The following is a 72,089-nucleotide window of genomic DNA, read 5'->3' on the forward strand; positions in this document are numbered from 1 at the left end:
TAATAATAATTTAGCATGTAGCTCATATGATAAACAGTAATAATACAAGATTTTCAAAATTATATTTTTTTTCGTTAATTCATTATTATTGCCAACTTCCTTGTTTTTTTTTATGTTCTCTGTGCTTAGATTGTGCGATGGCATTAAAAGCAATTAATGTTTTCGATCAGGATCAGGATATCTCTAATTTTATTTTGACCGAAATTTATTATATAAGGAACATAGTGAAATGTATAATAGCAGAATATATTTGAAAAAAAAAAATCAATTGGAAAAACATTGAAAAAAATAGTTTTTAATCAGACTGGAATATAACTTTTATAGACCCTATTGCAAGAAGTATTCCATTTCTAATCTGTAAAAATTTTCCATTTCAACAAAATCATATTTCAGTGACAGATCATCAAATAAATAAGCGATGACACAAAAAGCGTTTTTTAAAATAAATAATTTTTTAAATGTAATGTTTTTTTATTTATCCAGAATTTTGCATTTTTTGGTAAAGAATTGAGGGAGAACAAAGAAAAATAAAACAGAACACGTAAGGAAAAGATACATTCATATATACATTGTTACAAAATTAGTGGAAATTTCTCTTGGAAAATTCACTAACACATAGCATTTCCTGACAGACGTTCATTGCCCTAAACTAATTTGATTCAAGGTTTCATAGTTTGATTAATTGAAAGAAGAGTAAATCCTTTTTTGTTGAAAGTGTCAATATGGCAAGAATAGTGTATAATAGTAGAAGAACTGTACATATCTTTAGCCACTGAAATTTTTTCGGAAATACATTTATTGATTCAAATAACTTTAAAAATTTCTTTATGTCATGGATAGCTTTTTTTCCCAATTGGAAATATTAGAGTATAAAATGTTAGTTACTGGATCATGATTAGAATGTTAATGATACCGTGTAATGAAAGGAGAGATAAAGATAATAACAATTGTCAGGCAAATATCTGAAATCAGAATTCTTCTAAATTTTCACAATTAAGAAAAATCTTTTGATTTTTGTTTTTCCATAGGTTTTTTTTTTTCTTCTTTTTAGTTTGAATTTTGCATTGATGCAAGAAAAAAATTAAGAAAATGAAGTATTAATATTAATGACAAATAAGTCATATATTAATATGTGTAATCTAATATATGATAGCAAAAATACTCGTATTTAAAGGCATAGGATAAACATACAGCATATAGAATAAACATAAACGCATTTTAGTATCTTTAATTAAAAAAATATTAAAAATCTTTTGACCCAATTGTAATGTTTTAGCCACAAGTATAAAGCATAGTGATACATAATAAATGTACAAATCCCCATCTGTTCGCAATTTTTCGTAGTATGAATTCGTATTCATATTTAGCGAGCGTTTTTTTTAGAAATGATATGCAAAAACTTATAACTTTTCTTTAAATTTCAAAAATTTTAATTCTACTTTTAATGAATTCAATATGTGGTTTTTCATAGCTCTGCCACAAGCAAACTTTCAAGGAGTCCGTGACAATCCGTTTAAGTACAAAATTTTCCAAGCTATATTACTTTATGCCTCCAGTGAAATTATAAATTAATTTGACAGGTTTGAGTGAATTCATTTCTGATTTAGAATTATTCTGATTTTGAATGACGGTGAAGTTCTAAAGTTTGAAAAAATGTAAAATTCACAAAATAATTCTACATTAAGAAAGAATATTAAAATATGCTTTTATCATTAGAAATGAAATTAAAAACACATCTCTGTATTACATAAGTTTTAATAATTAAAAAAAACATTATGTAGGATATTAACACATTATCTTTTTGAATACAGAAGTTCTTAAAGAATATGGAACAGAAATAAATTGATGGCATTTAAAAAGTATGGCAAAACCGTAGATTAGTATATATTGTATTCTTTTTTTGCAGCTCATTATAATCGTCAAACTTACAATAATAATAATAAAAAAAAATATATCCACCCAATTATTTAAGAAGTCATTTCCATTCTTAATCTTATAAAATCTGTTTCAGATTTCTGACATTATTTGATCACAAATAAAGATTACCTAATTAAAGACTTATTTCTTCGATTTCAACTAATACCATGCTTTTTTTGTATGAACAAAAACTCGTATCTAAATTTGAATGATGATTCTGACTTATCATCTTGCATTTAAGCACAGTACTTGCAAGATTATTTCATTTGTCAAGAGTGTCTAAGGTGTTCATATTATTTCGATAAAAGTTTCAAACAAACTGCCATTTCTAATGAATTTTTTAATAAAGTTTAAAAATTCATATTCATTTAACCGGCAAAATTATATATCCAGTTATCCCGCAATTCAATTGTTGCCGGATAAGTGGACTTCTACTATATAACAATTCAAATTTACTCTTTGTATCGAAATTCCCTCCCCAGATCCCTGTACGGAAATGATTTGAAACAAAGGCACTCGAACACCCTTTCCCTTATCACCCTTCCTCCCGCCGGAATTCGAACATTGGAACAAATTGATACATTCAAGGAAGGGAGCCGAAGCAGCAGCAGAGACTTTGCATAGTAAACAGATGGAAGGGGCTTGGGGGGAGAGGCTGCGTAGACGTCGCGAGCGAACCGAAAAACCAGACGTTGTCTGATCGGAGTCTAGCCTCCTCACGTGATTTCCGTCTGCTTTGGACGCGGAAGAGTTCTGCCAAACGATTGCTTTCGAAAAAAGCACCTTTCGAGCCAAGGGGGGGAGGGGGAGCAATGAAGGGAGGAGCACCTCGAAAAGGAAACAAAAAGAACTAACAAAAAATGTAAACAACCACAGCTCTGATGACCATGAAGAAGGCAAAGCTCAACTTTGTTTTTCGATATTTGATGGGCGGCGAAAGAATTGTGCAACTGCGCATGGTCAGAAACCACATACTGGTAATTTCAAGAATTTACTTATAAATATTAACTCCAGAATTATGAAGTTTAAAATCCTTTTTTTTTACTTCAAAATCGATATGACATACGTCGAATCAGAGATGTATGAGTTTCATTATATCAATGTCAAAACACGTAATTGTTTTCATAAACGGAAAGCTATTTGACTCATATAAGAAAAAACATTTGAAAATTTCTTCAACTAAATTTTTAAAAAAATCATTTAAAAATGAGTACTTTTTAACATAATATTTTTGATTCCATGCATTTGATTTTTTTATACCGTACATTGAGATATTTTTTCTTTTATTTCACCACATATTAACAGCCGATTCTGCGGAATTAACTCGCATGCTTTTATATTTTCCATAACCTAAGCAACACAAAATAAAAATAATAAATAATTAATTTTTTTTCAGAAAATTGATTATATAATTCAATTTAGTCATAACAATTTTATTAAATCATATATTATTTTAAAAGAAAGAAAAATATCATCTCAAACAATGTGTTAATTAAAGAAAAATTTGCGAAAATCTATTTGTGGAGAAAAAAAAAATATTGCGAATTTAACAAGTAAATTTACTGTGGAATTTTTGTCTAATTTTTCAGAAATATTTTCATCATCAAAAATCGTCTAAATTAATGTTGTTTTCATATGTGCGTAGATTTTAGTGAACTTGAAAAATAAATTGCGTACACAAAATTAGAATTCTAGAAACGAAATTTTTCTGGCATCATGTTTTCGCGCAGGCGCAGGAATGGTTTTTTTCAAACCAAACCTGTGTGTGTTTACCACAAGGAGCGTCCTTTATTGTTTTGGTAATTCGTTTTAAGGAACGGAAAAGGCTGTTCTAAACCTTCTGCATGCGACGAGGGAGCGTGACGTCACACCGACCCTGATTTTTTCCCTTTCGGATCGTTTGTTTGCGGAAGTGGCTGGCATTTCCGGGCTCGCTCGCTCAGGGTCGAACTTTTGTTTTGTGTCGCGAAGAGCGCTGCCAAAAGTGGTGACGTCAGCCGAGGGCTCTCTCTCTCTCTCTTCACTTTAGCCAGATTTCGGAAAGTGAAAAAGATCGTCTGATCGCAAAATTTAAAATCCCCGCAAATAAGAGAATCGCGGTTTTTCGTGGAATCCATAATATTACTAGCAGCCAAGATCCGGAATTGTTTAACTTTGAAATGTAATTTCTGTGTGACCTTTATTTTAATGTTTTATTTAAAGGACAAGGCTTTCCTGTTTTCACGACCGATTAATTTTTTGTAGGTGGCATGACAGGTGAAATTACCTTCCTTCTATTGGGCGTTTCTTTCGTTGTTATCTTTTTTCATTTATATATTTAGCGCGAAGTTTTCAGAAATGTAAATTATTCGTAGTTACAATATTATTTTAAAAATAATAAAATACATTACCAAACAGATATTTTTTTTATAAAAAAAAGAGGAAGTATAAAATAAATAGAAGTTAAAGTATTTTATAAATTAATAAATATTTTTAAAAAAATATAGGATCAGGAAGAAAATCGAACTTTTCTTTATGATGAAAGGGTCGTTTAGTTTTGATATTCTTTCGAACGAAATGAACTGATTTGTTTTGCCTTGGGAAACATTAAAAAAATCCAAATTTCTTTTATTTAACTTAAATCTTATTTTACATTTCAAATTATTGCAAATGTTAGTTCGCATTCATAAAGTGTTCTTAAGTGGATTTAATTATTATTTGTTCGTTGAATCGCATGTAGCTGTTCTTAAAATTCCTGAGGAGAGTAAAAAGGATTTTTATATTGTTTATACTAAGATGAGCTCATTGAGAAATCATAATCATCAATAAAAATACGAAATACTTTTTTCCTGGTATCTTATAACATGTAACCCTTTAATTATAATGAATAATTTGATTTGTTTCTTCATTATTCTCATCATCAGTGTTGATCAACATGAGAGACCAGCTGCTGTTCCTCCATTTGTGAATGATATTAATTTAATCATGCGAACTAATTTTGATGAATTGCATCAAATCATGAGAAGAAAGCGCATATTTTTAAAATTATATTAACACAATAAACATAAAATAGTCCGATTGGTGCTTTAAAACCCAGGTTTACAGTAAAATTGCTAAGAAGTCAATGCAACTTCTCTTTTTGGGGAAGAAAAAGTAAAGTATAATAAAATAATAGCGCAGTCTATGCTATATAAAAAATATCAGAGTTCTTTCTCACTGTCACATCTCAAGAATGATTTTTAATTAAGAAGTGAAAAAAAAAAAAAGTCTGAAGATCAATTCATTGTTGTGTTACTAAGAGAAAGTTTTTTTTTTTTTTTTTTTTGCTATTTTACTTGTTTTTGCCAGCGCTGATCCTATTGCATGTACCTTTTAACTGTCAATCAAATAAAAGTAAAATCCAACCAGTGGATCGGATCACATATTCAGGAGTCATTATTTTAGCTTGCAGAAAGAATCTGTAGCAAAGCTCTCGCATCCCATAAGAATTTTGAGACTGATACCAGACTAGAAACAGAATTGCTCCCACCTCCCCTCCTCCGTCCACTTCCCTCTCCCGTCCCGTACCAAGGTGAAGGGAGGAGGTAGGCAGAGAGGTAATCGATGTTATGGTCGGAAAACTTCTGTGACAATGTAACGGGAGTCCCGCCGTCTCGTACTTGTTTTTAATTCTTTCCCGGAAAAATTCCTCCTACTCCTGAGCGCCCTCTCCGCCACTGGAAAAGGAGGGGGGCGCGGCTCAACACCCGGACCACTGGGACAATTTGCAACCAGGAAATGATAAAAATCAAAAAGAAAGTTGCGTTTTTAATTATCATAAGCGATGTTATTATTATTATATTTAAAACCACAGGTATACATACATATATATAATTATATATAGTATACATACATATATATAATTTGCAGAGTGTTTTTATAAAATGTTAACTTAAGTCCATGATTGTTCAAAACATTTCATAAATATTTGATCCTTTCTGTGTTATTTAAATATATTTTGCACATCTGTGTTTAATTTAGTTATATTAACGCCTCTTTCTAAAGCAGCACCGGGTTATTTTGGGAGAGATTTCGTATTTTTGAACCGCGATTAGATGACAAGGACGTCACCTGAGCTAGCACCCCCCCTCCCCACACCACACCAACGGGAGGACGTTTGGGCCGAACTGATTTAGCGTGCACCAGACCCTCTTACACGATGGTTCTTCGGTGGAACCGGGTCTCGAACCTGAAAGCCTCTTGTTCCAAAGCCGAGACCTTATCATCAGACCACGCGGCTATCTTTGATGGTTGTTAATGATATTATTATGATGACTTATGAAAGTAATGGTAGTTTCTGCTGCTTTGAGGGATTCTGTGTCTAATACTTAATAATAGATGTGCTCTTAGTATATAATGACAAATGATAGAACACTAGGCTATTTATAAATTTATTCATTTTATTCAATTAATTTATTTTAATACGCCAAAAAATATGATCACAATTTCAAAGGATTTCTCTGTGATACATCATCAACTAAAAGAAATAGCGCTTTCATTTTTTTAGAAATGCCGTAGTTAATTTATGTGTAGAAATTCTGACGTAACTGAATTGTATTAATTCACATTGCAATTTATGCTACTGTCATTTATTGACGCACTAGATGACTTTGCGCGAAGCCAATACTATTGAATAAATACTATTGAAGGAATAATACTATTGAATAAATTAATTTACAAATATATATATAATCTTCGAACATTTTTATTAGAATAGCAAAATCGACTTTATTAAATGAGATAAATACATTTTTTTTTATTAAATGAGAATATCGAATTCAAAATCATCCAGATTAACTTCACCATGTCCACATCAGAGAAATAAGAGCAAATGGTAAGTGATTGCAATTAATGTTTAACCGAATAAAAAAATAACTTTTTAACAAAAAGAGATACGGCTGCGAAATCATCACAATTAGAACTGAGATTAATAAACTTCATAAAAATTATCGCTTTCGTTAGAATATAAATAACACACTGCGCATGCCTGAAAATATGTTTTAATTTTCCATTGCAGGAAATTAAAATTTGTAACATGGAAAGACTTTAAAATTTGATTAGGATTATTTATAAGCCATGAAATTTAGATTAGAAGTTTAATTTCCTTTATTCTTTTTTAATTTAATCCAGAAGTATATCAGAATAAATCTGAAAAATCAATTAATTAACAATGTTTTATTTTCAATGTATAAAGCATTAACACAATATTTTCTTTCGAAGCACTTTTTAATCCTTGTCCCACTGTCGAAGAAGGAGGGGGGGGGGGGGGTTATGCATTCTCTAAAATTCTACAAGTTAAAAAAAAGTTTATCATACTGTGCTTACGCGAATAATTTTCCACACCGTCAGAAGGCCTTGCCTCATTGCCGTGGAAAAAGAATCAACAGCCTTTTTCCATCGTAGTTCGAAAAGAAGTAGAAAGATTCGAAGAAAAGGTACGAACTGCAAAGTTGTTTTGCAATTAATAAAAAAATAATCATTTGGTTAATTATCGCAAAACTTTAATCTGTATGCCTCAATGCAAAATTTAAATAAACTATGTCCAGTATTTTTTTTAGTCTGCGTATGACACACACAAACTAATATTGTCCTTTATATACATAGTCTGTCATTCTTCACAAATGTTTTTATGAATCTTGGAATTGGCAAAACACTTGCAACTAATTTAAGCACTTTGTTCATTGGAATAAGAATTTCTTTTTAATATTTTTACTCAATTCCAGTATTATCAGAAAATTTTGACAAAAAACAGCACATCAATATCAGCAAAATTTAAAATGTTTTTTTTTTGTTGTTTTTGTTTTTACTTGATAAGGATTTTTGACTGACATGGGTGATTCTTTTGTGAATTGTGCGATTTAAAAATCGCCAGTTAGTAAGTTTTTAATACAAAATTACTTGTAGCAAATATAATATGATGCTTTACAAGACTAATTGTTGGATTTAGAGCTACCAAATTTTGCCCATGGTTAATTATTGGGCAGTAGATACCCTCAAATAAAGAGTTTTTCAAATTTTTAATTAATTAAAAATTAATTTGGAATCTTAGCATCTTTCTTCAGTAATTTCAAAGAATATTACTTCTAAAAACTATCTTAATGTCCTCTTCAAATTTTTAAAAAAATTCTTATCAGGAGCGCATTTTAATTTTCGTAAATTTTTTCTCACATTTTAATAAGTTTTATAGATTAATTTTATTCACCATTTCCAGCAAAATTTTTTTTGTAGTAAATTTTGCCCTGTTGTATTTGTCTCATAAAATGTTTGACTCGAATATATTTGACAATAATGAAGTTATATTTTTAAAAAAAAATGCTTTTTTCCGAAATTATTTCCTACTATAATCATCATCTTCGCTTTTAGAAACATCTTCTAGCATGCCATCTTTTTGCGAAATGAATGATGCGTAATGAAGGGCAGAATAGAAAATTAACAAAAATAAAATTTAACCCAAGAAAATTTTCGTTTATCATTTAAACTTCGGCAGATTATATTTCGGTTTAGATAACTTTCCCTGTGAAATGTTTGATTAAATAAGATCTTCAAACCCATTGAAGTGAAAATGGCCTGCGACATTTAACTATTTATTCATTCATATCTAATCATCATAAAATCATCATATCTTCCATCTTTTTGCGTTGCCGGTTTAAAAAGTGTACATGAGTATAAATGTATACAATTGGCTTTCTCAAAGAAAGTAAATGTTTTCGTTTTAAATCTTTGTAAGGCATTTTTAATAAGTGTGGATTGCAAAGTCAATTGGATCAAAGAAATTTAGTGGCGACAAAAGAGGTTACTATAAATTTAATTTTCAAATTCAAATGCAAAAATTTAATTGTATGTTTCAACACATAATTATTATAAATGCAAGTGTCAAATTAAATCAGTAACAAATAAAAGCGGATCTCTTTTTTCTTCGAAATGTCCTCAAAGGCTTGCTCCGATGCCATCTCCGATTTCTCTTTTTTCTATTCCGACGCTTCGTGGACTTACCAAGAACAATATTTTGTCGGCGCAGATTAATAAAATAAAAAAAAATTTAATAATAAATTAATTTTTGGATAAATTAGAGACTCCTTTTCTCCTTCTTAGTGATAATCTGAACTTTTTTTTTTTATCAAGACAGTTTTTATTTTACAGTTTTATAATAACTGACACATTATATGAATTTCAAAGATAATTTTTTAAATAATAAAATAATAATATTATTTTAGTACTGATAATTCATTGCGTCTTATAAATTTTGTTAGCAAGAAAATTATTTCTTAATCATCTGATCTCGGTTGAAATTTTATAAAGTTAAAGCAAAGAAAACAAAATTTCATATAGAAGTACATGGTCCAGTCACATTAATGTGACCACCTTTCAAAATCCAGAATAACCATCTTTCGCAGAGCGGACAGCTGCGACGCGTACAGGAAGAGAGTTAATTAGGTTCCTGAAGGTGTTCACTGGGATGTTGAGCTAGTATGCCAACTCCAGTGTCGTGGCGAGCTGCTCTAGGTTACGCAAGTGAGGATCCATGGTGCGAACAACTCGATCGAGGTGGTCCCACTGATTCTCGATTGGGTTGAAGTCCGGGGAATGTGTTGGCTAAGAGAATACGGTAAACTAATCCTGGTGCTCTTCGAACCACGCACGTACACTGCTAGTTTTATGACACGTCGTCCTGCTGGTAGATGCCATCATCCTGAGGAAAACCAATTCCCATGTAGGCGTGAACATGGTCCGTAAGGATAGATGCATGCTTGTGTTGATCCATTGTGCCTTCCACAATGATGAGTGCAACCAGAGAATGCCACGAAAGTATTCTCTAGGCCATAATGTCCTTCCATAAGGCCATAAGGTCCTTCAGTTGGACCCTTCCGGCAGTTGTTACCAACGTTAATCTATCTGATGGATCATAGAACGTGATTCATCGGGAAAAGCCACCTGTCTCCACTCAGGGGAGGTCCAGTTGCGGCGCTGGCATGCAAATTCCAGCCATCGTCGCCGATGAACTGCACTACATAGGTGCCTAAACCAGGCTTCTGGTGAGGAGGCCCATACTCAGCAATGTTCGCTGAACCGTCGTTGTGGAGACACTTTTGATCAGCCCCTTAGTTCATCTGGGCGGTCAGTTACTCAACGGTTACATATCTATTCGCCAGGACGCATCTCCGCTGCCGTCATTCACCTCTGCCATCTATGGTGCACCACATTTGCCACGCCGCTGATTTTGATAGTGCCATTTTGCCATGCACGGTATACTTTTACAACGGCGGCCCTCGAACAGTTTACAAAATTAGCCGTTTCGGAAATACTTCCACCCTTTTGTCCGAAAGTCAATGATCATGCCCTTTTGGATGTCGGATAAATCGCTTCCTTTGTGGAAGACTGCAAGAACTGAAATGTTTTCGGAATGCCTACAACACACTTTATATATCCATCAAATTTGCTGATAACACTTACTTTCTGTGATTGATTATTTAACGTTGACGTCAAAAATAAGCGGTGGTCACATTAATATGACTTCACTGTGTATAATGAGTAAATCTATTGCGCTAGAATGACTTGTATGAAAATCACATTTCGAAAAATAACAAAACACGAAAATGAAGTAATAACATTTTAAAAGAAATTTACACATTAACATTTAAAGTGGCATAAACTATCAAGTCTATTTGATTGAAACTTGGGAAAAATGCAATATGTGCTAACTTATTATAATACTTATAATCACACAATGACTACTGCGAAACGCCTTGAGACGCAAATATTTATTTATATAAATTTATGTAACGGTAAAAGAAACAAATTCTTGCACAAATGCTGATAGATTTACTTGATACAAATCTGCAAATAGTCTGAAGCAGAAACGGTTAAATTTAAATTGTTTATTTCATAAAGAAGAAAAAAATCTGCCGGAAGTTTCTCAGCGATATTTGAAAAAAGATTTATTAATAAAGCTGTTATTTAATATTAATGAACTTTCTCATCATTAATTGTTATTTTTTGTTTTCAGTAATAATTAATAACGATGTTTGTTTAGAATATTAAGTACGACGTGTTATAGCAGGGATATCTCGCCGACCGATAGAAGTAGTTTATAAACTTTCCCCTACGAAAGTGTTAACAGAATTATCAAACTGAAATAGATGATGATGGCGTATCCGCGTTACCATGGAAAGGGGCTGCAGTAGCTTCTGAAGGCAGAAATCTGGCTTCTAGCTTATATGAAGTTGACCCTCACACATTTGCTTGCACAACCCCTTTTTGCAGGGGGGCACATTCACACACCTTACAGATAGAACACAGATGAAGAACAACCACGCCCGAAAACCGAGAGTTGAACCCAGGACACCCAGATCACGAGGAAGACACGCTACCCCTATGCCAGGACGCCGACAATCGAAATACATAATTTCCGCATTTGCGAAGAAGAATCTTGGCGAAGAGTTTAAGAAAGGCATGCTGTAATCGCTTGATATAGAAATGTCAAACGATTCGAGTTCGACTATCAAATATAAAAACAATACCAGTCCAAAAATAAGTTCTTATATGCATATTTATATTTTAAACACTGAAAAGCTAAATAGTAATTCCTATTATTTTTGTAGATTTTTACCAGTGAATGCGACGTAAAAGTAACAATTGTAATTGAAACATAATAAAAGTAACAATTGTAAATAATTTCGATATAGACATTAAATAAGTTATTTGATTTGTCGTTGTTAAAACGCATATGATATGATAAATTGCAATGCAAATTCTATAATTTATTTAAATACTAATACATTTTCATTAAATTTTTGTTTATTATTATTAAAACTTATATCAGGATTACTATGTGTGTCATTACAACATCATATGACATTGGATTTACAAAGAAATGATTTTTAATTCTTTATTATGGGAAACAACCTTCTAAGCTACTTCTTTTATGAAGAATCTTCTTAAGAAAAGAATTTTATTTATAAGATAACATTATTTCAAAAGCGAAGAAAGAAATACCATTAAATATATAAAAAGAGAAATGTATCAAATCCGATTGATTTGGTTATAGATGGTTTATAGTCCCAATCATCATACTAATTTGCACTTCAAACGGAAAGAGATTTTTTTCCCGTTCTGAAACGCGTCAAGAGTTATTTACGGGTTAAATGAGTCAAACGGATTTAAATGAACTGATTTATTGAATATGATAAGAATGAAATTACATATACATGAAAATATTATACATAAAGACTCTTCATTTTAATATTTTGATGTCTATCAATAGTTATTTCCGTATTCGTAAAATTTTTTCCTATTTCTTTTGTCATCATTTATTGTCTTTATTTCTTTTATGACTATTACAAAACAAATGTTTTCTTGAAGTAATTATTATTTTTGTGTCCCCTCTGAAATTTAATTTAATTTAAATTTATTTTGATATTAACTAGTTGCTTTTGGCGACTAGCCGACTCGCCACTATTAATTCTCGCTAAAATTTTTAATGAAATATTTTATGTAGCTTGGTCTCAAATAGGTTTTTCAGCAAAATGTTTTTAAGCTTCAAATTTTCATGATCATTTAATTCACTAATACTATTATGTGCGCCTTAAGCCGTTCTGTTCATTGTACTACGTATCTCTCTCTAATTTTCTATCAGCTCCCGTAAAATTCAGTTTTAAATTAAAGTGGAACTGATTACTTGCAATTAATATAAAGACATTTTTTACTGAAAGCAATCAGGTCTTTGAAAAAAAAAGAAAATATGAGAATTGAAAGCAGAATCGTTCGGCATTGAATTCTTATGTACATTACAGAATAATTTTCATAATTTATAATGTATTAAAGAATTATTTAAAAACAATTTCGCTGATTTATTATGAAATTCCGTTTTTATTTTTATTTTCAAAAGGATTTAAATGATGTCAATAGTAGTATTTTTTTTCGATCTATAAATATACTTCAAAAATTAAAAATTTTATTGAAATTTTAGACAGTTCTAGTTCAATTTTAGACATGCGAGGAATGGATTATAACTGTTATGTTAATAAAAAATCTTTCTTTATGGTCTGGTATAAATACTTAGATACTATTGCATTTTTAAAATTTTGCTTTTATAGATAAAATTCAAATCCCCAGTTATATTGCATCATCCCATTTATAACCTCTCCCTTTGTTGCTAATTGATTGAAAAGAAAAATATGTAATCTAGAAAGTCGATGAGAGATCATAATTTTTTCCGACTAAAGTAAGGAGTAGGGGAATTATGTTCTATTTTTCCATCATAATTCAAGTTTTAAGCAGCCATATTAAGATTTAATCGCCTCGTTATTTGAAGGTTAAATATATTTAGCAGATGAAAGTGGAATATGTTAGCATGTTTCTCTTTTCATATCATAGTTTTCTAGAAAGAAAAAAAATTATTGTAACACTTACCTTTTATTCAGGCTTACTGCTAAGGGACCAATAAAATAAATCATAATAAATCAATCCTTATTCAAACCGTACCTTAGTGATTCAAATTACCAAGTAATTAAATTTTAACTAAATTATATGTTGATGTTATAAAAAGATTTCGAAATATTATTTTAAATATCCATAAAAGTTAACCACCAATAAAGATTTTTTTTAAAAAAATTCATCATTTGCAGATTTTTTTTTGTCGTTTTTTGACATTTTAGACAAATGCATGAAATCAGACATACTGAATTAAAGTGGTTTACAAGAGATATTATGCAGAGATACTAAATAAAAATAAAATTGGAGGCACTAAAAGTGTTACAATAGAAATTTTTAATTCATAAGGAAATTTTGAAAACTTTTAGTTTGTGAGAAATCAAAATTTAAATATGAAGAGTATTTATTCAACCTTGAAAATCTATTATATATTCTTATTATGAAGTTTATTTTAACGTACGAGTTAAATTTATAAAAGTGAAAAAAATCGATTAACAATATAATCTCTGGCATTAGGAAGACATAATATATTTATTTATTTAAAATAAAAATCAATATTTCACAGTGCACCTTAGCAATCGTAACCGTCGCGGAATCCCTACTTCCGACGTAAACAAACGAATTGTTAACATGTATCAGACGCCGACAGCCGTTAAAATTGTCATCACTCGATGAATGGTGCAGACGATTTTAATGGGCATCCCCACCGTCTGTACACCTTTCAGATGAGACGAGAAAAAGAACCCTCTGCACGCACCTCGTTTTCGAAATAGTCTCGTCGTCTAACCCCATATTTACAGACGTGTTGTTGTCTGCGAGCTTTCAAAAAACACGAAATCGTCTGAAGGGAGAAATGAAACACCCATCCTAGTGTGCACTGGAAATATCATGAAATTTAATGGACCCGTTTATCAGATTATTTACAGAGGAAGAAAAAAAAAATGTCTCCTAAAATTTTCTACTAAAAAAAAAAAATGTTTCTAGGAAAAATTTTGTCTAAACTTTTTGCAGATAAGTTTCATATTTATGGCATGCCACTGACGTCAGTAGTTTCGGAATGGTAATGATTCATTATTTTCCCCGTCTTCCCTAGAAAGAATAGAGAATGAAAATATGTATAGTATTCAAAAAGCAATAAAAAATTTTTTAAAATGATATATTAAATTAAAATTTAGAAACTTTTGTTCTAATTTCATTTTCGTAATAAATATGAACCATAGTAATAATCCATTTTGTAAAGAATTCTGTTTCGATTCGCTTCCATCTACCGTTTGTGTGGCGGAAGTTAAAAAAATAAAATAAATGGCAAGAGCTTTTTGAAATGAATTTCATGATATATAAACTCATATTAATTGTGAAAATATATAGGAAAAGAAAAAGACATCCTAGGTGTCTAAAGAGATGACTTAAAAGATTTCGATTACCTTTCACTTTTAGTATCCCGAACTTACTAAAACAAATAAGCTTAGCACAGAAACATAAAGGCATCATACAGGCATTCTAGAGAGGTTCCATTTAAGTGAATCGGGCAATGTCATTATTAAAGATGGAAGATAAGGATGACGTTATGTAGCAATGTTGAGAGGACTGGCATATGTCAAGTACATGGTAATAAATGATATATGTCAAATATATAATTATAATGTCAAGTATATGGTATAAAGCAAGCTTAAAAGATTTCGATTACCTATTACTTTTAGTATCCCGAACTTACTAAAACAAATAAGCTTAGCACAGAAACATAAAGGCATCATACAGGCATTCTAGAGAGGTTCCATTTAAGTGAATCGGGCAATGTCATTATTAAAGATGGAAGATAAGGATGACGTTATGTAGCAATGTTGAGAGGACTGGCATATGTCAAGTACATGGTAATAAATGATATATGTCAAATATATAATTATAATGTCAAGTATATGGTATAAAGCAAGCTTAAAAGATTTCGATTACCTATTACTTTTAGTATACCGAACTTACTAAAACAAATAAGCTTAGCACAGAAACATAAAGGCATCATACAGGCATTCTAGAGAGGTTCCATTTAAGTGAATCGGGCAATGTCATTATTAAAGATGGAAGATAAGGATGACGTTATGTAGCAATGTTGAGAGGACTGGCATATGTCAAGTACATGGTAATAAATGATATATGTAAATATATAATTATAATGTCAAGTATATGGTATAAAGCAAGCTTAAAAGATTGCGATTACCTATTACTTTTAGTATACCGAACTTACTAAAACAAATAAGCTTAGTACAGAAACATAAAGGCATCATACAGGCATTCTAGAGAGGTTCCATTTAAGTGAATCGGGCAATGTCATTATTAAAGATGGAAGATAAGGATGACGTTATGTAGCAATGTTGAGAGGACTGGCATATGTCAAGTACATGGTAATAAATGATATATGTCAAATATATAATTATAATGTCAAGTATATGGTATAAAGCAAGCTTAAAAGATTTCGATTACCTATTACTTTTAGTATACCGAACTTACTAAAACAAATAAGCTTAGCACAGAAACATAAAGGCATCATACAGGCATTCTAGAGAGGTTCCATTTAAGTGAATCGGGCAATGTCATTATTAAAGATGGAAGATAAGGATGACGTTATGTAGCAATGTTGAGAGGACTGGCATATGTCAAGTACATGGTAATAAATGATATATGTCAAATATATAATTATAATGTCAAGTATATGGTATAAAGCAAGCTTAAAAGATTTCGATTACCTTTCACTTTTAGTATCCCGAACTTACTAAAACAAATAAGCTTAGCACAGAAACATAAAGGCATCATACAGGCATTCTAGAGAGGTTCCATTTAAGTGAATCGGGCAATGTCATTATTAAAGATGGAAGATAAGGATGACGTTATGTAGCAATGTTGAGAGGACTGGCATATGTCAAGTACATGGTAATAAATGATATATGTCAAATATATAATTATAATGTCAAGTATATGGTATAAAGCAAGCTTAAAAGATTTCGATTACCTTTCACTTTTAGTATCCCGAACTTACTAAAACAAATAAGCTTAGCACAGAAACATAAAGGCATCATACAGGCATTCTAGAGAGGTTCCATTTAAGTGAATCGGGCAATGTCATTATTAAAGATGGAAGATAAGGATGACGTTATGTAGCAATGTTGAGAGGACTGGCATATGTCAAGTACATGGTAATAAATGATATATGTCAAATATATAATTATAATGTCAAGTATATGGTATAAAGCAAGCTTAAAAGATTTCGATTACCTTTCACTTTTAGTATCCCGAACTTACTAAAACAAATAAGCTTAGCACAGAAACATAAAGGCATCATACAGGCATTCTAGAGAGGTTCCATTTAAGTGAATCGGGCAATGTCATTATTAAAGATGGAAGATAAGGATGACGTTATGTAGCAATGTTGAGAGGACTGGCATATGTCAAGTACATGGTAATAAATGATATATGTCAAATATATAATTATAATGTCAAGTATATAGTATAAAGCAAGCTTAAAAGATTTCGATTACCTTTCACTTTTAGTATCCCGAACTTACTAAAACAAATAAGCTTAGCACAGAAACATAAAGGCATCATACAGGCATTCTAGAGAGGTTCCATTTAAGTGAATCGGGCAATGTCATTATTAAAGATGGAAGATAAGGATGACGTTATGTAGCAATGTTGAGAGGACTGGCATATGTCAAGTACATGGTAATAAATGATATATGTCAAATATATAATTATAATGTCAAGTATATGGTATAAAGCAAGCTTAAAAGATTTCTATTACCTATTACTTTTAGTATCCCGAACTTACTAAAACAAATAAGCTTAGCACAGAAACATAAAGGCATCATACAGGCATTCTAGAGAGGTTCCATTTAAGTGAATCGGGCAATGTCATTATTAAAGATGGAAGATAAGGATGACGTTATGTAGCAATGTTGAGAGGACTGGCATATGTCAAGTACATGGTAATAAATGATATATGTCAAATATATAATTATAATGTCAAGTATATGGTATAAAGCAAGCTTAAAAGATTTCGATTACCTTTCACTTTTAGTATCCCGAACTTACTAAAACAAATAAGCTTAGCACAGAAACATAAAGGCATCATACAGGCATTCTAGAGAGGTTCCATTTAAGTGAATCGGGCAATGTCATTATTAAAGATGGAAGATAAGGATGACGTTATGTAGCAATGTTGAGAGGACTGGCATATGTCAAGTACATGGTAATAAATGATATATGTCAAATATATAATTATAATGTCAAGTATATAGTATAAAGCAAGCTTAAAAGATTTCGATTACCTATTACTTTTAGTATACAGAACTTACTAAAACAAATAAGCTTAGCACAGAAACATAAATGCGGGCATTATACAGGCATTCTAGAGAGGTTCCACTTAAGTGAATCGGGCAATACAAGCCGTCATTATTAAAGACGGAGGATACAGGATGAAGTTATGTAGCAAGGTTAAGAGGGCTAGCATATGTCAAGTACATGGCAATATATGGTATATGTCAAAAATATAAGTATAATGTCAAGTGTATGATATAAAGCAATCAAATTGGAGCAGTGCTATAGTATTTATTATATATCATAAACGATTTTAAAACCATGAGTTTATATTATAAAGACTGACCCATCACTTGGCCCATTTGTCTTCTCTATTTTTTTTTCTGTGGAATTCCCCTGTAATGTGGCTTATGAAGTTCGTGTAACCACGGATGGGAACTTGTCAGCAAGAGCTATTGAAGCAAGGGTACATGTGCCTATGACACTCTTGGTATTCCTGTAAACTAACACCGGTATTTAATCGAGGTCGTGTGAATTGCTTTATGAAAGATGACTCTAATTTTGACCATTTTCTATTATAGTATTCAGATATTGATGCATAAGCCCATTTTGTTCATGTTCATTTACAACATTTTATTTTGTTTGTTCTAATATATCTAGTGCGTAAACATGTACACATAGCGCACTCTCCTATTACCAAGAAAGAGTTACTTTTCGTCCTTCTTGGGAATCTAGAATAAATGGAATCATCATAGTCGTCATATTAACACGGATTGTAATCTATAATCTAATGGTCGCCGATGATCTTCAGAACCCTTCAACAGTAGTTACGTCCTGTAATCGAAATGAAAATAACTCGTCCTTAAGTCTTTATTGTATCTATCAAAGAAGAGAGAGCCGGCATACTGATCTAAGCAACTTTTCATAATATTTGAGGTTGACAGTGAAATAATAAATTCTTCTGGTATTTATCCCGGGTAAGATAATATATATAAAACTGACTCTTATTGGCATAACTCGCCTTTCCTCAAAGCTTGACAGAACGTTTTTGAATTATTCTGCATATTTACAAAATGTTTCTTAGCATAAAAATATTCTCAATACATGGTAACCTCTTGGAAACAAGCATTCATTAATTGGAACACCTACCTTCATTTCTACCATATGGTATACGACTTTCTCACAAGAGCGAGAAAACCACGATGATGCCTCAAATTTTAATTTTCCCCTGACAACCAAACCTCCAAATAAGTGCAAGAAATTTTCAAAATGACATAGATATATTCTAAGAGTCTTGCTACCACTGGGTTCCATAGACTTTGACAGAATCAGTTACACTCATTTGAGCCTTTTAGATCTATTTCTTCATTAACCGGCCCACCCAATTAATGTTGCATATAAAAAGGTGAAATGTAATGTTAGACCATCGTATACAGGATGTTTAGGTTAGTATATGGGAAATGAATGAAACAAAAAAGAATTTTTTTCTGTCATTGAAAGACTTCTGAAATCTGGTGGAAGTTTGAAAAAAAAAATAATGAAATAAAACTGCATGGAGCTATTACCTAAGCAGTGGAGGAAGTTAAACTTTGGGAAGTAGTCTCTTGCGTGTTGTGAAAAATTGTCTCGAAAATTTTCCAGGAATTTATTCGTCGATATTTCCTTCCCGTTCTGAGAAAGGATCGAAATGTTTGGGCTGACTATTTCGGGCCGGGCGGACTACTTAATCTCTCAAGCAGACGTCGCGCAAAACAAAGAACATGGTTCACAAAACAATATTTTAACCAACCCACTGGCGCTGAACTTACCTGTTGTGCAATTTACTTTTTAAAAATTTCTCAAACAAAAACTAATTTCAATTAAAAAATACAAAGTCATTATTGAACTCTTTCAATCAAAAGTAGAAGTATTGTCGCAATTCGTATTGAAAAAAAAAAAAGTTCTATTAACTAACGGAAAATTTGAAAAGTATTTGTCAATTGTAAGAAATCTCTGTTCTGATGCATAAATTTACCTAAAATAAAATGCACACTGAAGAAAAAAACTTAAATTACATAGTGTTTTACAAAATGAACAGGAAACACACACACACACACACACACACACACACACACACACACACACACACACACACACACACACACACACACACACACACACACACACACACACACACACACACACACACACACACACACACGAAGCTGTAAGAAGTAAGGTTTATAAAAATTTTTTAAACAATACTAGTATTTAATTAATATGTGTATACTGTTAATTTGAAAACATTCAAAAGTTTATAAAAGATTTAAAAGCTAAATAATATATACCATCTTAAAAATATGAAAAAAAAACCGTTAGGAATTTGAATTAATAATTCAATATAATCTTTCCAAAAAACATTAAAAAACCCATCATGAATTTGAAAAGTGCATACATTTTAATTCTTAAATTATCAAAAAATATATAAAAAAATATCTTTTTCAGAAAACGTTGAATATTTTATAAGTATTTTACAAATAATTCACATTAAATTGATACTATATTTATGAATCGCTGCGAACTTATCAGTAGAAAGATCAGCAGTAAGAAAGACAGTTTTACTTGTCAAGAAATCAGGTTCTAAATCAAGATTGGTAATTCTAGATACATCTTCAATTATCTGAGCGGTATTATAATCGATTCGAATAATCGAAAATTCGTTTGAAAGAGTCTATTTTAAGTTATGACTTCTTTTCTTTCAACAATATGTCATATTTCAAAGTTTATTAAAATTGTTGATATGAATTTATAAAAAACAAGTCTGCAAATACTATCACATATTTATCACTTTTTTTTATTTGTTTTCTAATTTAATGCATTTTTGGATACTAATTAGTTTTAATAAGAGGATTCGCGAATATTTACTAATATTCAACGTAAACATTTGCATTTTCCCAATGATTAATTGTAGTTATTTTCAAAAGAATATTTTCTTTGCTCAACAATGCGAAAATTTCTGGCAATGCTACTTTTACAGGATAATTTTTTTTCCCTAAAAAATGGATTGAATTTGTTCGTAGCACTACAGAAGTGATTAAGAATGGAACTGTATTTTTAATTTTTCCTCTAAATAAGTTCTTGTCTTTCCGATAATCTCATTCTATAAGTTTTCACATTGGATGGTTTGGTATTCATTCGGGGTAGACTGATAAAGATTTTTCAGTCATCCTTATAGCCCAAATAGGTTCTAATATCAACTTTGACATCATTTATGTGTAATTTATCAACGTAACCATTTATGTAACATGCACATCATTCAAGTAATAATTATCAAAAATTATGTAAAATTATCTATATATTTAAAATTTACCTAAAAATAAAATGGAAATATGTAGTTTGATTTTCCAGTTGATAATGACCTCGGTTTATAAACACTAAGAAAATTGAGATTCTTTTGACTATGAATAAAATTAGTAATTTGAATTCTCTTTAAGGATATACAAATTTTAGTCATTAGCAGCGTCAAATTACTCCAGCATCATAGATATTCGAAATACAACTCTTATTTAAATTAAAACAAACTATGGTAAGTACGGGATCGGAAGGGCAAAGGTAGACCGTGCGCTAAATCCGGTACCTCAAAAGTCCGATCATCTGTCAGTAAGGATTTTACATATTTAGGAACGCAAATCAACAATTTATATTAATCCTCTTATCCACAATTTTTTTATTGATAACAAACAACATGGAAAATAATATATGATAAAACAAAAATAAAAAAAGGCACAGGGAAATAGAAAATTACAATGCGCAATACAACAAAATAATAAAACATACAAAATCAGTTACAGCGACCCTGTAGGGATGAGTGCTTACAATAAAATAATAAAAACTCGGCATATAATAATACTGCATATTTGCAAAATCAGAAATCAGTGTATGTATCATAAATAGTTGTAATCATTTAAGGGTACAGATTAATTAAAAAAGAAAAGAAAGATTATAAAATTTGAACAAGACACAGAAATTTATGATCATAGCATTCACAATGGAGAATAATAAAATCTACGTGCTATGAATCCAGCACGAGAATCCATTCTGCTCCTATACACTCGCCAGATCTTAATTGATTGATTGATTACATTAAAATCCCTTTTTGAAGTTACACTAGGTTTTTTGAGGGAAATGTGTTTTTTTTGGGGGGGGGCAGGATATGGCTGAATGACAGGGTACTAATTTCTTAAACTATTTATTTTCCCAAAACTTTTTCATCACCTCAGAGAGAAAATGCTTGACTGTAACTTGATGTAACATGCACCAGAGAAGCGCAGATGACAATTTTTTGGCAAAATCGGGTACTGAATCCAAAATCTGCAAGCCTCCAGGTTAAAATTTGTTTCCAACGTTATCCAAACACTAATGCTTATGCTTCTTCAGCTTGCATGACTTTGATTCCTGAATTTTGATCTTTAATGAGTCTGAAAATAAAATATTTCGTTACCATTCTATATGATTTGATTTATTATACTAAAAGCACATTTTAAAGCTAAGCAGGGGGGGGTATTAGAGTGGTCTTTAACAGTTTTTAAATAATGTGATGACATTTAAACCTGCATTTCTCTCTTTAAACTTTTATTACTGAGGAATAGAAGTTTAGAGATAAATAGAGTTGGTCAAGCTCTGTTCTTTCCAATATACGCTTTAACTGTTTTGTCCTAGAAAAGTAATATATGCAGTTTATTTTTGAAAGCACGCTTATTCATCCCTGCTTTACCATTCTTTTCAGCGATTGTAGTAAACATAATTGCAGACTTCCAAACAGGCACACTAGGCAGTTGCTAGGGGTATTAAACTGAGCTGGTGCGGAAAGCAATTGAAAAAACAATAATTTAAATTCTTAGATACCAAATAAATATGAAAATTACAAATTCTTTGAAATATGACTGAAGATAATATTAAGACTTTATTAAGCATAATTCATCAAGCTCATATATGTCTAATTACGTTCTAGAATATTCATATAACAACACATCTACTTCCAATATTGTATAGAAATGTGGAAATTTCTAATTTCCAGTAGTGATATTCTATCATTAGCAATATCAATTTTTAAAATTTTTTTGAATTTTATGTTAGCGACAGCAAAGAGCATTTAGCTGCATAACAAACAGAACCAATCCTGTTCGGTCCAATGTAGTGTATTTTTTTATGGAAGTGTATCAGAAAGTTGAAAAAATACTCTCAATTTCTCTAATTTTCCAAAAGTTATTACTCTTACATATACAAAATAGAGCAGTTTATATTTTCTATAGCAGAAAATTTATTTGTAGAAAGTATTGTAACCGTAGAAAAAATCAAATTTAAAAATTTGAAGAAGTTAGACATTTTAGAATGTGTGTGTGTGCAAGTGCCTATTTTGTCGTTGCAAGTATGGAAGCACAGTAGGCAATAAAAAAAATTAGGCATACACTTCTTGCAGAAAAATTGAATACCTATTTTAAATTTTGAACGAATCCGTTAACGGCAAGGCGGAATAGGTTTTTAATCAATTTAATATTACGAATCATATTTAAAAAATATCATCTTTTCAAAAAATTTTTAAATTTATAAATTTTAAACATTTTTACTTATTGTATGTGTTTATCTTAAAATTGCTACTTTCGGGTGGGAGGAAATTATATAAATTTTTAATTACTACAATTTTTTTTTTACATGCGCATTGTTGTTACGTCTAATGACGATATCAAATATATTTTTTTGCATATGAAAATTTAAAATAAAAATTATTTGATAAAAATATCCAATGAAATCATCAGAAAGTATCAATTTATATGAGAAAAATGTTATTAACTTAATTTAATCAATTTAAATAGAAATAATATTAATACTATTAATAGTAATAAAAATAAACAATAGGGGCGAACCATCAACTGAAATTGTAATTTTGAATAATTCTGTCTTAAAAATTGGTTTAGTACTGACTAGCGGTCTTTTACATTGTTTCTATTATGATTTTTCCTGAAATTAACTTATGGTAAATTTTTGTTTGCTGTGTGTTAGTATTTTGAAAATTCATAATTCCTATTAAATAAAAAGAATTAAAATGGTGATTCGATGCTCTAATAAATTTCAATGCAAAATAATGCTTTTTGTTTATTTTCTTATGTTTAAAAAAAAAACTGCCTTAAAATGCAGAGACGTTTAGGTGCAATAAAAAAAAGATATAGCTAAAAAATTCCCAGCACTCTCATTTATAAGTGATCCACTAAAACAATTAAAAGTATTGTAAAATATATTTAAAAATTTATTGAAATCTGGCAAAAAAATCTGCGGAAACAAAAATTGGACTTCCTAAAAACCTAATTTTTAAAAAATCTTAAAGTGGGGTAAAAATGGGATTTGGGCAATAATATGCTCGCCGGAATCATTAAATAAAAAAACTTTTAACTTTTGACTAATTTTTAACTAAAAATTCTGAAAACCCCTTATTTAATGAACATCTCTTTACTACACAAAAAGTACCTCAATGTGCTAGCTAAAGCAAAAACAGAAATACGTATCTTTAGTTCTAATAATCATCTATATATAGAACATTTTGAACTATCTTATCATTAAAAAAATCATAAGTATAAATGCATTTGTAAAAATCGTGTCTGTAAATTGCATCATAAGTTAAAATAAACTTTTTAAATGGCAAACTCCCGAGTTTTAAAATGATTTTAATCTACTTTAAAAATTATGTTGAGATAAATTTTGATTATTTGTGCTCATACATTTTTACTTCTACATTTCAAATGATTAAATAACATACTTATTTTCCCCCGATATCATCTTCGATATTTTTTTTCTCGAAAATTTATTTTTCATTTTGTCAGTAATTTTTAAAATTACAAATCCATAACTTTTATTTGTTATTCCTAATGCATTGAATAATATTTTTCTCGAAGCTTAGAACGTTATCCATTTGGAATAATTTACGTGCAGATATATTTGTGTTTTTTTTCATTGTTTTGTTTGCCTAGAAAAGACAATCGATTTCTCTGAATATCTAGAATAAAATTGACTCATTAAGAGATTTCTACGAATTATTAATTTTCTTTTTGAAAACAGCTATTCAACCTTGCTTCTTTTTATTATTCCAAATCGTGTAGCGAGATTTTATTCTTTCTGAATCAACAAAATTTTAATTATTTTCCTTCTGATGAAATTTTAGAAGTGGAATACACTTGTCTTTAAGTGATTTTTAATGAATCTAATTGTATGATGGCAATGAATTTATATTATGTTCGCATACTAAATGCTAATTGCACTGCGATTGTTTAATAATATCACTACAAAGCAGAATCAAAAGACATCTTTCGAATTTTAAGTTATTTTCTGAGTTTAATTATTATATCTGAGTTATATAATCTTACGGTTACCTTTTTATACCTGTGTGATCATTGATCAGTGAAAATTAAAATCTGTTTGAAACAATTTTCTAAAGAATTAGGCCTACGATTTATTTTAAGGTTTTGTTTATGTTTCCTGCGTTTAAGTTAGGCATTACAGAATTTGTGTTAAAACGTGAACAGTTGATATCCTTTAGCTTACATTTCCTCTAATAAATTCGTGAAACATGTAGTGCAGTACATAAACTACCAGTACAGTGTCTTCTGTTTTAATTCGACACGTTACTGGCAACTGCTTCTGTGATTCACTGGACCATGGCCACGTACAAATTCTACGTGACTTGAGATAAATGGAGGGCTTAAGCACTCAATAAGAAGTGAGAAAGTACATATTATATATGTTTGGCATAAAAACTTTGTCTTTTATGAATGTTGGGCAAAGAAATGACTTTACAGAACTCCGGCTTATCCGGCTTTTTTGTTATCTGGTCTGCCCTTCCGCCACATTAGCCGGATACTCGAGAGTGTACTGTATATCATTTTCTTCTAGTTCATCTTGGACCTAAAAATGTGCATATGGTATACCGATTTCTACTAGAGGCGTTTTCTGACACCTTAAGCATTTCATAGCAGAGCCGAATTTTAAACCAGTTTACATATAAATATCGACACCACTTTGCAGCATTATATCAATTATAATTAGATTAGATAATTCCAATTTCAGTTGTTAAGGAAATTATAAAAGTTCCGCAAAACTTTGATATTCGCTTGTTTTCCGCCATATTGTATTTTAGTGTAGATGATTATAATGACAAGTTTCTAAAAAAATTGAATAACAAATTTTGTTCTCCAATACTTGAAGTGAGTTCAATATTGTGAATTTTGTTTCCATTCTTGCAAAATTTGAAAAACATTTTGTTGAGATGACCATTTTAAGTATGCGAGTGACAAAACTCTCTGTGATACTGGTAATTATTTCTATTTTTTAATTTCTCTTCCGTCGGAAAAATGTAATTAATCTAACATTATTTTTTTTATTTCTAAGAATATCCCGAATTTCATGAAAGAAGGAATTATTATAAAATATAAATACGTAAACGAAGAATGCTCTGAAATTGATCTGAAAACTCACAATCTGAAAGTTAAGAAGTTGAAAAATGACCACGAATTTTACAGGGATTATGGAAATTTGATATGCACCACTATTAAAACTTGTAAACCACTATTAAACTTGAAATAGTGTATTAAACTTGAAAACCACTATTAAAACAAGTAAAGCAACGCCCATAGTGAATACAGTCTTTCTAAAATTTTCTGAAATTGCTATTACGGAAAAAGAAATCAATACCATTAATAAATAAAAACGCATGTAAACACATTAACAATTGATAAAATAACCCAAAGATAGAAAGTACAGTATTTAGAACATATGTTTTACTCGTATTTTTTTAATGAGAATGAGGTCAACTTTTTTTTTTTGGATTTTTTTTTCCTGTTGCTTCACTTAGACATTCGTTTTGTTACCTAGCCCTTGAGACTTTTCGTTAATTTGAAATGAAGCCTCAGGAATGAAACTGTGAAAACTTCAGAACTTTAACTAGAATATTTTAAGTCTGACGACAGAAGCCACAGAATAAGGTTAAGAGTGAATTGTTAAAAGCTCTCAAATTAGGGAAAGAATTTATTTGATAATGGCATAAGGAAAATGCATGGTTCCATTCACTGAGGGCGAAGGATATGTGAATGTTGATGATTGAGTTAGTATGACTTTTGAGTATTGTTGAAGAAGTTCTTAGACAGTTTCAGGATATGATCCGCGATCTCAGTAGTTTTCTGATAGTTATATATGACATTATTTTTCATATTTCCATTTTGTCATTATACGGAAAAGTTTATTCCCCAGAATTTAAATTTCCTTCCTTTGTATGTGTGTTTTTCAAATCTAAGATCACTCATAAGTCCTCAGATTTAGGTTGTGTATACCAAAATAAAAACGAAGTACAGTACACTTCCAAGTATCCGGCTCGTGACTATCCGGCTTCCGTACTATCCGACCTAGTATTCTTTATCGTAATTAATTGAGGAAGGCAAGGCATTGGAAGCGGGCGTCTGCTACGGTTCTCCTACGTATCATGTGCAAAATACAAAAGAGCAGCGTTCTGCTCGTTGCTCATTGTTTCGTCAGTGTGTAACGGACCTCAGTTGTTGTTGCTGTTCCTGATTATAACTGCACAGACGTATAGGATTCGTAAATTGTTCTTGGGTAGGCTTAATGTTTTTTTTAAGTATTCCACAATGAAGGGCATAAAATTCATGTTAAAATGTGAACAGTTTATATCCTGTTAATTACTTTTTCTCTAATAAATTTTTAGAGTACAGTATATAAACATATATAAACTACCAGTACAGAGCCTTTTATTTTAACTCGACATGTTACAACTGCTTTCATGTTTCACCTGGCTGCGGCCGCGTTCACTTTCTACCTGGCTTGAGATAAATGGAGGGTTTAGTATTCAAGAAGAAGTGAGAAAATACGTAACGTAACAATGAGTTCTGGTATAAAAACTTTGTCTTCTGGTGTTGGTGGGAAAAGAAATGAATTCATAGAACTCCGGCTTATCCGGCTTTTTTGTTATCCGGCCTGTCCTTCCACCGCATTAGGCCGGATACTCGGGAGTGTACTGCATATAAAATGACTTTGTTTTTTAATGAGAACGGCGAATGACTGCAAATAAAAGATATGAGGAATGCTAAAACATTTTTCCTGTAATTTCCAGGTCGTTCTTTAAGTTTAAATGTGTAAGCCATCATCAAGGAATATCTCTAATGAAACATCTGTGATTTCCGCACCAGTGATTTCCAATTAGATAATATCGAAGAAGAATTAGTATTAAACCTGATTTTCATCTTAAAAAACAAGATAGGGACCTCGCTTTCACCCATATGAAAGCGCGTGAAAGGAGGAAAAAATTTTTACCTTAATCGGTGATGAATGATTCATTAAAGATTCTAGAGGGGCGTGAAAGTAGGGCACCGCCCCTGCTCCTTCCTATCTTCAGCAATGAAGAAGCAAGGGGCCCTCGAAAGTATCGAGGAAGAAATATCTAGATCAGTAAGAGGCAAAAGTAAAAAATAATTTAAGGAGGAAGTTGGATTCTAATTTGCGGATTCCCTTTTTTCCTCATTACCTTTCAGGGCCCCCTCCCTCAGGCCCCACGCCGGGAGACAGAGAGAGTTGGGTTTTTTACTCCTCCAAAGAATGCTAATAATACTCGAAGAGGAAAACCAGTTAAAAGAGAGCCTACTTCGAGATGCAAGTAGGTGCACAGTTTAAGAAATGCATTTCTTGTGTCAGTTTCCGTCTTTTTGGCGCCCTTTTTGTCCTCTCCTCCAGCAAAATCCGTCAATCTGCGACCCGGCTTTCGAAAGATCATATGTCTAGAATTTTCAACAATGATAAGGTAATGCTTAAATTAAAGTGATTACACTTAATGAAAATTACAAGGTTTGTTTTATATAGCAACGATTTTTATTCTAGAAACCTTAGCGATTTAATTTAATGAAATATACTATTTCTTTTAAATGTAAATGAAAAAAATAATGAAAAACAAAATTTAAATAGTCAAATTAAAAGTCTGTTTTAATCTATCAGTGACAAAGGTAAAATTTTATATTTTATGAAGATTTTTATAAAAATATATAGAAAATATTTCGTTACATAACGTTAGGCCTTTCTGAATCCTCAGCAGAACTACTCCCCCATCCCCAACTCGGGTTACATTTTTGAAAATTTTTCAACCCATCTATGATATCCTTCCTTGAGAAAATTAACTGCATGCAATTTTTTTTTCTACTGAGGTTTAGGAAATTTTAAAAGTCGGTTCCATAACAACAATGTATTTTTGAAAATAAATACTCCAATAAATTGTATTTATGAAGAATAATTTACATAAAAAAAAGTAAATATTTCTTTGTAATAAATAAATTGCAACTATTCATATTTTAAAAAAAGATGTCAATTTATCCATAATTTTTAATCAACCATGAAAAGCTTATTCTGGTACCCTTTTTTAATTCACTTAGCAGATCGTATGAAACTAATCCTTAAATGTCTTTTTAGTAGCCATTTTAGCACTCATCCCCAATGACTGTATCATTTACGGGGATCAATCTCGCCAAAACTGTTTTTGGCGATATTCTTAGGCAAAAGTCAAAAAAGCCGATCAGTTACAATATTTAAAACTTGAAATTTTCATGGTCCTTCTGAAGTATGAACAAAGCTACGTTAAAATGACATTTGTCTTGGAAAATGAATGTCAAGCAAAAACTGTACTTATTGTTCAGAGCAAGGGAGAATTAGACTAACGAATATTCCATTAAGAAGGTGGCTTAAATCTTTTTAGCCAGAAACGAAGGAACAGGTTTTTCTGTTTATTTTATAACTATTTTGCGGATTTATTTTTCAATAATTGCCAGCTTTGTGAAACAACAAAAAATCTTTAAGCGGATGCTTCATAACAGGTTGTTTTTTTGGTTCCAATCTTATCTTATCTGCCTCCCCTACTCAAAATGGTGCGCTGACCCTGTCACACCATCTTATCAATTTGATAAGATCGATATCGAATTAGATTTCTCAATCTTCCGATGGCATTGGGCTGATCTCACCAACAGCACTCGATTCTTCGCCACTTTGAGTTCTTGAAACTGATTTCTTTATAATTATTTATCTATTTCACATTCCTTGGAACATTTAAGCAAACTGAAAAATTCGTTATGCATAAAAATCCGGATCTTCATTATATCAGCTATTTCGTATAATAATTATACAGTGATGTTATTCATAACGCAAGGATGAAAATAGTGAGGTCTATGCATTTGTTATGCAGTCAAACACTCTTGGAGTAGTTCATAAAAGTTCTCTTTTTTTCACTGTCGATTTGTCACATTTTTTAATCTCTCATTCTGATGTTTCCCAGAGAAAACTTCGGAAGCAATCATGCGAAGAAAATTATTTACCCTTCATCTTAAGGTTAAAACATATAATCTATTCAATCATACCAATTTTACTACTGAGCTCTATTTCTCTGTTTCCCTGTCTTAATTATAAAGCAAATAAACATTGTTCTTTCTTTTCATTTGATAGTTTGACAGAATGCTTACGAAAGAATATGATAGTTAAAAACCAGCGGGAATGGTCATGCCAGAGTACGCCTTACATTTCATTGGCCGTATATCAAAGAGAATATCGAGTTCGAATTTTTTTGACAATTACTATACTTTCTATACAATACATCTACGAGAAAGTAATGTATGATTTGTCTTCATTCAACGTGAATGTTCTCTCCTTGTGTTCACTTTCACACGAACAGACAAATAATTGCGACAACCAATGGGGGGGGGGATTCTCCCATCGACTTTATCGCCTGCTTCTAGAATAAGCTTTGAGTTTGCGTTTATCTCTTTAGAGTGTAAAAGTGTTTTGGAATATTTCTCCTTACCGTTCACTGATTTTGTCCAGAATTTGATACCGATTTACAAAATTCGGGGCAAATATTTCATGTCGAATTCCATTAATCTAGTTCGTCGTAATTTTGAATTATCGGATTCATCAACACATAAGTAAATATATAGACGAACAACAAATGAGCGTATGGATTCGATCAAAAAGTTGGCACTAAAATGCAATTTTCGTGATAAAACCAACCATACGTCAAGAGTTTTCTGAGCAGTTTGTTTACACTGCTTAGTTTTGTATTATACATGCACAAAAACTACAAAACAGAGAGATTTCAGTCAAAATTCAATACAGATTCTTAGTTTTTGACATTTTTAATAATCTAAATGATTAACTAAATGTGATTTTTTTTAAAAGATTGATATTGAATTTCATCTGTGTGGTTCTTTTTTTTTTATTCAAAAAGAGTAAGTTACCTTACTCCAACGATATTTTATTGAGACTTTAAGTAAGAACGGTTGTTTTGAACAATCAATGATCAAAAGAGTCTGTTTTCATAAAAATATAGAGATCGAATATTGTAATATTTTCTATAATTCTTTTTTTCTTTTCTTCTCTTTCCTTTTTCTATAATTTGAATAGAAGGAAATAAATAAACTTTACATGGAGAGTAAGGCAATCCAGAAGCATTACTTCCGCACAATTTTTTTTCTTAGGAGTTTATAATTTTTTTCAGTTTTTTTAAAAAATTATTATTAGCATTCTATTTGCATTTTATTTATTTTTTTATTTATTATTGCTTACATTTTTTATGCGATGTATTCGTTTTTGTTTGTTTGCTTTTAAAAATTCCTTCGTATATTGAAAGTGCAAATTTTGTTTTGCTATTTCTATATTCTTCCATGCTTTATGTATTTTTTATGTTAATATTTTGTTTGCTTTACTTTTATATATTTTTCCATTGGCATACTAATATTTTTATTTTCGCATTCCACTCTTTTAATCGCTTATATATTTGAAATTTAATTCAACGCTTTTTAAAAATATTTTATCCGAAGTATATATTTTATTCGATCCACGTCTATTCAACCGACGAGTAATTTAAATGATTCTAGAATGCAGGAATATGAAGCGTAGTCCATAAGATGATACATAATTCGCAAAAATTGCAGGGCTTACACTCATAATTTCTAATGATTTCTTAATAACTTGCTTTTAAACTCATAGAATTTGTGCGCCAATTATTTCTACATTTCCATGGTACACATAAAGAAACAAAGATTGAAGATTACTAAATAAATGTTATTTCGCTTATTGTAAAATTAACAGTTATGATTCAAGATTTTAAGAAATTTTTAATCGAATTAGTAATCATCTACAAAATCAGTGACTCGTTCTAAATTATTTTTATCAAAGTTCCAAGCAGATAAATAGCAGAAATAATATTCGTTACTGAGTTTTCGCTGTTGTGTGGTCCATCAGTTTCAATTAAACATTGTAATTAAATAAATTAACTCCAAAATATTCAGGGAGGACTTAGGGACTCTGAGAAAAAATCGTATACTGATACGTAAGCGTTGTACTGATTCAAAATTTGATTCTTCGCGCAGAAATGATATTTCTTTCAACAATTTCTTTGGCGAATTTAATTTTACTTTAGACGCAGAAAAAAAATAGAGACTAAGAGAGGTAGGGTTCATTTCTATATACATTTAAAAAATATGTGCTCGGAACAAAAAAGACGCAACCTGAAATAATTTGCTATGTAATATGCGTTGTACTTTATCTTGAGCAATATGAGATATTACTATGTTTCAAGGTGTTAAAAGAGATAGTTACACATAGATAACACTGTACGTGCGATATTGTACAATGTTATATGTGCTATATAACTTAATGTGCTACTTCTGTGATGTTAGGTTCCAACTGGTGGGAGCAACAAATAGAATTTTAGCTAAACACGTTATATAACCTAGTTTTTTTTTCTCTGCATTCATAATTTATTTGTTTACTTTAAATTACTTCATTTATGCAGATTTAGGGTACAACAAATGGTTTTCGAATAAACGAATAAAAATTGGGTTGATTTTTTTTATTTTATTTTTGCTGAAACACTTTTGTTTTGCTGATGAACTTCTACTCCGTAGGCAAGGTCCGAAACTTTTATTTTTGAATACTGACTGTTGCTTTCTGTAGAAAATCTATTGCATCTGAATTTTCGAACGTTATCTAGACATCTGACAACAATTTCTTTTTAACCGAGCGAAAGCGTTTCGGGCTGTCACGTCTGCATTCCACGGGCCAGCATGAGAGACAAGTGCAACATTTGTATTCTTTGCGAAAGGTGAGCGCGGGGGAAGAGGGAATGCGGGAAGAAAGTGAAAAAAGTGGGGCAGGCATCCAACAAGTGGTGGCCTGCTTTCGTTTTCTCCCTCGGAAGTAGTTCATAGGCCATCGCCTGGAACAACCTCACGTGAGTCTTGCTATCCCCCCAGCCTCAAATAGAAAATACGACTTTCTACCTTCCTTCTGCTCTCAAGGGTGGTTTTTCTCCAGAAGGAAATAGAGTTCACCTTCATTCGACTTGAAGCCGGTCCTCTTTTTTTTAAAGGACTCATTTGTTAAGACAAATTGCAACGCCCAGAATTATTATTCTTAATCTTGGGTCGCTCCCCCAGGTGGATCCACACAATTCTAGTCAAAAAACGTAATCCGACAGCTATCCTACAATTAAGCAGCAAAGAAGACATTATATTTACAATCCATTTCGGATATTTTCAAATATAACTATAGAAAATGTCAGTCATAGTAAAATAGAATCGGATAATATTGCATAACATTGATACTTTGTATCAGGTACTCTAAATTATCAGTTACGCAAAACTGATACAGACTAAGAATATCAGGTTATCGGTATCGGTTTTCGGTCTCGATCGGCACCGCCTGGTAATCTCCTCGATCTTATACTTTTTCGGTACTGCATCAAACAGAAACAAAGTATTAGGTCAGTGCAGCCTAATTCGTTGTCCTGCCACGGGAACGTTATGAGATTGCATTAAGTTTTTTTAACTATATACATTTCATTCCTAGTTATTACTACTGTTTCTATGTGATGGTGCGCACACACCACTGAAGAGTCACCGCCTTCTATGCTACCCATATCAAAAAAATCCTTTCCATTTCTCTTCCCACCCATCATCCATCACTGCTATAGCCACTGGTCGTTAATATTTCTTCCGAAGAAGCAAAATCTCAATTTGGAATCAAATTCGCATCAATATCAGTTATAAATCTCGGAGCAAACGCAAGAACCTTTACTTAACAAATGTCTTTTTTAATTCTGACTGGCAAGGAAATGATTACTGGTTGCAGCAGATACAATCGTGAATCAGTATCAGCTCGCAACTGATATTAAAACAGAGGTAACTGATATAAAATTTGCTAGTGACTCTAAACGGTATATCAATTCATCCTAATAGGAAGTATTATGGGAAATTTGAAACAATTTTAATAAACTCTTTAAAAAAATCTAAAATTTTAAAGAAATTAAAAGCAGTGGCAGAGTTTTAGATTTTTGGTATTCTAACGCATTATGGCATGTTATGCATTTCATAATAAAGTTATAACAATCGAGTAGACACTTCAGGTATTTGTTTTTCTTCTCATATTAAACAAATTTCTTACTGATCAATTTTAGAAATATGACCATGTAATAACTTTTATATATTTAAGTCATCAGATTTTTATTCGCAGTTTTATTATACCCATGAATAGATTGAGAACTTTTATATGGATCTGGCATTAAATATTATAAAAATCTTGAGTTCTGATGACATAACCATATGCTAAGTGTAGACCGTTTTCCTCTTTTCGAATAAGTTTTTCTTTAAAAAAAAATGTCTAAAACGTGTTGATTTAAAAAATCTCTTTACCCAATTTTTTGATGATTTTTTGACATTTTTACTTTGAATATGGGAAAATAAGAAAAAGTAAACTTTGAATATGGGAAAATAAGAAAAAGTAAATCTTAAATTCAAAATTTTTCACTTTTAATAATAGCATATAGCGCACCTGCTCTGTCTGCTTTTAGTTGCGTCACCGAGATAAGTATAGAGTAGATATAATTTGGTGCAGGACCCCTTAAGTGGGGGGCTCAATCAAAAGTAATTTATCCAATTGTGACAAATGAGCCTTAATCTGCAAAAGTGGTTATCCTCAGCTTTCTCATTTCTTGAATAATGTGTTGTGATTGAATAATGTGTATATCGATTTAGCTTCGTATTTGTAAAAATTCAGATTTTTCATCTCAAGACTAATTTTTAATTTCATTTAAATATTATTTGTATCACAATGTTTCATAGGACTCTGATTTATAAACATAAGGATAGATATAGAAACTGTCAACATATTGATGAATTTGATCAAAATTTTACACACATCTACAATTTTGATGATGGAACCATATACAAAATTATATCTAATAAAGTAGTAGGATTTTTAAGTTATCGGATTCATAAATTAGTTCTATTGTTAGACTGCCTCTTGTAAGATTAGAACCGATTTTCAGATAGAATACTCCTTGATGGGTTTCGTCCAGATGTTGATGCTCGTCAATCATTTTGTATTAAGGTGGCATAAAATTCAACTGGCGTAGCTCGTTTCGTATCTTATTTACATTGTTGATAGACAAATATAATTACAAAAATGTTTTTTTCGAAATAACATGAGAAATGTAAAAATTCATCAAAATATAGGAGAGGAAGTTTTCAGCAATAGAATTACGTTCTCTTTGTATACACTAAAATTCGTTTATGTGCGGTCTTTCATTTTTTTTTATTCGATTGTTACTAATTACGGTGCCAAAGGAGTTAGTAACACTATATGTATTTCCTTTCATTTGTATATATATATTCCTATACTTTCTCCTGCAGAGATGCAGCTACAGTGAATGAATACCATATAAGGATCTCTATTCACCACATATTTTTTTGAATGTATATCTATACCTAATTGTGAAATTTCAGATTATATATATATATACTAACCGCCTTTGGCGAACAGCCGGTTCGCCAATCTTAATGTTCGTTAAAATTTTAATAATTAAATATTTTATGCAATTCCTACTTTAATAGCTTCTTCATCAAAATATTTTAAAACTTCAAATTTGGATTGTCATATAATTCATTCATAATATTATAAAGGCCTTCAGTTATAACGTAATATGTATCTCTCTAATTTTCTGTTAGCACCCGTAGAATTTATGCTTTAAATTAAAGTGGAAAGAATTAATCTTCAATTAATATAATAATATTTTTTACTGAAACAAAGCATTTTTTTTATAATCTGATTACTGAAAATAGAGTCACTCAGCGTTTAAATTTTATGGGCACTAAAGAATATCTTTTTTAATTTATGTACTATCTCAAGAATTTGTCAACAAAATTTTCTTAGATTCATCATGAACAGATCGATTAATTAACAATGTTTACTTTTAAATGCATCAAACACTAAGAAAATGAAACGAATCGTTTAAAATAGACGGTTTAAAACAGGTTTTAAAAAAACTACTTAAAAAACGATGCACTTAAAACTATAAGCATATACAAAAAATATATAACTAACATAAATACATTTTAATTACAAAAGCATGCAACGAACCTAAAAATAATTTAAATCCAGTCCGCATCCGTTGATAATAATTCGTCAACACAATGCAGAATTCAGAACACAAAGCGCATGCGTGAATTTTCAACGCTAGTTACGTAACGCAAATACGTGATTTTTTTTCTACGCCAGTTGGGGTAACGCTATGCGGATTTGAAATTTTTAATTTCCTTTATTCTGTGTTATTTTAATTCAAAAGTACTTCAGAATGAATCTGAAAGATCGATTAATTAACAATGTTTAATTTTAAATGCATCAAACACTAAGAAAATAAAACGAATCGTTTAAAATAAACGGTTGAAAACAGGTTTTAAAAAACTACTTAAAAAACGATGTACTTAAAACTATAAGCATATACAAAAAATATGTAACTAACATAAATACATTTTAATTACAAAAGCATACAACGAACCTAAAAATAATTTAAATCCAGGCCGCATCTGTTGATAATAATTATCAACACAATGCGGAATTCAGAACACAATGCGCATGCGTGAATTTTCAACGCCAGTTACGTAACGCAAATACGTGATTTTTTCAACGACAGTTGGGGTAACGCTATGATTAGAAATTTTTAATTTCCTTTTAATTTCCTTTATTCTGTTTTATTTTAATTCAAAAGTACTTCAGAATGAATCTGAAAGATCGATTAATTAACAATGTTTAATTTTAAATGCATCAAACATTAAGAAAATAAACAGAATCGTTTGAAATAATCCGCCGAAAAATATTAACCCTAACCTCATTACTGTTGGGAGAAAAAAAAAACTGAAGCCTTACTCATTTGGCGGTGGGGAAAATGGAAGATTTTTTTGGCGTGAAAGTTAGTTTTTAATTAATAATTAAAATTCTAATTAAAAATTCGAAAAAAGGAACCCCAGGTGCACATTCTCAACCTCCAAGGTATACATGTACCAAATTTGGTAGCTGTAGGTCAAACGGTCTGGCCTGTAGAGCGCCAACACACACACACACACATTGAGGTTTATTATAAGTATAGATACACGATTCTTATCCACCGCTCAAGAATAGGTGAATTTCATAACTGATGTAATGGGACAATTCCGAATTCAGACCACCCGGATATTTTTATTGTATAGTGATAAAAAAAAGAATTTCAATGAGAAAAGGTCTCAGAATATTTTATTTCAATTACCTTTAAATAATATAATTAAGTTTTTAGGAGGTGAGCATTAAAGTAAAAAAAGTAGCATAAAAATGTCATCATCGATCCACTTAAGGCTCCCATATTGAACATTGGTTTCCGAAATGGGACTTCAATCATAATCAAAAAGGAGATATTTATTGAACCTCAAATTCAAATAAGGTTCCAATGTATGAACTCAAAAAGGATATTTATGAACTGTATCATTTCTTCTAGTACATATATTTCCTTATACGTACTTCTTCCGTTTCTTACACCAAAATTTGATGTCCTTAATGCCTTTTTACTTTTTTTGACATTGCATTCTTAATTTACGAAGACTAGTGATGTTTATAATTGGTTCCCTATGTTAGTCTTTCAATTCAAGATAATTGTTCTATTGATTTACATCATTTAATTTAGACAACTGTTTGTAGTTTAATTTAAGCAACTTTCGGACAAAAACAACAACAAAAATTGCGTATTTTTCTTTCAATTAATTCAATGAAATTATTATACTAAATTGTAGAAAACCAAAATCAAATGAATTTAGAATAGTATATTTTGTTATTTGCTTTAAAACAATATAAAGACTATTAGACTTTGATAATTTAATTGATGATAACCTCTCATCAATGAAAGAGAAAATGCATCACCTCAACATTTTCTCGCATATTCTCGATATGCGACAAAATATCGAGGATAATAGAGGCTTTATTCTCTTCCTCTCACATAAAACTGTGACTTCGGGTAAGGCCGCGAATGAGTTGCGCTCAAAATTCAATAAAATTTTAAAATTTGGACTGAAGACCATAAATACCAAATTTTACCCATCTAACTCAAAGAAGTTTTTGATTTATTGTGTTCACAGACTGTCAAGCATAATGCCAGAAAAGTATTTTTCTAACTCGGGGAGTTCTGAACGTGAAAATTTGCCAAAATCTTGAGCTTCAGATTACCATTCCCTATACTTTATAAACGAGAAAATAAAAATGATTCTACAAATCACATACATAAATTACGCATCACACAACATAAATTACCTATTTAAGGTTCATAATTTAATAGAATTGAAATTACAATAAAGATCCAAACCAGGCATTTTAAAATTCGGATTCAAATTTGGCATTTTGTCTCTACAGCTCTTTTTTTTAAGTGATACCATTTCTTTAATTTTTTAAATGGCAACAGTTGTTATGTTTGCTATCTTTTTCGTATTTTTAAAATTATTTTTAATAGTCTTAAGAATGATTTATTCGTAATGGTTAAATTACCATACTTTGAGTTCTTAACAAGGCATCTAAAATTAAAGAATAGAAAATCTGGATAGAGAAATATGTCAGAAGATTTTTTATTAAATTTCTTCAACATTCTGAAGTTAAATAGTATTTAAATTTCAATAGAAACAACATCTGCTTTCAAGCGAACTTATTTATAATTACAATGAATTCGTATTCATTTTTTTTATTTACTTTTCAATTTCATAAAAGTTTTTTTCAAAAAATTTTCTTTTAGATGTGGAATTTTAAAGCCCTTCTTTTTATATTTCGAAAGGAAGTTCAAGTTGAATAAGAATCGCTATTGCAATACAAGTTTACAGGTGGATCGATGCTCGGATTGTATGAAAAAATTTTGTCTCTAAATAACTGTACAAGACACTAATTCTTAAATTTTCTTGATTCCCAGAGACATTGCTGGATCCAGAATCTTACAATGGGCCCTTTACAAAACTTCAACAAGATCTTTATGCGAAATAATCAAAGTATGTGAAAGAAAAAGAAACAAAATTATGAAAAATATATAATATTTCCAAACTCTCCAGCGAAGGAAGCTTCACATTTTGGGAATTATTGGTTCAAGATATATAAAATGGGAATTTGAATAGAAAATACCCCTCTGATAGATTTATAAATATTGATTAATTATTTTAATAGTAAATTTCAAATGCAGCGCTTAGTCATTTTATTTATAGAACTTTATAAAAATTAAAAAAGGAAAAAAAAATTATTTTTGAAATTTCTTAGTATTTTCCCTGGAAAAGATATCATGCTTCTTAAAAACAAGTCTTTTATTGTTATAAAAGTACAAGACGGTGATGCACCAATGAACACCTAGAAACAGTTGTTATGTTTAAAAAAAATTTCGTAACTTCTAAGATAACGCGTTGTGTATCAACCGCTGTTTATTTAACATGAGCAACAAACACAATTTTGTCATCGCTTTTCAAACTACTGGAGAGTTGTTGAATCAAAATGTTTTGCTTAAATATATTACAACTAAAAGAATCTTCACGAACCACTTTTTCTGATTCTCTTATTTATATCCACATATTTTCTAAAGTTGGTACAGAACTTAGGAATTTCAACTGGAAAATAATTATACTTACTAATTATAACTCTTCATAATTAAACTCAATTTTGTGTATTTCATTCGCAAAGCATGGAAAACATCCCATGAATTACATCTCTATGAACTTCTAATTTTCGAGAAAATTGCTTTTAAAATTAACGGAAGTGTTCTCTCCCAAACTTTCTCGCCTACACTCTAATAAACTTGTCATGCCAGAGAACGGTTTGCATGGCAATAGCGTACAACAGTCACGAAATGTTAAATTTTACTCTCAATTTATCATTTCTACTGAATTTGTCATGTTATCCTTATCGAGTTATTCGGCGATTGATCCCTGCCATGCGGTCATTAATATCCGAAAACCGAATTTGTGCTTTAGATACGTTTTTCGCAATCGATTGAAATAAAAATTTCATACAAAACTGCACTTGTAGTCACACACACACACACACACACACACACACACACACACACACACACACACACACACACACACACACACACACACACACACACACACACACACACACACACAAAAAAAAAAATTGAAAAGCTGTAGTGAAATTTTCTGTCTTACGTTGCTTTCAAAACAAGGCTTTGTCAGTGATCCTTTCAACAAAGTAGGGAATTCAGTATTCAATTTATTCGCCTATAAATGACGCCAAACATGGCGATCAAAAGCAACTGCAGCTCTATTTTTAAAATTAATATGAAATTCAAATTCATCTGCCATAACATTGAATAGCATGTTTTAGCCAATGTTAAAATTTAAGATTTAAAAAATTGCTTTCTTTGGACATTAGCTCCAATACAGGATTTTCGCTTTTATTTCGTAATTATATATATATATATATATATATATATATATATATATAAAATTATTTTGGATTGCAATGAAATAAGCAGATGAACAATCACACATGAGTCTTAGAGATCTGACATTGATTTTCTAAATAATTAATGACTAATTTTTTGTCAGTTATCATCAAGAAATTCATTTCCATTTTTAAAAAATTATTATCCCATGATAGATTCGTGTTCAAATATTTTCTGTTGGAAATGGTGTCGCTCAGTGTATAAGTTTAAGAAGTCCTGGTCGCTCGTCACTTTATGTGTGTACTGAGTGTTAGAAGGAAAGGCTCGTTGAAAGCGAAAAGAAAACAGTGACCCTGTTCCTCGAGTTTGACCCTTTTGGATGGTCCGCCGCATTTGCACACAACCGATGACCGCCTTTCGCTCCTGCTATTCTCTTCTGCTAACGCGGTTAATAGGGGGACCCCCTCACCCACTTCGAACTCGTGTGTTGTTTTTGCTCACTTCACTTTTTGACTCACCAGTAAATTTTATGAATATAGTAAATTGTCGTATAAATAAAGCAACCCGATTTTCGGAACTTTTAATCCTGGATAATTTCAAAACGCCAACTCCCAACTTTCATTTTCTCCCTACTTTGTTTGATTACTTTTTACATCGCTAATACGAAGTATACAAAGAGAAATTATTGTAATTATCACAAAAATTCGAAATCTGAATTTTGGCTTATCTCCATGTTTCAGACCTCTTTGAGTCCATACGCACGCACACGCACACACACACAAAATCGGAATTATGTTTGTTTGTGAACATGATAATTCAAAAGCTCTTTGAGTTTGACTGATGAAATGTGGTATTAGGTTTTTACACCAAATTTTTAGATTTTTATGAAATTTTGAATGAAATCAATTCTAAAAATGTCTGTCTATTCAGCCGTTCGAATGTAATTTAATACATACCTACAAGATGAAGGCAACTAGGTTGATAAAATTCTGCACGCAGATTTCACATCTACAATGTAGTTTTATACCAAATTTTGAATTCGATTTGTCAAAGAATTAGTCATCTGGCCGGCGTCCTGGCATAGGGGTAGCGCGTCTTCACCGTGATCTGAGCGTCCTGGGTTCGAGTCCCGGTTTGGGCATGGTTGTTCTTCCGTTGTTCTATGTGTGAATGTGCCCTTCTGTAAAAAGGGGTTGTGCAAGCGAATGAGTGATGCGTGATTAGCTAAGTCGTACTCTTGGCCCTACTTGGTGCTGCTCTAAGAACAAGAGACGCTCCACCACCGGCTTAAAATCACTGTCTTCGTAACAGCGGGCTTGTCCATGGCAAGTGCCATAAGAAACAACAAACAACATTTGATCATCTGTCTGATTGTACTTTCATAAGCATGTAAACGCAATGACTCAAAACTTAGATATGAAGGCTTAAAACTAGTTATCTCACAAATTTTGGCTTCAATCAATCAATAAAGTGCCCAAAATACTTATGTATTAATTGTATCCCAGCAATTAATTGGCAAAGATTGCATGCTATTAAGCTTTTTCGTAATACCTCTACACCAGAGGCATATATTTAATAATAGATAAGAACATTTATTAATGAATATACGAGACAGCTTCGGGAAGACTATTCTCGCTGGTTTCTTCTGGCTAATTCTTCTAATTGTGTCAGATTAGGAGTCTCTATTCTATATGAAGTAGAAAGACAGAAATTAAATTTTTTTCAAGTGTGTTTTAACATCCTTTTAATATCAAACATTCGTTATTAAATAAAAATACGAAACAAAGATATTTAATTGGAATTTCAGATACTTTTCCAATATCAGATGGAGAACAGTTACTTCATCAGTAACTATTCAGGGGCAGATTTCTTCAGTTATATATACATTTTGTTTAGAAGAAACACGAAATCACTTTTGAGATGAGCCTCATAAATTGAACAGTGGTTAGATGACAACGGTGACATCTGAATCGGCAGCTCCTTTTCCAAATTTCTTTTAATTTTTTAAATATTCGCTATTTATTAATAAGTCATATTCAGAAAATTGAATTCCAATTTGAATACTTTTATGCTTATTTGTTCGTGTGTAAAATTACTCAAAAAACACAATAAGTTCGAAATGTGAAATTTGTTATATTATCTTGACATAAAAATAATATATTTGTGTCCAATTCATTTGATCGACAGAAAGAAATAATGTTACAAAAAAAACAAAGCTCTCTAACAACAAAGGTAAACACAAAATATAGCTAATTAAAGTAATATACAATCAATACTAGGAAGAATATTTATGCTGGTTTATCTACAGAAAGCATGTTACACAAATATACATTTATAAGCACGAATATACAATTTACAGCTTTCAAAGTTAGTGCTGTTAGAATGTCAATGGTTCGCATGAGCCAGCGTCCTAATGTTAACCCGAATCCACGTAGGTGCCAACTGTGCACGCGGGCTTGTTGCATGTTAAATACCTAGGACACAAAAAAGTTGTCCTTGTGGTAAGGGGAACTTGGGAAAGGGTTTATCATCTCTGATTCAAAATTATGAGATGGATCTTAAAATCCTCATCGCATTGTGAGGAATTCTAATATAACTTGCAATATAAGTATAACTAAATTTAAATGAAATATATTTTTTTAGGAACTTAAATAGAAAGTTCCTGGAAAGATATATTTTATTCAAATTATGATATTATGAGTTTTAATTTAAGAAGTGAGACTTGCCAACCAAGAATTGTGATAATTATCTTCACTGGCTAACTTAAATACAGCTTTTGGAAAGATTGTCTTAGAATCTGAAGTACTTCCCAATCCCCTCAGGAATATATTTCGGAAGTTATATTTTTTTGGTCTAAAACGCCAGTATTTATCAAAATTGGTATAATATTGGATTATTATTACATGTCTATAATGTTGCTTATTAAAGACATAAAAATGATTTTGCTAGGACAATGCAATTAACTCAAATGTTTTATTTCCTGGCCTGTCAGTAAAACAAAAATGAATTAATTATGTTTAAATAAATACGGATTAAAAAATTTCTGCTTTGTGTTCCATGAATTTTCTAGAGACTTATTATAACATGAGAATGCATTTAGGAATTCAGCCATTACGAAAGCATTATAGCCTAATTGCATGAAGAAAAAAACCTATTTATCTCGCATAAACATCAGATTTTTGGTAAATAAATGGTTGGGGGAGTAAAAAAGAAAAGGGCGAGTCATTAAGTCTTAGATGAAGACTTAAGTCTTAGATATCTTTTATCATAAATGTAATGCACTTGTAGGTATCGTATTCTACATATCGATAGAAATGTTATTTTGTCGTTTTACCATCATCTTCCATTGTGGAAAGTAACCATATAAAGGTTCATAACTGTTTCTTAGAAAAGCAGTTTTTATGTTTTCTCTAGAATTATTTCATGAGAAGTTCAGGATAGGCATTTTATTTTTATGCGGTGGTCAAATAGGATTCAATAATAGATAATATTCTAGATACATAGTTCTATAGTCTAGACACCTTTCAAATGTTGAACTAAATTTAATAAGGGATTGACCGTTTTTACTTTCAGAACATGCAAGCATAATAACTCAAAGGCTCAATGACTTAAATATATCAAATTCTTTATTTTATTACAATTGCAGTTCTACACCAAATTTTTGTTTCAATCGATTGGAAAATTGCGTCTAAAAAACACATTCTATTTTCAGATACTATTAACCGCATGCTAGGGATTAATCGCCAAATAATCGCCAAGAATAACATAACAGTAGAAATGTTATATTCTCGAAAAAGGTTAACTAAGGTTCGTAACTATTGTACGCCAAAATATGCAATGCTCTCTCGGAATAACACCTTTATTACAGGGTATGCGAGAAAGTTTTGGGGAGACCATTACAGCTGGTTCTGAATTTTAATTAATTTAATACAGTTATACGCAAGTATTTTTTTCGCCCGATTTTCGACAGTAGATTACATTGTTGCATTCAAATTCAAATAGTTTCTATTGTTTCTTCAACTATTTAATCATGTGCTTTTTTTTCTATTGTTGAAACCTAAAGGATAAGCAATCCATTTTAATATCTGTGCAGTTGACATCTCTACTAAGATAAAAATAATGAATGTGTGTATCTATGTTGGCGCTCTGAAGACCATATATAAAGGTATGAAATATACTAAAATATATATTTTGGATGGTGGGAATGAGTATCTTTCAAAGAGTTTAAAAAAATTATATTACAATTTCAATTAATTCAAATTAAGCGAAATTTTTTATCATGACTTTCAAACTTCCAAACATAGTACAGCAAAGAATGGTTTTCTTATTTGCTTAAATTACAATAATAATAATAATTTTTGCTGTATAATGTATTTTTTATTTTAAATTAAGTTTAAAAAATATTTTGAGAGCATTTTATTACATCAATATATTTCATCATAATAATTGAACTTGGCATTTTATGGCATTGCCGATGATCCAAATGTGAAGATTCGTTTTATTTTTGCACGTTGAGTAGATTTCAGACTAAGGCATGCTTTTAATAAAATTTTTGAAATTTTGTTTTACTCGCAATTAAGGTTAAATTTCAGCAGCAACCAATGGCAAATTTTTTTTTGTATGTTCATGTCTTAACACTACTGCGTTTTTGCAGTGATATAGATTAATGCATAAAGATACAGGCATATAATAAAATAACTGCATAGCACAATGAATTGAAAGGTGTAAAGCTTCGAAAATAGTACGAAATATCTGCCAACAAAATTTGAAACAAACTTTTCTGATGAAGCCACAGATATACAATAATCTCCCCAAACATCAACTAGTCACCAAAGGTGGCTAGTCACGAATAATAAAATGAAGTTACAATGTCGCGAAAATTAGAAAATGAATGAATCAGATAATTATTTTTTGATAAAGCTATGACGCATTATAACATAGATCTTCATTAGGAAGGTTCGTTTACACTTTGAACAGAACATGGGTAAGATGATTAAACTCACAAGACTCTAATGTCTGTATGAAAATTTGATATTTTAAAGTAGTTTGTTGTAGGAGTTCTGAACGCGTATTATATTACTTTATTATTAGAATTAATATCTAGTTTTGTTATTATTAGAAATATTGTCCATTAATATCCAAGCGGACCAGCTGGGTATTAAAGGATTGCGAGCTTAAGGGAGCAAGTTTTAAATAAAGATTCGATTGCTTAAAAATTCTTTAAGTAGAACTTGCTAGCATACTTTTATTTAATAAATATTTTAATTCATCTGTTAATTAAACAATATCATCAATAAAGAAGTTATTAAAGAATTTATTTCAATATCACCAAATGAATACGACGCAGAAGTTCAGAAAAGCAAAAAGTTTTCCTCAATAAAATGAAAGATTAAATAAAACGGAGTCCACGATATCCAAATTAAAAGCAGCTAACGAACGAGTGATTTGTTTCTACGAGCAACACCTTAACTCGGCCCTCAGAGCGGACTTCAAATTTAATAATTCTCTGAGTGACCGGCTAATTAGGAAATTCTTTGGAGCTGTTTGTTGAAATTTTCGCCTGCTTGTTACCGGGGGCTTAGACGGAACTTTTCTCTCTTGTTAGGGGCCCCTAATGGGCATTTTCCTAAGTCTCAAATAATTAATCGAGGGCCCTATCATGAAAGAGGGCCCTAATTGGAACAATCGCAGTCAAAACATGTGAATTTTCATTCGTCCATTAAAGAGCTTTTCTTAGATTGAAAATGTTTATCGATTTCGTTTGGTGCTCACTGCACGCCAAAGTTTGGGATGGTTTTCATATTTAATTTCGAAGATTTCCTCTAGCTGATTGTTACCCTTGTGTTGGATGATATTTGTATCCTTTATTTTTCGTTTGAGAGATTTTTTGGGGGGTGAAATGTGGAGAAAGGAAAAGGAAATCTGGTCGATTTTGACTGGTGTTTTCTGCATATCAAAGTTTTGAATCCGAAACGTTTAGCTATATTATAATGAATTGTATTTATTTTTATGGATTTTATTTCCCCATATAATATAGTTAATTGTTAAACGTTGCATTTTTCCCCATGGAAATTTAATTAAATTAACTTTATTACGCTTAAACGTATAGGATTTAATACAAATTTTTGGTTATGAAACTGGTTACTCCTAAAAGACATCCTATGGAATAATTATACTCATAATTATGTACATAATAATTATTCATATAATTATATTTGATTATTCTTATAACTCCTTACAAAATTCTATTCATAGCAGAAGCTGTACAATATTATATAATAATCAATAGCTTAAAAAAGAGTTAAAGTAATGAAAATTAAAGATATGAATGAACATTTAAAATGAAGTCCAAGTCAGTAACATGTTTATATCCTAAATACATATCTCCATACAATAAAGACTCTCAATCAAAACGCATTTGTATAGAACACAAAGTTGCCGGTAAAACATGCGAAATTAACTGATTTACATTCGTCAGTAAATGAAAGCACTATTTTTTTTGTATGCCTGTAAAGTAAAGTGATGTATCCTTTCATGTCTATTTATAAGCAGTAAACAGTGATGATAGGAATAGTAAATATTTATAAAGAAATGCGGAACAAAACCGCAAAAAGAATAAAAAATCAGTTAATTTTCTTTTGCTCTATCGGTAAAATATTAATTTTAACACTAATGTTAAGATTTCTTTTAAACAATAAAAACATACTCGATTTTATTTCTTTTAGTAAAACAACAAAGTTTTCCATTTTGGTGCTTTTAGAGTAAAGGCGATTCAAACTAAGGCTTAATTAAAAAAAAAACTATTACTCTTGAATATTTATTTCCTTGCAGAAAATAATCAAAATTCTTATAAAATGTTTACTATAAATAAAAATTATCATAAATGAAATAGCAATAACATCTAACGTGAAATTATAAATTTGCAAATGATTTTAAAGTGTCCCTTCCAAAAAAAAAAAAAAAAAAATTATTACCGACGTTTAAAGAATATCTAAATTTTGCACATCTAAATATGGAAATGAACCCTTAACAGGAAATGTCAAATATCTGCCGATGTAATCATGGCATATTAACCAAAGTTTGTACGGGTAATTTTTTTTCATGTACAATTTTAAAATATGTAGACAATCATTCCCCTATGAAAATTTTAAGTGCAGCATCTTTTAGTATTCCTTACTACCTTTAAAATGATATCTTTAGTTTTCACATAGGACGATCGAAAGCAAAATAAAATTAGATGGCTCTTTTTATTTTCCTCGACTTTTTTGAAAAAATTTCCTTTTCTTTCTTTTTTTGAAAATTGAGAGAGCTGCTGCTGTTTGCTAAACGACATCCTAATACTTTCTTTCTGAATGCTTCATATTCCAAAATGTAAAATGTATCAATATCAACCAAACAATGGAATTCTTTTTTATACGCTTTAAACGAAAAATAAAAATTATAAATATGAATTAACTTAATAGTAACATTAAGTGAGGGAAATCATTAGAATTCAAACTTTGATAATTTAGAAAATAAATGAATAATATTTTAGGAAATAAATTAAATGTACGTTGTTGTTATTAATTGATTTGAATTTCATTCTTTTTGCAGCAAATAAGTCTAGATTTTAAATATAAAGACAATACAAATAGAAATTACTTTTAGGAAGTCCAAAACTTTTGAAATTTCTAACAATAAATTTATTAATTCTTCTTTTACTTATTAGTTCATTTCAAATCTAATTGAACAAATAAGTAAAATTTTTCAAGACTGTAGTTATTTTTTAAAGCCTCGCAATATTATCGAAATTTCGGGGTGTTTTAATAGAGAAAATATCATAATGTTGTTTACAACATTTTAGGTCTGTGAAATCATATACTTTTTGAAGCAGTAAGAAGTTCTTTATTTTTCTCCGAACATTTTTGAAATAATCAAACTATTGTCTGAAATCGGATAAAATGTCTTTCCAGAACCTCTTCTGAATTTCAGTTTATAATTTCAGTCCAGTTTTGTTTACAGAATAACCTCTAATCGAAAGCCCAGCAATTTTATATAGCATCATCATTCGATACATCCGCTTTATTTTGAAATAGTTCATTTGTTTATGGAATACTTTATAATGGTTCCAATAATGGTTTCATAAATGGAAAATTTGAGAGGAGGAGACGAATTGCTTTTGGTCTAAAGTGATTTTTTTAGCTTTATTAAATTGAATGGATTTAATAAAAATAGTTATTTAAAATACTCCTTTTTTAGTAGAAGAAGATTATTTTCTTTTATTTTTTGTCTTCTGGTTTTTAACCTTTAATAAGTAACTCATTATTTTAGAGTTTTGAAATTTGTTGAAATTCAATCCCAGGTTGAGTCTTACATGTAGAATCAAGATTTAACTATATAATTTTTTAACGGGGATTTAAATTCCGAAAACATTAAAACACTGTACGTGCCAATCTATGCTCCTAATAATATCTTGAATTTATTAACGGAAGTTGTAGTTGGAAATCTCATATACATTGGTAGAGTGTTTAAGAAATAAAATATTGAAAAATTATTTGTAGTAGATATCTTAGATGTAAATATATAGTTACATTAATAATTATGTTTGCTAGCAGCGGTATTAATGAACTCTTATATATCAAAAGTAATCACAAAAATCGATTTGAAAACAAATAGTGATAAAAAAATGCAATGCCATATGGGAAATAAAAATAATGTTGAAAGAAAATATAATATTATAAATCGGCAGACCTTAGGTCATTAACCTTTGCTACAAATAATAGAAATAAGTTCCAACTGTCATGAGAAACGAGAATATAATGAATTATGACATGGAACCGTATTCTAACATTTTGATCTATCGGAAATTTCCCCGTTTATCTTTTATCAAGCCTTTTACCGTATTTAATTGAACTACCATAAATTCTGGGTCTTTGCTACAATCCGGCATAAAAATATAAATAAAATGTGAAGCTTACGATCTTATAACTGATTATTATTCATTAGCATACATAAAATTCAACAAACTTGTCTGAGTCAGTCATTAGATGCCAAAGCAGAAGTTGGCTAGATGCCAGGTGAGAATGACAGCCATCGCTGGGAAATTATATATACTGATTGCAATTAGTGTGTATGATTTATGATGACAATGTATTGACATCGAGAAAACGCTAGAATACAAAATTTCAAAATTCTATCCTACAAGTAAATAATTACGATAATCGATTGTAAAATGCCATAATAATCGATTGTAAAATGCCATGGTTATGAATAGGAAACAAGTGAAGTTAAATAAAAGTTTTTTAAAAATATACGGTTTTTAATTGTTGATCAACAGTTTATTTCCCACATTTTTTTCATTTTTCAAAAAACATTAGGGCCATCCTATTCTTCTGGACCTACTCTTACGATTTAAGAGTTTAAATCTATAGAGCCTCAATTTCATAGCATCGCTCGGTTCGATATTCGATTTCCGCTCAAAGAGAACAGTTCAAAAGTTTCGTTGATATGGCATTGGAATTTAGGGAGATCGATGCTGTTTCGTTCATCTGGCTCTGTCCAAAATAACATAATCAGTCATAAAAAAGTTATTAAAAGAAGAGTTAATTGTAAAAAAAAGATTCAATGGAAATAGAATTTTGGTTTACTCGTAGATTATAATCTCTATTAACAAATTCCGCATGATCGTTATAAGCTGTTTAATAATTTCAGTGGTCATTCGGTAAATAACTACAGAATTTAGTTATTTAATTGTGCATCATTATTTATCCTACCAAGAATTTTTTGTGCACTTATTTCATTGTTTGGAAACTTGAATACAATATTTAGGGGTGGGGGCTCTGAATAAAGAAATAAAAAAGTCTATTCTGCAAAATTTTCATCACAATGATAAATAGGATAACATTTTGATTAAAATTAGATCGATTGATCTAAATTTCATAGTTCGAGCTTCGTTTCCATTAAAGATGCGAGTACAGCGGTTTTGTTGCAGTCTCGGTTACTTCACGATTTGAAAATCTGATTAAATCGAAAGTCTGACTTATCATTTGTCCTGTTTGCATTACATGCTTTTCCATGAGTCAAGGATCTTTGTATGGTGTGCCATGATTATTTGGAGAATCGGCCCCGAGTAGGTGCTTCCTCATCGTCTGATCATGGTTAAAATAACACAGTTCCTTTTCAAATAATCGTTCGGTGAATTCAAACCTGAGATTATGATAAAAGAAAATGAATCGATTAAAGAAGCGCTGTGAATATAAGTAGTACGTTTAAAATCTAATGTGATATCGAAGTTATTATGGGATATGGTATGGAAATTTGGAAGTAAGATGATGAATCAATTCTCCTTTTACATCTACTGTATAAAATAAGTTGTTTCCGTTACCAGTAACAAAATAACTTTGAAGTATTAAAGGAAATATAATAAAATTATTTTCAGCTTTAAAAAAATGTGATATATATCTGTACCTTCAAGGTATAGAAAGCGATCTCTAATTTTTTTTAGAAATGGAATAAATATGCAGTCATAGGTTGTATTTTCCTTTTATACATCAGCATGTGGGTAGTAATGTGCTTTTACAATCAATTTTAGATAATTTGAACAACTGCCTTGAAAATCCACCTGTCAAAGGATTCCACTTCCTTGAAGGGGTCAAATGTTGGTCTTAAATAATGAAATTCAAAACTTGTTTCAGATTTTTGATTTTTGAGTCCGAAAAGCATGAACATTTTTGAAATGATGTCTATCTATGAATATGATAATTAGAAAATACTTTAAGTCAGACGATTGAATACGGTGAATGGATTTTATTCCAAATTTGCGGATTTCTAGTAACTTTTCAAAAATCCATTCAGAGGAAGATTGTCTATCTGAGTAACCAAATGCAAATGAGCATAATAACTGCGAAATGATGAGCTAGATGGATAAAATTTGATTTTTCTAAAATGTAAATATGCATCAAATTTGGAGCCAAAGCCGTCATTAATTGACAATTTGTCTGCCTGTTTTTTCAACAGCACTCAAACTCAATAATTCAAACGCGTAATGCTTAAATATATGAAATTTCATATGTGTTTTCGTGATAACGATTACGCTGTTCCGTAACTATTATTTGCCATTGACTTAAAGTTAATATTGCCCAAGTACATTTATTAGAGAGTGTAACATTTTTGAAGATATAGATGCTTGAAGCTCCCCTAATGATTAAACGGGATTTATGTGTATCGTTTATTTGTAACATCTTGACTAAAATAGTATTCTCTGTATATACTTAGTTATATACAGCCAGGATATTAAAAAGAGTTATTATAGTTTTCGACACCTTTTTTCTTTGGAGCGTCCAGGGGTCTCCCATCCTCCTTCGTCACTTTTCCTTTCGTCCTCTCCCCACATTCCTCCAATCCTTATTCTTCACTAACAAATATTACACTAGGGGGGGGGGAGAAAGCTCTTTGAACTCAGCTACTGTCGGGGTACGTCATAAGAATAGTATTATTTGGGAAGATCACTTCTGCCATTTTTTTTTCAACGGTATAGAAATTAACTATTGCATTCTTATCAGAATGAGTATTCTCTTTATATATCTTGATTTTTGAAACTTACAGAAATAATGTTTTCATATTTTGATCAAAGAGCACAGTTCTTAGAATTGTAACAAGGTGATATGCGCGCAGATATTTTGGCATAAAATATTTTAATAAAAATTTCTTGAAACATAAAACACTTTCTCCGATAGTTTTTCTTCTTTACGCATTAACATAACATAGTAACTGATTTTATTCACTTCTGATTTCTATGGCATTATCTTTCTTTTCTTTTCATTTAACAAGAATTGTGCCATTTGAATAAAAGATTACTCAAAACCACATACTCTATTATTTATTGCAGAATCCCCCCCCCCTGCATTTTCTGATAAATTTCTTTAAGATGTGAGAGAAGGGTGAGAGCAGCAGGTGGTTGTAGAAGGGGAAGGGAAGAGTTAGTAGCGAAGTCGCATCTTCACATATTGCCTTCATGCTGTGAGTGACGCTTTCGTGACGTCATGCCCAACGTCATCTGTTTACCTGTCGCCGTTTGCGATCGAGGGGGGTCCACCTGTCAGTCTCCATTCTTTGAAATGAGGAAAATGCCTTCTTTCGAACACTAGCTGTCGTCTTCAGCCCCTTTTCTTTTCAGGAATTCTGGAAAATAAGACACAAGTGCACGAGCTGCTAAAAAACAGGAAGTGTGTCAACCCTCCTAATAACGATTCAACGTTTCGTAGCAATTAAAAGCTAATCCATTTAGAATTAATGTTTAAGATGATCAGAATTGTGAATTAAAAAAAATGAATTCATTGTAAAAGTTCTTGGCGAATCAAAAAAAAAAAAAAAAAAAACACCCAATCTTGCCGAAACTTTATTGCTGACCTCTGGTCAGATCAAAATTCCATTATGTATGCAGCTAATGCGCGAAAACGACTTGTATTACGATCTGATGTCTAATGATGATTATATTGTATTTTTTATTTATTGCTTTATTTATGACAACCGTCCTGAAAATGGAAATAATTAATCTATTAAGTTTTATATAAACCTGCAATATAAATATTAAGCAAAATTCAAAATCCAATATAAAGGAATTACTATTTTATATTTAAATAAAAAAAAATATTTAATACCCGATCCACATCGAAATAAACATATTGAATATGTTCGGACATTTTTTGTTGCTTTCCCTGCTCCTATCTTTTGTGATTGATTTTGATTGGTTGCGATTTATACATATATATATATTGGCTGGTCTATTTGGGAATTTTGTTTTGATTATATTTGATTTCAGATAAACCGTTTAATTATGAACTTCATGTTCATGAATCAATCAAATTATCTAAAAATAGAACTGTGTTAATTTAATTGTCTTAATTAAGTTGTATTTATTGTGTACATGAACACTTTTAAAGGGACTAGTTCCATAACGTCATGGCGCTATTAAAAATGTAAATATCTGGCGCATCAATTTTCGAATTTTCGAGGTATTGTAACTTTACTTTTTTGCAATGCAAATTGCACAGATTTTAAACAAAATTCAGGCTTTCAATAATGGATAAAAATTAAGTGATTAGCAATTTGATAAAACAATGGAAAGCTTTTGAATTTCAGGGCAACAATATAATCTATTGTTGGAAATTATGGAAGAATTTTTTTTTTAATTTCCAAAATTTAGAAAAAAAATTAGCATATTTATAATTTGATGTCATTAAAAGAACATTTAAAAAAATACTTTTGAACTGATGCAAAATTTAATTTTGTGCAATTATATTTTTGTAGGTCATAGCGGGAAAACTCAGGAACTCGGCTTAATTTTTAATTTCTTAAAATTTTTCTAATTCAAATTTTAGAAAATCGCTCCGAGGTCTACATTTCTATCTTCCAAAGTGCCAACATACACACTTTCACTTTCTTTGTTGTTGGTAGTGACAGAGGCAGATTAAAACAGCAATAACATGAGTTTTTACTATCGTTGCAACACATAAGTGAATCAAAGCAATGACTTCAAACAATAATTAAAAAAAATGTTGCAATACATAATTAAAAATATTTGGAAAATTTATTAAAATTTATTAAAAATATAAGGAAATGAAAACTGATAACCGATTGGCTCAGGTACCTTTCCGTATATCTATTTATCATATTTCTGCACTTTTACAACAACGATTAAATCATTTGTAATTGGTTGGTATAAAAAAAATTATGTGAAATAAATAAAATATTCCAAGTATTCAAAGGATTCACATTTAAATCAAAATGACAAAAAAAAAAAAAAAAAAAGCATTCCTAAAAGTATGAGGTGTTATCGGATTGGATAATAGAACAAAATAAACCAATTAAAGAAAAAAAAATTTATATATATATATATATATAAAATAAAAAATATTGAGATAACCTTTGAAAATATTGAAAGGAGCTATTAGCCTTTTGAATAATTTCTACTTAATATTTTGAATAAACCTTTTTCATTAAATGTCAACTGTCCAGGAATTAACAACATTTTTAGATCTAATGGTCTGGCCTATAGATTGTTTTGCACGATTTTTCTCCATTCATGTCGCAGCCTACGGATCGCAGCCTATAAACTTTATCATGTTAAGGAAAAATCTGTGCCAATAATTAACTTTGGCATATAAAGTGGATACTGCTTAATGAGGCATGGTTAATGTTATAATTTGTTTTATATTATCAGAAATCTCTGGTCTTCAACAGAAAAATGCAGGTGTACCCAATAATATTCCTTTAGTGCAATCACTATTTCGTTTAATGTTATCAGTTTTGAGGTAGATATTTTACCAATCCTTCATTTTCAACCAGAGATCGGCACTCATGGAATTTCAATTTCTGGCTCCATTTGTAAGGATACAATCGGGGTTTATTTTTCTCCAAGATATATTTTTGTCTGGATAAGAGTTTTTGACAGATAACAGTTTAAAGGGAAAGCAACGTTGCCAGCTTCGATTCGAAACCTGTTGAAAGCCGTAAACAACTGTTACCTGCGATTGAATTATGAAAGCAAAATGGATGTTTCAAAAAACTTAATTTTGGAGCTAAAAGCAAAGCTGAATTTTTTTAAAAACATATGTAGAAGTTTACAAAGCAAATCTGTAGTACAATTGAAAATTTCGCAACCTCTTTGTGAAATTTTGAAAAATCATAAGTCCTTTATGAGAAAGACCAAGCTATAAATATTGTTGATTCTGATGGGAAAATAAGTAAATTGTTAAGAAATAATTGTTGATAAGCAACAATTGATGAATTTTTATTTATTATCTTTAAAAAAATTTATATATAGCTCTGAAGCTTTTTCTCTCGATGCGATAGAAATATTAATTAGATTTTATTCATTTTTGTTTATCAGTCGGTTCAAGTTATCAAAATTCGTTCAACTCTAAGTGATCATATTATGTGGGAATCACTATATTGATGCCAAATCCACTTTTGTATGCAAATAACCAATTAAATTATTTTATATATCCGTGCTTTACATACTAATAATGCCTACACCACTTTTATTAATGATGAATTTTGTCATTTAACTAATGCTTATAATTAAAGAATTCTTTTTTCATTGTGAACTAAAGAATCTAAGATTTCAATCAAGAGATTTTCATGTTAGAATTTAAAATAATATATACAAGGCGCAAATTTGCTTTGTTACAAAATGTTTTTCTTTGCTTAGTTATAAATTGTACTGCGTAAAACCTATTAGAAATATGTTTATTTTTGTAAATTGAGAATACTGTGATGGAAATTATACTGAAACCAATTATCATTAAATTTTAACATGACCCCCTTCCCCTTTCTAGTTCTCAGAAAACGAAGAAATGAGGGGAATGAGGGCATACTAGGTATCTCTACTTGTTGTTTAGCATTAGTTCTGGAGCATCATGTTAGGCTATGTTATCCTTACTTTTAACGCTCCTATATTAAAAACTTTTATCTTGTGTAATCCTGATAAAAAAGAAATCACATCCGGAAAATGTGGAGTCCATATTGTTGTACATTTGTTTCAACCCCAGCAATAAAAAAAATTTCACCAAGAAACCGAAGATTTCGAGTTTGCAATTGGAGTGTATGATCTTGACGTCCTGAGAGCTACATTTATTACAATGCCTAACTCTATTTGAACAAAAGCGGCATATTTTATTCATGACTCGTAAAAGTTATTACTCATATTTCCTTATCGTAACAATTACGTTTAACCTTTATTTTCAGTTAAGGATCAGTTAGTCTTAATATCTATTCGAAGATAATGAGAAAATTTTAAAAATAAGAGTATATAATGATAAGAACATTTTAAATATTATTTTCAATAGTTAATTAATTATAACGTTATATAAGTAAAGACATTGTCTTCATACTATATGAATCACAAAATTATTTAAAAACAATTCATACTTTTAACTAAAGCTCCAGAGGAAACTGATGATTGATATACAGTTTGATAATTGATTGTTCGCCCTTTTCTGCCATTGATGAGATTTGCGAAAAAAATTCTTTTTATTTCCTGCTGGTCTTTGTTGTCCTAGGATTTGCCAAAAGCTTCATTATTACAGACAAAACAAAGAGAGAGTACGTTCTTAATTAAATCTATTGGAGTTCAGTATTCTCACATAATATACTTTGGGATAGAAACTAAAAAGTCTTTTCTGAACTGTTTACGCGAAATCACTTATTATTCTAAATTTTTAAATTGTTAAAATAATATTTGCTGGAAAAAAAGAATTAGAATTTCTTGCAAATATCTAATATATAAAGCCTATACCAATATATCAAAAACAGTTTCTAAAATAGTAATTTTTTTTTGACAATACAAAGAGGAGGCCATAGACAAAGTATAATTTAGTTTGGTTTCTTATCCTTTACCATATGGATTTCCTTTACTTTGTGAGTTTTATTGATAATCAATAGCGGTTGCTACATTGTAACATGATATAACTTATATTATACTTCATAATATTTTTTAGCATAACTTAAATTTTTTTTAAAAAATTAATTTTGATTTGTTTAGTAATTGATTAATGAAAAACTATGTTGACCATTTGTGACATAAGAATAAGTATTTTGACAAAAGCATCGCTGACATAAATATAATACTTTGTGCTTATGATTTTTGTTATTGTTTTAATGAAATATTGAATTTCAAAATAATTTTTAATAGTTGAAAACAATTCTTTGTCTTTGACAAGTAAAAAATTATGAAGATGTGAGATTAAAATAAATATGCATGTAAATATGCCATTTTCACATTTATTTACAAGAAAATATTACAGTATGATACCTTTTAATCAATATTTATTGACCAGTTCTTATTTTCAAATTCTAAGGTAGTGGAGGAATTTTTCTAAAAACCTTTAAAACTTGCTCTTCTCATCTGTGGAACTAGATTATTATGCACATCTTTTTCCTCTTCGCAAATCATCTAGCAGAATCGAAAGCTCTTAGTAACTAACCGCTCTTCGGAAGAAATCGATATTGTGTTGTGTGAAGTTTAATCCGAGATATCCCATTTATTCAAGCATTCCACTACAGAATTAATGTCTCTAAAAGGAATTGCGTTAGAATTTGGATGGATTTAAGTTTTATGTGCAAAGCTATATAAATGAATGGTGCTGTGCTCCGCAATGTCACGACCTGTTCTTGCAAATAAGCATAAAAAGCATTACTGTTCTTGATTAGGCATATTTATAGAAGGCAAATAGCAAAGTTGATCGAAAGTCATATGCCTCTTCTTGCATAGGTATATGACTTTCTATTAGACCTCTGACTGCGTAATTTTTTAAAATCGCTATTTAGATGCGATGTTTGCAAATAAGTTAAATATTTTTCAAACGAAGTGAACTCGTACTATATGTTACACGATAATAATATGTTGTAATAAAAATCTGTAAACGTAAAAATAAATACTTTAAAATGCGAAAAACTCGGGATGCAGTAAAAAATGGACTGACTACCAACCCGCCGGAATCGAGAGATAAACAACTGGAGGGTTAACTTTCTCAAGCATGGTGGTTTATTCCTTAAACCATTTATATCAAAGTATTTAATGCTTTGTGGTTCAAATTTTTAGCCAATCAATATTTAAAAAAATATTTTTAATCTTTAAACATATGCGTTTTCATGAAGTGATTGAAAAATCAATAAGCCGGCGTCCAGGCTTAGGGGTAGCACGTCTTCCCCGTGATCTGGGCGTACTGGGTTCGAGTCCCGGTTCGGGCATGTTTGTTCTTCATCTGTTCTATCTATGAGATGTGTGAATATGCCCTCTTGTGAAAAGGGGTCGTGTAAGCGAATGTGATGCGCGAGTAGCTAAGACGTACTCTTGGCGCTGGTTGGCGCTCCTAAAAACCAAGAGACGCACCCTCGGCTTAAAATCGCTGATTTCATCAGCGAGCTTGTCCATAGCAAGTGCCATTAGAAACAACAAAAATCGATAAAAGTATTAATGAATCTGTTATATAAGTGGTTCAGGAAATGAATCACTATTCTTAGAAGAGTAATCATCATTACCTATTAAATTTTCTAAGTGAGCTGTTCTAAGACAGTTTTTTTGTAAACCATGTGCCACAACCAGAAACAGACTTTTAATAGACTCTCGGGAGACTACTTATTTCCTATTCATCAATATTTCAAAGCTAAAATATTTGAAAAAAAAAATGTCTTTAAAAATGAATAAAATTTCTGAAAAACTATAAAAATAATCATTTTTTAGTTTGTCATGTATAAAATTTTACTCTTATAATTTAATATCCAATTTTCATGGCATTATGGTGAATAGCATATAAGCCAGTTAACAGCTCTGCTACCCGAGTAATTGTTTTCGTATCATGGTTATGTTACTGGACTGCGAACCACAAGGTCCCAGGTTCTATTACCCATCCCATACCGCTTCATTGGTGACCCGGACGTGATTTGAATAGGCAACCTTCTGATTCCCATACCGCTTCAGCATAATAAACCCTTCTCGATGAAAATAAGAAGCGCCACATTTTTCTCTCCTCAAGGAAAAGCACCACAAGAGAACAAACTCCCTATTGCTGACGCTGATATGCCAGCGGGGAAAATCGGTTGAAATCGAACGAGTTCAAGAATCCAAAGCTGTTTTATATTATTTCCATTATCTAGTGTCTTAAATCAGGAATTTCCGTATTAGAATATAATCACCAGCTTACTGCAAGGTCCTGCAGTGATCATTTTAGATGAATATCGAAAGGATGTGAGTCTGCTAAACAAGAGTCTAGTGTTGAAAAAGAAAACACTTGCTTAGATGGAATGCAATATTGAATGTCATATGCAGTGTCATCATTCTAAAGGGGTTCCCGATTTAAGCTGAACAAGATGAGCGGTCATAGATATTTAAAACAAGGAATGCAAAGCGAGTTTAATTTAAACACTGAAGCAGAGAAAACCTTAAGGGAGTAATATCTCCAAAATTTTCTTGTCATGCCACAGAACGCCTTACGGGCGTAGATTTGCAATAGTTACGAAACATTAACTTTTGATTTAATTTAGCATTTTTATTGAAAATGACGTATTATCCTTGGCGAGTTATTTGGCGATCATTCCCAGACCTGCATTAATAGTACCCAAAAATCGAAAAAAAATCGTTTTCTCAATCAATTGAAACAAAAATTTGACACAAAACTGCACTTATAGTCACAGAATTCTATACCAAATTCGATGTATTTGAATACTACTTGTTTTTGATCGTGTTTATATGTTTCTGAAAGGAAAGATCAACAGACAATTTCATTTGCTGGTTCAAGTCTATCATATAAAATTTTCATTAGCTTTTCCTCATTTTTCTTGTATTCTTCTGTGTGATGCTTCTACATAAATAATACCTCCCGGGATGAAATAAAACGAAGTTAAAAATTCAAAGTGTCTTCTCTTTCTTCGGCCACGATTCTGCTTCAAGAAATTATATATATAATATACTGTAAGTAAATTAAATTTATAATATAATTTACTTTCATTTAAAATATTATTACTGTAGATATTTTTTTCTTTTTATCTGGACATCCTCAAATCGTCTGGGATCTACATATATACAAAATCCTCTTATCGTCTGCAACTTTATTTTTAATTAAAATAAAAATATTAATTGTATAAAACCATTTTTTTTTTGTTCATCACTGTTTCTAGGAAAGCCGCAGAATAGATTGATTAATTTATAAAAATCGTGGATTTTTTCCTTAAATAATTAATAACTTTTCAATAGAATTTAATTAAATATTGATTGGAGAAACTTGGAGGCAAATTAATAAAATTATTTAAAATATAAATTATTTTAATTCAACTGGAATGTCAATACTAAAAATATATTTTTATATACATGACGCATAGCTTTTAGTTAATTATAATTAATTTAATTAACTTAAAATGATTTTTATCAAGCACTGAAGAATCGAATTAAAAAAAAAGAGTATATAGAAAATATTTCAAGCATATACGAGCTTGAAATACTTTTATAGTCGCCGGAAGCTTAACCTTTAAGGACAGAACTGGGATCAGTTTGATCTTGCTATTTCTCTTTTATCAAAAGATTTTTGGAATTTTTCAAAATCTGCAACTGTTGATTCCCAAAACCCCCGGAAGTGATTTTGAAGGTAAAAAATAAGGAGAAAATGGAGCGACTCAATTTTTACAAGTGTTGAGAACAGATTAATCCAGAGCGAATGGAAAATGTGAGATGTATTTAATGTTATAACATGGCGAAATAAAAAAAAATTATGATATTTTTTTCGATTAAAAAATTCTCAAATAGAAAAACTATTATATATAAAATGGGTTTTATTATAGGACTAAATAGAAAAAAAAAATGGAGGGATGGATTTTGAAAAACCTTTTCGGAAAAAGAGAAATCACGCCCATTCTTGTTAAAGGTCGCATTTGTATCCGAATTTTAACTTATATGCATGAAAAAATATTCTAATATTAAGGATAACTTTTCTTTTAATATTGTAACGTTTATAGGTTGACATACTATCTATAAGTTGCATAATGTGACATAGATGATGAAAAAAAATATACTGCTTAAACTTTCTGACAGCAAATCATCGGACACCTGAACCATTGGACAATTTTGGCCATTGTTACTTCTTGAATAGTAGTAATTTACTAGAAAGAGTTTCCAAAATTCTTGTTGGCACCTTTAATTAAAAATTAATCAAAATTTTAATGTTCTTCCTCCGTATTTCAAAGCATATTTTTGTACAAAAATCATCTTATACCACTTTAATATTCAAAAATAATCCTTTTTGAGGCACATATTTCATTTCTTTACATTTTTTAAAATTTTGGCAAATATAAAAAAAGAATAGTGTTTATCTTTTTTATTTATTGGATGTATAATCATATACGCTGCAACGATATATTTTTATATACAATTTAATGTTGCAAATTTTAGAGAGTAAATTTTAAAAATAGACGAAATAAATCTAAAACATTATTACTATATAATATTTTATAAGATATTGCAATCTCTTTTATGTAAAATCCCAGTTAATACAGATGTAGCCATTTAAACGGGTATATTTATTTAAAGAACCAATAAAATAAGAAGCAATATATATCTCTAAATGTGAAAGCAATATGCTCCTGTGTGTGTGTATTAATGTTCTTTATAATGTACGAGCGTTCTAAAGAGTTAAGAGCCCTGTTTTAAAATAAACAAAAATGTTTATCACAAAACTGCATCTACTTTTATGGTAAAAGTAAAGCCTCACTCCGTAGAATGCCAGCTCGACCCTTTGCAGAAGAATGCTGGCAGGGAGGGAGCTAGCTGTTCTCGCGATAAGACATAATCAGATATACGTAATCTCCTCTTCCGATATTATCGGCCACTGATAACCTCGACTCCAGACATCGCTGCATCTCGACATTCCAGAAAAACGTGAGCAGATCCACTCAGCAACAAGCTCGCGTTAGCAACGAACATAAAAAAAACTACGATCTAAATAGTCAGCTGTTGCAACTGAGTTTGCTATGTGATTTGGCGAGTGTGCTCCTGGTAAAACAATCAAATTGAAATTATTATATTTTATTTAATATAATGATGAATTGTTGGCCTCATTTTTTTTTTCAAATCTGCAGTTTTTGTTCGATTTTTGTTAAAATGTGACATGTTTTTCAAAACAAGAGGGAAGTTACTTTTCATTTTTCAAGGTTCAAAAATGAAATTGAATAACATGACACTGAAGTGAAAGTCAATTAAAAATTAAGTAAGACTTTGGCGATTTTCATATATACTTTCTGAAGATATTACTTCACAAAAATTATTTTTACGCAATTTTAAAAATTAAAAAAATATTATTTACGAATTTCAAATCTATATATTTTCTTTTCTAAGGTCAATAATTTTTTACTTTCTCGTATAATAAAATAGAGAAAATATAGTAGGCGGCAAAAAATTCGAACTCGAAATTTTGATGAATCTTTACATCCCTGAGTTCGGGAAACACATTTTTGGAAAATGTCTGTCACTCTGTCTGTGACAAAAATAATTCAGAAACGCTCTGAGCTAGACCATTGAAATTTGGTATACATTCTTTAGATCAAATTTACAGATTTCAATCAAATTTTGAGAAAAATATGTTCAAAGGAAGTCCGTCTTTCCGGCTATTAGAATATTAATACGTTAACAACAAAATAAAGAAAGCTAGATAGATAAGATTTGGTACGCACATTTAACTTTTATAGAGTAGACAGTTGTCAAATTTTGAGCCATGTCTAACAAAGGGTTGACTGTCTGTCTCTCTATACTTTCAGAAACATATAAACGAGATAATTTAAAAACGCAATGACTTAAATATATCAAATTTCCTATGGGATTTTGTGATTACAAGTGCAGTTTTGTGTTCAAATTTTTGTTTCAATTGGTTAAGAAAAATGTATCTAAAGCGCAAATTCGTGTTTTGAATACTATAAACCCATGTTAGTCGCCACCCATTAATCGCCAAAAAACTCGCCATCATATGAGAGATTCAATAAAAACACTAAATTCTGCCAAAAGTTAATTTTCCGTAGCTATTGTACGCCAATGCCATGCAAGGCACTCTCTGGCATAGTAAGTTTATTAGTATGCGAGAAAGTTTTTGGGAGCCCACTTCGAATGGTTAAAAATTTAATATGATGCACAATCTATAGCAATATTTTTATTGTTACTTGTGTATTACAATCATATATATTTAAAATGTTAAAATTAAGAACGAAAAAAAAAAAAAAAAAAAAAAAAAGCTTTTTTGAACATCAATTTTGAAGGAGAATTTTCACTTCCGCTTTTATTTCGTAATGTATGCATATTTTAATTTTCACGTCCAGTCATTTGTATTAAATGAATTCTATTAAATATATATTTTTCAATTTTTAAAAATAATTCCGAAATATTGCAGCAAATAAAACTGAAATATATGCAGCCAATAAAGTCAATACTTCAGGCCAACAAGAATGTTACTAAAAGCCACAATAAATTTTTAGTTGTAAAATTGCTGTACATTTAATTGCAACATATATTTAATTATAAATAATTTAATATTAGTTTAAGGTAAATTGTAAAAATAACTAATATGAAAATTAAGAATCAAATATTAATTTTTGAATAACAAATTTTTTGTGTAATTATAATATGAATTTTATGTTCCCGATCAGTCTAGTAATTTCAAATGAAATGCTTCTTGTTTACAAGTGGAATTTATTACATTAATTGAAAGAAAGTTGTTAACTTATGATCTTAATATCACATTAACTTGTTGCTTGATTTTTTTAAAGTATTTTTTAACATAAATACGCTTTTAAAATTTTAAAAAAAATGAAGAAAATATTATGTTAATGCACACCTACATTAATCAGAAATGGAAGGAGTTATAAATTCATCTGTTTTCAAAATATTGTTTGTTTTTAGAAATATTTATTTGTCTAACATGAAACATGCTTAAAAGGATTAAATGTCCCAGCTTCGCCGGGCAGTCCAGCTTCCGGGCATTGTTTACTCTATTCATACATACTCTATTTTTGTTTTTCTTTCTTCCTTTCTTTTTTTCTTTTTTTTTTTCTACTTAAAAGTAAATACTTTATATTTAACAAAAGTATAAAAAGACTTAAAATCTGAAGAATTCCAATTATAATTCCAATTAATTTTATTCTTCACTGTGCATGATTTCTTTATTTGAATGCTTAATAACAATTCAATTATTGCTATATCTAAAGATTATTATTAATTTCTGTTATATGTAAGCTCGAGTTACATGATTGTAGAATGTAAAAAAAACCCACTATTGCCCCCACCTTTCGAAAAGAAAAAAAAAAATCTAGAGAGACTGACAATATAACTCGGAAAATCTAGTCACTTTAATAAACATGAATAATTTAAAAAAAAAAAAAAAAAAAAACTCTTTCAAAGAAGAGTAGGATTATTTAAAATTACCAAGCAGATCAATTGTCTAAAAAAGAAAACACAAGCGGAAGAAGTTAACGAATTAGGCAGTTGTTCCAGGAATATTTCTCTTGTTGACGAAAATTGCATGTGAAAAATTAACTTTTTAAAAAAATTCATAAAACAAACAAACAAAAAACACAAGCGAACAGCGGCGTGACACGTGTTTTCGAACGCATTAGCCTATTGCACTGGCAGCGGGAATTAGAAGAAAATAAACAAAACTGCAAACGACTTTTAGGGGTGGAGAAGAAATTCAAAGAAGCAGTTGGCAAAAGGAAAACGCGGACCCGTTTCGCTCGATCGGATTCCGCAGGCAAAATAAATATCTCATAAATGGATTGGGAGAAAAAAAATGAAAACGCACTTGTTGATCACGCCCCCTTAACCTTGAGCGTGACGTAAAGACTTTCCCTTTCGGTACGGTTGCGATTCCGCGATATTAGGTCGAGTTTAGAGCGGGGAAAAAGGGAACTGGGTTAAAAAGAGTTCTACTACTAGCTCATTAGTGGATTTCCTATCCCCCCCCCTCCTTCTTCCTGGCAACTATAACAACACAGGAAAATTACTGGCGGGAAATGACCCTCTGAGAGTGAAAGCAAAATTTTTTGCCAGGAAAACAAATGCCATAAAAGACAAAACAGTGTTATCTCGTCCCAAATGATTTATTTTTGCTAAAATATCGACTCCCACCCCCCAGAAATTGTAAAAAAATTGATTGAAACATCTAGTTTCCTATGTTATAGTATAAAAGTCTGTCTTCATCTTTACTCTTTTTTCTATTGTCCAAAGGTGAAATAAGCAATCACAACGGTTAACGGTATAAAGATGAAATAATAAAATTCACACCGCATTATGAAATAAGAAAGATATACTTTCCGATGTTGACTTTTTATTTTCTTCCATATTCATGTTCACAATTTAGCCTTATATTCCTGAATTTTGCTGAAGTATCTTGGAGTGTCCAAAGTTATAAATAAATGTCTCATATTAAAATTATAATTTTTAAAAATTCATTGACATTAAATTAGGCAAACATTTTAAAAACAATTCTATTAGTATCATTAAAAAGGTATATTTCATTTTCAATTTTAAAGAGGTACAGAGAATATTTTTGCGTAATAATATTTTCGGACATAATTGTGGTAAAGTCCCAAATTATCTTTAATTTTTTTAATTAATTAAAATTTTAAAAAATATTCCTTTAAGTGACACATTCCATAGTATATTTGTCCCAAATTTCGAAGTTACAGGTGAAACAATGTGTCCTTTTATATCTTTATTATTTGTGGAAATAAGAAAATAATAATTTATATGGAGGTTAACTAGGCCTAAATAATATCTCCTGAAGAACTCCCCTTCTCTGTCTAATTAATAAATAGTGATTATACAAGCGTTTGCCGGTGTCCTGCTCTAGGGGTAGCGTGTTTTTCCCGTGATCTGGGCTCCCGGGTTCGAGTCTAGGTTCGGGCATGGTTGTTCTTCATCCTGTGTTCTATCCGGCAGGTGTGTGAAACAGCCCCCATCCATTATGAAAAGGGCGTCTTATGAAACATCTTATGAGCTAGAAGTCAGACTTCTGCTCTCTGGTGCTCAGGAGTCTGCTGCATCCCCTTGCAGTGGTAACGCGGACATGTTTTCATCTTCAATTCAAGCGATGGGAATGAATCAGCTTATCGAAGAGAAATAATAAAAATAATAATAAAGGAATGCAAAAGTATTAATCACGATTTGTTAAATGCTTAATAGTTGACTATTTCATAGTTTCTCAATTCCATTTTAATTTCGCAATTTGCACTTTTTGTATGTTGCGAAGTCTACTTTTTATTTGTAAAAGAGCTTTGCTGAACTTTGATACTCAAAAAGAAAATATATATATATATATATATATATATATATATATATTGCCCCTCCTTCACCAAAAAATCAAGAAATCGGAAAATGAATAAGAAATGTATAATAGTTTTCACAAATAAATTAATGTAAAAAATTATATAATTTTTAATTTAATTTTCTGATTTCCGCACGAATCAACCACTTGTCATAAGAATTTATGACAAATCGATGATTGAATGCCGAACATCATATTAAATCGAATTATATTTTCTATTTAATCATTCTCTGTTACAACAATCGAATGATTTTCTTCTATTTCCTGTTATATGTTCTGAGATTTCTCAGACTATGACTCGAACTTAACAAGGTTTCCTAGCTGAAATTTGAGCTTTTAAAAGCTTAGGCAGCCTTTTGAAAATTTTGAAAGCGTGTAAATGAGATTTGTCTATAATAATGTTGAAACGAAATTTGAGAATCCCTGCGGGTTCATGATGAGTATACTTATTGTCTGTAACTGGTACATTCATCTGTCTTCCATCTCAATAAGCAAACGATTAGTTTCATTAAAAGATTGACCAGTATTTAGCTAATTGAAAACTGAGCTTTTGAATAATAGATTTCAGAGAAATATCATTAAAAGGTTTCGCCGTTCAAATGAATTCTGGGAATAGTAGTTAAATTCAACAAAAGGAGATTATACGCGCATACATATCAAATACCTGGTAACCTCCATGTTAGAAGCTAGTGAAGTCTGATTGCCACTGAAATGGATAGTATTTTCGGATCAATTATCGTTTGCATTTCTAATTAATGCCACAAAAAACGGAATTTAAAAAATAAGATTTTATGTTCAGTGAAAAATTTTGATGAAAATAAGTTAATCAAGGAACGAATTCTTAGAATTTTGCCTAGATTCGGCTGTTTTTGGAGGCAGTAAATATAAATAACTTTTTAAAGTATAATTCTTTTCCTAATTTTGTTTAAAAATGTGAAAAAAAATGGAAGAAAAGAAATGTACAAGTGTTACGTTTGCTCTGTCATACTCCGGAAGTGCTCAAGGCTGGGAATCAAAAAAGGGTTTTTCGCTTTCTCCGTTTCTGTACGTTTGTTATTTGAAATGCATTATGTCATGTTTTGTAGCTCTTTTCTTTTGAGTCTACTTTTCATGATTATCTGCGGATGGAGTAATAATAGCACTAGGTTTACCAAGGAATCATTTTGAGGCCTCTAAGAAAACTTTTCGTTCATTTTCTACAAGAAAATTATTGACGAATTTTATGCGACTATTTAATTAATTTTTACTTACATTTATAAGACATACAATCACAAATCTTATCTTTTTCTTTTTTTAATTTCGGAGGGGTGAATATAGTATACCAACTTTTACCGAAGGGGTCATTTTGACCATTCGAATAAATATTGTTAAGAATATATACATTTATATTTAAATATGCAACAGCTTGATAGGGATGCACATGTATGCGTTAGTAAAATGTGTGTATATAAGAAGTAAGAAATCGAAGCCGAAAGTCAGTTAAATAGAAGCTATTGTAAGTTGGTAGTAAGAAGACGTGTGAGTCAATGTTTTGGTAGAAGAATACATGGTCTCGAAGTCCTAGATTAGAAAACAAACAATTTTTTTAATAAATAAACGCAGAGGATCCACCTTTTCATCACACCACACCTTATCAAATATATTGAAAATATAAAAGTTTTTTTCTATTTTAACTTTGTAATAGATAGGTAAAATTATACTTTTTCTAATTAAATACAAAAAGAGATCATTTTGACCCCTTGGGTAGAAAAATGTATAAGCCAACTTATGGTAAATCTAGTGTTAAATATTAACCAGATGGGGGGGGGGGTTAAATACAAAATAACTGCAAAAAGCTAATACTTGATGAATTTTGAAAGAAAACGAAAAACAAAAACAAACAGTAACAATACTGTTTTCTAAACATATTCATGATACGATAGAGTGTCCACTAAAACATGTAAGATAAAAAGAATGTGTGAATTCATCTCACGGCACATCATGTGACAAACGTAAGAAAAAAATGCTATCTAATATCACACTGTCCCACACTGAATTGTGAAGTTGTATTTTTTATTCTCTCCAAGATGTACAATGGATCTCAAAAAGAAAATTCGTATGCTACATCTAAAGTACAATATATGGGTATAAATAAACTCCATTTTTTATGGACCTGAATTTTCAGGACACAGCAGACGTTTTATTTCCTTTATTTTCGGCTCAGTCCCTCTCCCAAAAACTTTCAGTTTCTTTTCTGTCGGCTTATTTCAATTCCATGCAGTTTCTTTTTAAAAAAGGCAAAAATAAATTTAATACCCTATAAAACTTTTAGTAATAATTAATGCTAGAAGTAATATATAATTTAAATAGTAATAAGTTAGTATGCTATTCTACAATGTGTTATAAATTGAGGTTTTATTTTCCTAGTATTATTAAACCGGCATTATTTAAACCGTAACTCATTCAGTAGGGTCATCAGTTTTCGTGCACGATTCATCTAACAAGTATTATAACTCGCTGCAGAAATTTCAGATTGATTCCAATGTATGCGATATCTTTACATGGGTTGATACACATATCAACAGTTTTTGCACAGCAACGGGAGCGGTCTCCACAAAAATGTCTCGTACACTCTCTAATACGTTATCACGCTCTCTTCAAATAAAATTGAAAATTTGGATAAGGCCGGGAATGCTATACATGACAATGGAGATCAATAGTTACGAAGTACAGATTTCCGGCCCGAACGTAACATTTTTACTGAATTTATAATGCAATCTTTGGAGGGTTAATCGCAGGCATGCGATTATAGAGAAGTGCTCGCAAATCAACTGCATACTTTACACATCTCTTTTCCAACCGACTGAACTGAAAACTTGACATATAACTACAATTATAGTTATAAAATCACATACCAAATTTCATGTATCAAAGTCATTTCATTTTTGAGATGTTACCTTTATATGCATTCAAAAGTATAGGTCGACAAAAGTAAATAGATTGACAGATTTTCTTCAAAATTTGATATAGGTTATATGCTAAATTTGTGTATGAAATTTTATCCTTCTAGTTCTATATGTTTTGCATCTATCGAGTTAACTCGTACTCCAGCAGCTGGGCAGGTAGACTTCCTCTAAATGGATTCCTTTAGAAACGAGATAGAAAGCTATAAATTTGGTTTAAAGCCTATATACCAAATTTCATCCGTCTACCTCAAAGCGGTTTTGAACTATCGTATGCACAGACAGATATACATAATAATAGAAAAGGTATTTTTCGGACTCGGTTAGGTCTGAAACCTGTGGGGATTCGTTAAAATTTCGATTTCCTTTGGAGGAGAGGATTACAATACTCTCTTTGCTTTCTTCGTATACGAGAAAGTAAGAAGGTGATGGCTAAAAAAATCATACAAATGTCTGTATCTATTTTAATGGAATGTATGTTAAGTACAGCGTTTATAGACGCCGAAAGAAAGGAGAAAGAAAAGAAAAGTATAGATTTGCTGGACACAGGTTTTAAGTTGCGCTATGAGGATAAAATATTGCGTTTGAGTCACCTTCGAAAGAAAATATGACGGGGAGATGGAAAAATGACATTAGATATCCTCGGTGCCATTTGCAATTTCTGTGCCACTGATGGTGACGTAGAAAACGATCATAATATACTCTGAGAATATCCTCTCTACGCCACTGTTTGTAGTATTTACCAACAAACGATGCCTTGATGACCACAGAGTTTTTAGAATACCCAAGTGCCAGATCATAAGTCGTTCGCTCATTAAGTGATGACATCAGCTTTAAATAATCCCCAAGACTGAGGAATACATGCTTCAAATGTGAAATCTTTTATAAGACTGTAGAGTATTTCCTCCTACAAGTCATTTAGGAATCTGTTGTAAAACTTTTAAGCGTTTGAATCAAATTTAGGTGTTAGTTACTAGATTATTAAGAATGCTATATCAGTGTTAATTACATATTTTACCGATGATTGAGATACATTAACGGTAACAAATTTTTTTTATAACTGTGTAAGCCAAAAATCTATGGACATTGAGACTTATAAGATGGCAAGTGATGGTATCGACTTTTCACACCTGTGACAGAATTGTTAAGAATGGTCTAAGCAGTAATTTTCTAGTAATATTTACTCTATGTTTCGAAATATTTGAGAGCTAATGCACATAAACTGTAGTTTAGGGTCTTATATTTATATCTGAATTATACTATTAATATTAATTGTCCTTAATTTCCTGCAAAACTTATTTGTATAATTTTTAATTTTACTGCGATTTGTTTTATCGGCCAATTAGTTGAGATAAATTTCCTTTACGATTAGACATATATATAAAGGAATGAATAATCCTATAAAGATTGACTTTTAAAAATTTGATAAATAATAAAATGAAATAAGACGGAAAAAATTGCTCTATTTTAGGCATCCCGCAAAAGGCACCTGAAAAATCCCTACTGATCACATTTTATAACAGATGTTAACTCTGAAAAAGATTTTTTTAAAAAGTTTTTTTTTTGAGGTTATTGCCATTTTAAAGAAAAATAAACAAATAAAAAAACATTGCTGAAAATACCAAGAACATATTTTTTTCTAATTTACAACGGAAAAATCAATAACCCATGACTTACAGGGATGAGCTTTAGAAATTAGCATGCGGCTTTGTATTTATGATTCCTTATTCTGATATGAGAGAAACGCGTTTTCTTCCACTTTATGAAATGAAATCCTACATATTTAATATAATTGTGCAGTATGACGCTTAACATAACCCTTATCCAATAGAAGGTTATATTTCAGATTAATTTCTGTACAGTCTAATCGATAAAATGGTGATATGATATTTCTTACATTATAGTTAAGAATTAATGAATGAAAAATACATTAGTGAGTGATAAACTGTTAATAATAATTAATAAACATAAAAATTTAATTGCCGTTAGATGTTAACTATATAAGGGTGGGGCTACATCTTATGCTTCACTCTTGGGTAACTAGCAACTCATGAATAGCCTTATTTTAGGACACAGAGACTCCGAAGCCTCAAATCTACTTTCTACAAGAGACCCTCTTTTCTGAGTCAATTTACTTCATTTTCTCGTGATCTTTTGAGTTTAAGAAAATATTTCATGTCCACGTCTTAACGGGTGAGCGGCGCTGATGTAAGAGTGAGAGCGAAAGGCGCGGGAGCGGAGCGTGAAGAAAGTGTCCCCGATGGGCAGCGACCTGTGACGTTTGTCTTTCGGCTCTCGCTTTTGTTTCGAGAATTGACATTCATCACGGAAGGGGTCAGCGGGACAGTCCAATTAGCGCTCGGGAGCATCCACGCTCTGATTTGCGACTACCCTCTTTTTCCTGTGGGCTCTTCCCGGGGGTGCTCCCAAGCATCTGACCCCAAATCCGTGGACCACTTCCACATCACCCAGAAGAGTCATAGGCAAATTCTGGAAGATCCCTTCAGTTCATTGATTGTCTTAATCATCCTCGTGGAAAAACAAAACAAAAACAAGCTACAAATGGCAATAATTCAATAATACATCATGATTGGGAGACCCTGAAATAGGTAATTCCAGGTGCCTAATGCGCAATCAAGATCATCAGTATTTTGGGCTATATTGGGTTACGAAATCAAGACACTAGTAACCAACCCCTTTAATGACCAATCTCCAAAATTTTATCAAGTTCTCGTTGATGATATCCTACAATCAAACTAGTGAGGTAATCTCAAATGATTGCCTATAATGTCAGTTGTTAATTGTAAGGCTTCAAAAATAAAGTCTGGAAAAAAAATGACTGCC

The sequence above is a fragment of the Argiope bruennichi genome, chromosome 6 (genome assembly GCF_947563725.1).
Source record: "Argiope bruennichi chromosome 6, qqArgBrue1.1, whole genome shotgun sequence".
NCBI classification, from domain to species: Eukaryota; Metazoa; Arthropoda; class Arachnida; order Araneae; family Araneidae; genus Argiope; species Argiope bruennichi.